The following is a 72,089-nucleotide window of genomic DNA, read 5'->3' as shown; positions in this document are numbered from 1 at the left end:
TTGCAGGGCCATGTTCACCTAAAGAGGGTTTGTGTGACATTTCTAAGGGGTTATGTTACAATGTTCAAGAGCTGCATTCAATTTATATGGCCTATGATATATATTATTGGGGTTGTTGTAGGTTCATGTTGGACTGCAAATTAAAGCCAAAGTCAATCTATATTTCTAGGTTCTTGGCATTTTAAATATTATTTTTGCTACTATTTGTTTGAAACATTAGTGCTAATGAATTAATGCTGCAAAAATTATTTATCTTTCATAATTATATAATTGCATAGTTTTGTTACCTGGTCATCAAGTGTTTCAATTTTGAACTTGTTAATCCCCTGGTTATGTGTGAAATATGTCCCATTTTGATCATGGAACTGATTATTTTATTATCAATAAGTTGGTCACCTTAGGGCTATAAAGGAAATTGTACCTGGCTTTCCTCAGCCTCTACTAAATCTCAGTGCTGAAGTACTTCAAATATAGTAGATGCTGCATTCCTTACCAAACTAAACCCACAATTCAATCCTTATGCAAACTCTCTAAATTAGCTGCTTGTGAGCTATCTATCCTCAGCTCCAATATGCAATAGCAAAACGGGTCATAGTGAGGCTTCTTGGAGTAGAATCTGCATAGGATGCAGGGAAGTGTGGGTTGTCTGAGAAAGTGAAGTCATACACATACATTGTTGCATAGTTCAGAGACAAACCTTCCACGCTAAAAAGTTGAATTATTAACACGACTCAGCAAGTGGCACACAATACAAACTTGTTATGTATATGGATAAACAATGATACATATATATCAACTCACAAACACTGTAGGAAATACTGCCATGATGATATAACAACCACTATCGTGTATTTTCCTGGACAAAATTGGCATTTCAAAGAGTTGCTGCTTGTACAGAGGAGTGTCTTTGTATCAACTTGCATTTGTGTCATGTGAACTTGAATGATAGTCATGGTGCCATGTGTTTAGTCTTGCTGAGAATCTCAATGGGTTTAACTTCATTAGCATGAAATATAACTGCTTTTACATGGTTGTCTTTCTAACAAGTTTATGTGGGCAATCTACAATCTACATGGAGATTATCGACTATAACTAGCTCGAATATTTGAAGAAGTAAGAATGCTAAAAGAAGCATTGGAAAAAGAATCTGATTGATACAAGATAATGATTGCCTTGGATCAAATAGGATTCTAATTGTTCATTTCTAGATTCATGGACAAGTTGCAGAGGATGTAAACAATACCCGAGATCACCCCTGACTTGTTTGACATAATGTCAAAATAAAAAGGTGGTGAAAATGAACAGAACATATAGAGTGTTAGCGAAGTGTTTGACAAAATGAAATACTTGTTCCTAACCTATAGCTTTGGAAGCTTCAATCATTAAGTCATCCAAATTCGGATCAGCATCCTCATTTTCTTTGGAATTTAGGATATTTAAAAAAAAGATTGGTAATCAATCATGAAGTACAAGTATCAGAGGCCAGATTATGCTCCTGTTTTAAGAAGTACGCTTCCAGATATTGGTGATACCATTCTAGGAAATGTTTGCCTTCAGAACTTCTGGTAATCTCTTGTGAATGAAGAAAGGGCCCCATTAGCTAGAAAGATATTAGAAAGTGGCTTAGCTTGAGCAGGTGGGCATCCCATTTCATTACAATGCCTAGACTTAGTATTGGAGTGTATGAAGGCTTATCATCCCAATACTAGAGAAGTTATTTCATCGAACAATAAAGTAATTGTTTGTCTAGATCCTGCCTCTATTGCTACTATTTTTCGATTGCCTACCAGAATGCAATATGCCAACATCAATCTAAGAACTACAAAGGAGTATTTTACTGCAAATCAAACTCAATGTTTAAATACTATGGCGAGGTCATGGTTCTTGCAACCAAGAAGAGGAAAATCTCAATTAGGCAAATCCATTCATAGATTGTTATTAAAAGAAGATGTGGCAAACATGGTAACTCTATTGAGTAGGATAGTTGGTCTTTGGGATTCACATGAGTTCAAAGGTTGGATGTTCTTGTTTATCAACATGGTCTATGAAGGAAAGCAACATATTGATTGGGCTGAAATTATCAGTGACTCACTGCATAGACAACTCATGGGACTTCAAGAAAATGACTACTTTTATATGACTTCATATCTTTTCTATGCTATTGCAAGTACCAAAAGTTGGCTAGGACTTAATTGACAGGGTATTTATGATGATACGACCCTCATTTATAATCATCTTCCTCAGATTTAGTATGATAACAACCTACACTATTTTAGAAGAGTGAATGATGCATTCACAATGCTAACTGTAAGGGAGATATAAGGGAATATTGGACTCAAAATTTCACCAGAAGCAGTGATGAAAGTATAAAAATATGGAAGTGTTTTCATATAGTTCCCAAAGTTTACTTATATCAGGTTAGCTGCCTATGACGGGTGTCCACTGATGCTACCTAGATTTGTTGATGATAAATTGGTCTTGATTGAAATGTGTAGGCAAATTAGTCAAATCAATAAACTTTGCAGGAACAGGAGGATAGATGAAATACCTTTTCCTATTGGCATTGGATATTATAGTTGTGATACTACATCAGATGCTAGGAATATAGAAAGATCTATTGCCACAATAAATTTGCATCCTTATATGATGCGTTTCCCTTATGATAGTAAGGGCTATGCAATGAATGAGTTAAAGTTAAATCCTAGTCTTGGTCACTTCCCGGCTCTGGAGGACTTTTGGGAGGATTGTGAAAATGATTTTGAAGTTAGGAAGAGAGATTGGATGTGACTTATAGTAAGGCAAGTAATAGACTTCAAGGTGGATATTGATGTGATAGGTGTAGATGATGATGAAGGTCCCTTGGTTGATCCATTCTACTATGAGAAAATCAAATTACTAGATCTCCCTCCTATTGATTGGTCAATTCCAAAGTTAAACAACTTGAAGGAGAGGACTGCCTTTGTTCTTAAAAGGACAAGAGACTGGGTCAGTAGAGTCAAAACAGAAAGGGCAGCTGCTGAATTCCAAAGTAGGGAAAGAAGAGGCGATCAAGGAGAATCATCTCAAATGGCATTAAAGGAAACTTCTGGTGAGAAAATGTAATAATTAGATGCAAGTGTTCTAGATCAAGATGAAGATCTAAATCATCCAGCTAAGTTTACAATCAAAAAGAGGAGGACAAAGATGAAAAGTAAATCTACTAGATCAAATTAGGAAGGAAATGATCCTAATATGAAGGATCAAGGAACTCCCCAAGCTATTGAACCACACATTCCCATTACATCTTCTCATGATGTAGCACTCCCTCATTTGAGTCTCTCTCCTCCTGAGATATCATTAATAGACACCACACAACTGGATAATCAATTATCTAATTCAAAAGATTGATGATGATTGCTGAAAATATAACAGGCAATGTACAAGTTTCAAATACTACGCATTCATGGTTCTAGAATAGTCTTCAGAAGAAGAAGAAAGTTGTTCAAATGATCTCGCCTCCATTTTATGTGATCTCCAGTTTCCTTTAGAAGCCTCCTAAGGTGAAAAAGACCAAGGTGATGTCTAGGTTAGCTGTTGATAAAACCTCAGGCAACCTATGCGTAGAAATAGCCAAGCCCATAATTGAAAAAAGTGTTGATGAAGCATCTGAATCAAACTTCATTCTAGATAAGGTGGATCTTTGTCCATCTACTACAGAAAGAGATTTTCAAAATTTTGAAGTGACTGCTGCCCAGATGTTACGAAGGGTGAAGAAAGAGAAAAGAACCAAGGAGCAACTCAAGGAACAAGTTTAGATGCTAGTATCTTATATCAATTCAATAAGTGATTCCTCTAATGCCAAAGTAGTGGTTACTTCACCAGGTTTAGGAGGTCCTAATGGTATTTTAGATCATAAAATTGTTGAAAGAATAGACAAACACAAGTCACATAGTATGATGATCGAAGCTTGGATAAACAAGATGATAGAAGATGCTTCAAAACTCATAACTGGAGTAAAGGAGATATATGGAAAAGCCATTGAACAGATACAAGAAATTTCTAAAGAGCTAGAAAATAGAAAGGAATAGAAATTCACCTGGCAAAAAGTAGCCAATGAATTAAAAGAAATGGCTAAGTTAGATACGAGCATCCTACTTCTTGAGAAGATTATTGCTGATCCAAGTGAGAATCAAACACGTATGTGAAGTAAAAGTGTTGGTTGGAAAATGATAAAAATCCACAAAGGGATCATCGAGTTTGAAAAGCTAATAACTTCTTGGGAGCAACTGAAAATGAAAGTTACAAATGAATTAATCTCTACTATCACAGGTGGGGCGGTAGTAGGTGATCTTTAGCATATTGATTGTTAGTTTCTCCTTGATTCCTTTAGTGTTCAGATTCATTTAGAAATAGAGAATCATGTATCAAATGATGAAACTATGATGAAGCTCAACCTAGTTGCAGTCACTCTGGGAGATTGTAACATTTCAGCCTATCGACAAGAGTCAGAAGAAATTCAGGATAGATACTTCACAACCAAACTTAGGATGGAAAATGTGTTCAATCTAAACTATGAATCAATGATGATCATCCTAGATTCTTATAGGGCTTTTTGGGATAGATCAATTATGTCTGGATAGATAGAGTTAGTAGCTAGAAGATCAGTGATTGGATATGTACACATCCTTAGGAATTCTAGCTAAAAGTTATGTTTTTGACAGTCTTCCTTGTATAAGTTAATTTTATTGAAGTTAATTAACCTCCCCAAAATCACGTATTTTGGAGGTGGTTATTAACCACAAAGAGGTAGTTATTAACCTCTATGTCTATATAAGGACTCCTTTTGGCTTTGTAGGGGGAATTTTTGGTTTTAAAATAAGGGAACACTATGCTGAAATTTTGATCAAGAGATAAATTTTGGAAAGTATGTACAATTTTTATCTCTGAAATCAAAAATCTCTATTATGTTCTTGGTGCAAGGAAATGAAATGAGATGTGCTTTTGATTTCTTGTTCTAAAATCAAAATTGTTACAGTTGTAGTAAGCATTCTCATGGTATTGTGCAAGTGTTTATGAATCATGAATTTGTATGGTAATACTGGTTATTTTCAAGTGTAGTTCTTGATCACATTTGTTATCATTCTTGTTTACCCAAGAAAGTTGTAGGTTCATGTGGTGCATTCATCCTGAACAACTTTCTCTCAATCTTTGAAGTTTTAGATTATTTATTCGAAAAACCCTTTAAAAATCATATCATACGAGGGAGCTACCCCTCTAAACACCAAGGAAGACCGCATACCAAGGGCATATCCAACTGTTGTGAATGGTTTGTCACATACACTCCATTGGGAAAATTCTACAGTGACAAATATGTTTATCAACAAGTTCCTAGGGAAAAATTATGAATTAATGTTAACATTCATACAAAATTTTTAATATTAAATTGATTTGAAATTATAAGTGCCCAATTGCATTCTCTAGTGTAATTTCAAAAATCAGATTATCAAATTTACAATAATAACAATAAAGACTGCCAAATGTTTGACAAAATGTTAGCCTATTGATTAGCAAAGGAAAATTGATGATTGTTTTTTATAAGATAAACAGGCTTTAAGGGATCTTGAAACCCATAAGTTTTACAAAAAATAAGGCTGATAATAAGCAAAAGAAGCCTAGCAAAAATAGAGGTCCAACAGCTGAAAAAAGCCTGAAGGCCCAACCCAAAACAAAGGCCCACAGAAAGACCAGAAAATAAACAAACTAAAACAAACTACAGAAAGCCTGTCCAAAAGCCAAAAGCCAGAAAGACAAAAATACAAAAGACAAGAAAACTAGTCTTCAGTAATCTTCTCCATTTCCTGCATAGTCTAAGCTGCCTCGACTATCTTTTGTTGCTCCTTTGCCATTTGATCCTGGACCTTCTCCATGCCTTGATCCATGCTGGTAAATGTATTGATTGTGGCCTTGTCATCATCCGGCCTAGCCTTATCCCTGTTCTATCCTCCCTCCTCCACTAGGAAGCCCCTGTCCTTAAGTTTACTAGCAAGGGATTGGATGTTGTCATTCATCGAACTCAGGAGAGAAATCATCTGACTTGCCAGGTTGTGGTTGTAGTTTTCAAGATTTCTAATTCTCCTTTCATTTAAGCTTTCTCTGTTATCCTGGTCCTCCTGGCTGTCAATACCTGTCTTTTTCTTAGTACTTTCCATCTGGGATACCTTTTCTCTAACTTCCTCCAACTCATGGAAGAGCCATTTGATTGATCTGAAGTTGTCAATCATACTACTGCAGGCATTATTCAGAAGGTTCATTCCAGTCTCCCTTGCGTTGTCTGAAATGGCCAGGATAGTTGGGTCTATGAGCTCATTGAGCCTAGGCTCCTCCAAGTTGTCCACTAGGATCTGAGGGTTCATAACTTCCCTAGAAAATTGATGATTGTTATGGATATAGCTAGTTGGGGTTATTACATTCAATCAGTTTTAGGTTTTGATAATTTTTTTCTGACTTTGTCCCATTTGATTAACTCTTACGCAGTAATAGGTTTGGTGGTACACAAATATAAACAAAGTACATAGTAATAGGTATCCATCATGACCTTGACACTTACAATAAATTGTGTCAACCACATTAAACCTCATATGCCCATTCAACTAGTCTGCATGAAACACCTACTAATTAACCTCCAACTTAAGTCACATTATAGTAAGGAAATGGGGAGAGTTTTCAAAATAGATAATTTTTTTAGAAACATCACTCCAAAAAATATAATTATAACATAACAAAGAGCACCATATTTTCATGTACGTATATTGATAACTAAAAGGAAGAGAAAAACAATTAGCGAGTTTCAATAATCATAGCTATAAATTAAAACTATTCAAAAAAATGAAATCAAATCATACAAAATGTCAAAATATAAGTGTAAACAAAAATTTTCCTTTGTACAATATTTTATATTTGAAATTCAAATTTTATCATATCTTGTCATGCTACAAAAAATTATTTTTGTGAAATCTACCTAAGCATTAAAAGAAATATTTGTGTGTTATATCCTAAAAAACTGTATTATATCCCTAAAAACTTGAGAAGAATGAAATAAAATTACATCTATATCCATAAATGATCTAAGTAGGACAATTCAAAAGATATAGGGTTAAGAGGACCTCACAATTTGAAAACTTAAAAATGTAACTAAACACTGATCACTAAAGCAACTTAAAAAATTAAGAGGAGAATTACTAAACGATGATCACTAATTGCAATTCAATAAAATCTTATTATCCAGAAGAGAATGGATCCTGCAATGAAACATCAATTTGACGAAAATCAAAGCAAAAGCTCAAGACAAGAAACTATTACTCTCAACCATAAAGGAAAGGTGACAACAAGAACAAACAACAATTTCATCTACTATGTTGAATGGGAAAACACATACTACCTAGAAAGTTATTATGCGGAATATCTACAACTAAGGGAGATAGGCTGAAAAATTCTAGGAGGAAGGGGAGATGTAAAGAAATTCACTTAGAATGTCTCATATCACCAAAAACCAATTGGCCTATGAATGCATAGAAATATGTTAAAAGTCTTGAACTACCAGGCAAGGTAGATTAGAAGGCACTCAATGTCTGGAGGACATAAATCCACAAAGCCTAGTATTATAGTGAGCAAGTTAGGATGCCCTATTAGTTGTGCATGGAGTTTTACTGACCTCTCCCCATTTGTGTCAATCGACATTGTGTCAAGGGTGCTGAATGCCTTCAAAATTCAATATTAGTTACAACCTTCAAGAAGGGAGTAATCAGCTAGGTAGTTCTAGAGGTCCAATGTAATATCACCTGAAAGTGACGACTTCTTGGACAAAACATACCAAACACCTTTGAATAGGGGTTAACAATGGAAAGTGCAAAGGGAAATGCCATACTGTTTGAACAAAACAATTCCTCCCATAAATCTCATAGAAGTCTAGGACACATTAGATAAAATATTATAATTTTATTTTGCATCAATCTCTTAGAAAGAAACAAGATGACAAATCCTCGCAATAAATAGAATATAGTGATCCATCTCAACTTGAAATAGTAGAGCACTTGACAACCCAAAGAAGATGCTCACAAGAGATGGGATCATCCATAGTGTGCATGAAATGTACAACATATGAAACTAACATGGGGACGAGAGGCTCCACAGAAGATATCTGTTTCACTAGAATGTGTGGGCAATACATGTCCTCTCATAAGCTTAAATGATACATGTTTTAAAGTGAGAAAAAAGGGGGCATCAAAGAAGCATGTGAATGGTGGAAGAAAATCAATGTGGATATTGACAATTTGAGGACCAAATCTGGCCTCCTAATACCAACACTATTGATGCCCAATGATTGAGTGAGACGCAAAGAGACAAATCCCTTCAAAAAAAGGTCCCAAATATGGACATCTTTCATGACTAAAAAATGAATCCCAGGTTTCTAAGCTTGAGAATATATATAAGTGATCCAAAAAATTTCAAGGGAGCTAGCCACATAAATCTTCTTGGAATGCATAAAGGAATTAGCTCCATGTGATGGATCGAACACTAAACAATAATAGTCTAAACCCTCTTGAAATAATAATAGTCAAGTGAACTCTTATTGGATCCTAGTCAAAGCAAGAAGGGAAAATTTCAAATGATGTATAACTTTCCATTTTCTATGTATACAATGAATATGCATTTGAATTTATTAGAAGCAAATTAATTTAAGGAAGTAGATATAAATGGATAGTATACCACAAATTTCTCTTAGCATGTTAACGTTTTGTTGTGCTAAAAGAAGCTTTACATTTTCCCATGAAGTCTTCATTTGTCCAATGTGTCATATTTGTGGAGCCTACATCCTTTCACTTTAATCGATATTATTGTCTTTTTCAAAAAAAGTGTTTTCTTCTTGTTTCTCACTTAGATGTGCATTGCCCTATCCCACAAAAAAATTCAAAGCATTTTTTGTGCAGAGAAATACTTTAGCATATGGGAAACTCCCGAAAAAGTTTAAAACATCTATGAAATCTCTTAAGATTAGAAAGTACTCTCTTGGTACCTTTGGAAGCCTCACAAAGACAATGACAATAAAACCAAACATAATCATATCATTAACACCGAATGTTGATTTTATTTTATTGTAGTGATAAGAACATCTACAAGAAATAAAAGTTAAGGTAGTAGTGAACTAACCTAAAATACCCTAGTGAAAGACCACCTTAGCAAATTAATCATAAGTTGTGGAATGACAACAACCAAAATAGGCATAGATGGCTTGTATTTCATAATCGGCCTAAAGAAAAAAAATTGAAAGTGAAAATTTTGTTTGATATACAAAGCAAAAGAGATATAATATTGAAATTATGCCCAATTTCTGAGAAAAAATTATAGCAATCATTCAAAAAGAAAAAAATTATGGGTACCTTGCAGCCCGTCCTGATGATGGGAAAACTACAATAACAAATGCCTTCACTTTGATTGTTGCACGTACCTACAAATCATATATTCCAGCATTCATATCCTTGGATTAGTGATCAAGGTCTCAAAGATAATAAGAAACAAAATATTGACAATAAATACCCTGACACACCATAATTTGCATAAAAGAAAAACTCATTGCACTCTAACGGACAACTTGATGATGGAAAATTCAATAATAATGGAATAAAATCATACTACTGATGATGCTATAGATTCCAAATGAGTCATTGGTTCACCAATATATTTGATATTTAAAAAAATAAAGAATAGCTTGGTCATAAAATTTCTCTACCTATATTCATTTGAAAAGTCAAATAAGTCTATAGTTCATTAGAAGACATTTAATGGATTTTGTTTGTAATAGAAAAGAATACAGGTTCAAATTTTCATTATGACAGACTACAAAGCTATTCCCTTTCATTTTGATTTTTGTTGTGGGTTTCTTTTCAATTTCACACTCTCTTAGATAACATCTTGGTTTTTGATTCATTCTCAACAAAATCAATAAAGTTATTTCCATCCAAAAGAATCCATAATAGCTAATAATTGATAAGTATGATAACTTACTTCTACAAAAATTCTACCCACTATTGTTATGGTCTTAGCAGGGTACAAACCCTGAAGAGTTTTTGCTCCTAACAAGATTCCATCTGTGCTTGTGACAATCAGGCTCTTCGACTAGTTAACCAAATATAAAAAGAGAAAGAATTTGATTACCTTAAAAAAAATGTCAAAAACTTCTTGCGAAAAAAGTGAAAAATGTAACTACATTTCCCAACAAATAAAGTCAAAGGATTCAATTGGAAAATTTGAAAGCCAACAATCGCCCATACATACCATCAAGGACACCATTTGACATGTCAGTTGCTTCAGCATGAGTTGGTCTTAGATTATTAGTCATACTGTCAACCACGCGAGTGATAATTGAAGGCTTTGCAACCATGTTACACTTGTAAACAAGATCTTTCTGAAACAAAAAGACCTGATATGCACACACACAAATGTTTAGAAATTATATTCAGCTCAACTATTAACTTACATAAAACAATTTAGAGATATATTTTAGTTTTTTGATGCAACTTTTAGTTTTATTCCTTTTCTCCTTGGCCTCAAGATTGTAATCATATTTAACTTAAAATAGCATCATCATAATGATAATTTACAACAACTTTTGATTACATTAAGCCTTTTTTAGTTTCTGTATTCGCACGGGTCATTTCAATTAAAAATGAAGATGGTTTGCTCACAACTTCAGATCTTGATTCCTAAGAGAGTGATTGATTCCAAAGAAAAGAATATTATTTCCCAATTGATTAAGCATGAGATTGATCTCGGTGATCTCAACAATGCTTGGATTCAACAAATCATGACAAGAGGGCTTTTCTTGCTCTGGAGAAGTCACTTGGATTTATACTGCGAGTGCACTTGCTTACAAGGACTTATCAAGATAGATGAAGAATCCATTGTATTTTATTTGTTGGGGTTAGGTGTCTTTGACCTCTAAAAGAAAAATGAAGCCCAAATTACATGTCACATAGATTATAAGGGATTAGTTGATTTATAGCTAATTATTGTAGTTTTTGTATGCGTGTGGGTGAATATCATTATTATGTGGAAACTAGTGTAATGTCCCCACTTCGTAGGAGAATTTTACCTATAGAAATTAGTAGCAACATAGACTATTAAATCCAATTCTAGGAATTAATATCTCATAATTCCATCTAGGAATACCACTATTTGTACACATCCTTAAGGATTCATTTAATCAAGCTTCCTAACCGTCTGGGAGGATCACCTATGTCCCAAGGAACGATCCTCGATTAGTTGACCTTCCTCCTTGAAACTACCTTTCAAGTCAAGCTTCATAATCCTCTGTGAGAACCCTCTATGTTCCCTAGGATGACCCTAAATTAGTTAGCCATCTTCTTAAAGGGATACCTTTAAGGTCTACGAGATTTGTCTATCCAATCTTTTACATTTGATCTTATTGTAATCAATCATTATTTCTTATGGTTCTTGATCTTAATAATCCAATATAAATATATTTATTTATCTCATAAAAAATTATATTGATATCTTATGATCGATTAATTACTCTTATAGTATCAAATATTTATTATCACTCCTTGAGTTAAAAACCATTTTCTAAATATTATTAAGATAAAATAAATATGTTTTGTAAACTTTCATTTATGAATATGTTCATATATATATATATATATATATATATATATATATATATATATATATATATATATATATCAAGAAAGATGTACATTAAAAACTTATTTAACAAATAACAAATAAAGAAAACCTTTCTAATTAATAAAATACACTTACCTTTTAATCACATACCTTCCATCTTTTACTCCTATAATTTTGACTATTATTTCTATTCTCTCCGTATTTGCTGGACCTCCTCTTATTTATGCATTTCTTTATTAATTTTTTACCATACTCCTTCAATTCTTTCCATTCCTATTTAGACAGGTTCTTATATTTTTGTTTTACTTTTTCATTCAATATTTATTTGCATGCCATAATGTTTTTTAAATACTATCCCTATGTCATTTTCAAGGGATGCGGCTTTTGAGTGGGTGTCATTAATATATGCACACTTTCCCATTAATCCAAATATTAGTTTGTTATAAATGCCATTTTCTAGTTTATTATTTATTATTATACATGTTTGTGTTTTACATGCATTTGTTTATTAACATGTTTGTTGTTATTTAATAATATCAAATTTAAGCAATTAATAAATGTAGATTTAATATTGCTTATCTAATTAATTAATAATTATTAATGTTAATTGATAATATTTAATTATTAGTTTAGTTTAATACTAATATTGTTTATTTTTCTATCATATAGATTTATCAATAAATTTACTATTTTTATTAAATGATTACTATTAGAGGGGATATTACAATTAGCTTGCGTAGTGTATGTTGTAGAGGATAAGTGTTATAGTTTGGAGGGGTTGAAGGAAAGCTTGCAACTCATCGATGGGAAGGATAGTAGTGCCTTGCTACTTACGTTCACAGGCTTGCGTTAATTAATGAAGGTATGTTAGTTTCAGCTTCACTTAGTTTTGGAAATACTTTAATATTCTCTACTTAACAAGGCCAACCACGTGAAGGTGAAAGCTCATTTGGCCTCACCCCCCCTCCCCCTAACATCAATCTAAATTCCCCATTAACATCTAATTAAATAGACATCATTCATTTATTCATCCATTTATGAACTATAACATTCAATCAATACAATCACATAATATTCATTAATATGATATTAAATTCATTAATACACAATACTAATCAAGACTTCATTAACACATAACAATATTCATTAATATGACATAAAAATCAATATTAATATGCAACATTCATAGATAATTCATTAAAACAACGTTCTTTCATTATCCAACAAAATTTATCAAACAAGGTTTATCAAAGAGGATTTTTTAAAAATCATTTATTCTTTTTATTTTTCTTAGCTTTCTTAATGAAAAGGTTGATAGGACCATCAATATCTTCCTCATTCTCCTCCACTTGTGGCACATGTAATGTCAAATTATGATGTGTCCTCCTATTTTGAGGAGCACGAGGTTGCTGCACTAAAGGGTGCTATGTTGCAATAACAAATAAATGGGTTAAATTGGCATACTCTTTTTGTTACAAGTATTTCATTAACCAGTAGAACATAACATGCATTTTTCTTACTTGACAATGCCACATCATGTACAATAATATTTTGATCTGCTGCCACCTCAACATGCTAAACACTTCAAACATGCTCCACTCGTTCACCATGATATTCAACATGCTCTAAAACATTCCAAATTCAAATTGTAATTGAAAATGCTATATTCTATTCATAATTGCGTAATTAATTTCCAATACAAAATTAATACCTCCACCACTACGATGCACATAATGGCCTTCATCACGTGCAAGTTCTGTGATAGGATTTGAAGGCTGCAATGAAATGTTATGCACATTGTTATCATTGTTTAATATATAAAACATAAATAGTCAATTTATGTTGGAAACTATCACCAAAAATGAAATTTCACAACTATTCAATTTGATTTACTTTTCATTTGACAAATTTACCTGTGTCTCATTTGGTGTTCCAGATTCTTGGCTTTGGGTTTCAGATTCTTGGTGTAGGCATTCAACCACAACTTTATAGCCTTCTTTCAATGCAATTTTTTTATCTTCATCTATGGGCTCTAAATTGATTTTCGTGCCCTATATTTTTTGCTTAATATCATCAGTTTTGCATGTATGATTTGATTAAACAAAACTTTTTGGCAACATTATATATACAAAAATTATATGAAATTACATTGCTGCTACTTACAAGTTGAGAGTGAAGATACATATAGCCACCGGAGCCAAGTTTGTGTTGGCCAACCTTTTGTAGTCTCCCTTCTATAGCTTTTGATGTGCCCTGCAGTCTATGAAAAGTTTGAAACATGTTAGGTTATTTAAATAAAATTATTACTAATTAGTGCATGATTACATTCTACTTAATACTATCATGACATGTACCTTGTTTTTCCATCTTCTACTTGAATTCCTCTACCTTGTAGCCTTTTGTCTTTTGCATATTCCATTTTTTCATTCCACTCCATCGATGGAATCATAGGAGGATGTTCCTACTTTGGGTTAACAATGAGAGGCCTTCTCTATTGGTCCCTCACAGTCTTTATATGTTTGGATGCCTTTTAAGAAGTAGGGCATTGTCAAAAATGGTTTTTCCAAAGAGGTCCTCAAAAGATGTAATGAGCTGATTTTTTAATTCAGGATCCTATTCATTCCACCTTTTTTGAAAAAATATAATTGTTAGATCAATAACTTCAATACAGTACAATAAATGGAAGAAAACAAAAAATATTGTAGCAATAATATGAAACTATATACCTTTTATGTATGGTGGGTCCAAATAGCTTCAACATCATTTCAAAAAGAGTATCATACAAAACATCATTTTCGACATAAACATCATGGGATTATCAGTCTAAAATGAATTATGTATAAGTAAACTACAATTACACTGTACATAATAACAATTTTAAAACACTTAGAAGCTTTGGTAATTTTAACGAAAACATAGTTTTCTTGTTCAACGATAATACCCCTGCAAATGGACCAATACTAGTCACACGGGCTGTTCCAAGAAATGGTTGAACTTCACTAGTAGTGATCTCTTTTGTTCTATCAATTGTAGGTGTATCTATTAGTGCACAAAATAGGTCCATGAGTATAAAATTCACCCAAAAAAAAGGTATGATTAGCACATAAAAAAATATAGCAAAACAATGTTTTACCAGTTGTACTTGGTATAGTCGAAGATGTATGCAAGGTCCTTGTTGTCAACAATGTAATCGACAATATCAGAGCGGTGACCAAAGGAGGCATCTACACTTCATCATGAGCTGAAGAATACATTGTTAGGAAAGACATTTGCAATGGATAAAGATCAAATGGGATACTAGCTAAAAGCATTTAAAAGGTTAAATGAATGGTTAAAGGTTTAAGGATTATTTACATGAAGGTTGTGCACTACAACCCTCACCATATTGACCACGTGGTCTCACAAGTGTCACAAAATCCTGTAAGAAGAACACATAATATTTTAGATGATGATTCATAAGATACTATAAAATATAAACATCTATTGAACTTTTATTATTGCTTAAGATCAATTACTACTTACCTTCAAAGAATTGACTTTAAGTATCAATTCATGTTTCAGTGCCTCTATCTCCTTTGTTTTGTTTTGGTCGAGGACAAGATTAAGAATTTCATCACTATATTTTTTTATAAGCTTATAGGCCATGAAGACGGGGTCAATGCTACACATAATGTCATCTAAAAATGATGCTTGAATTTTAGATTGCATTTGATATGCTCTTATTTGCGCTTTTCCATATCAATAAGTATCAAGTTGTGACATCAATATTAGTAAAATTCCATCAAAATAACTCCAAAGCAATAAAGAAAAGAACATAATAATATGACATTTGTTTCTATATAATTTGTACAATTACACTAATTAAGGCTTACCTTTGCTGAAGAAGGTGTATGAGGTACATTCCCGCTTGTGTCTTGTGGTGTATCCATGTCACCCTATGAAAAAGACTAGTAATTCTTAGCAATCAACATTGAAATGAAAGTAATAGACTTACCAAAAAAAATTATTAATAAAATAATAGATTGTATATTGGAGTCAATATTAATTGGAGGCAATTGGTTTAAATGTTATACTTACCAGTCCCATGATAGGGATTTTTTTTTTGTATCTAAACGATTCAAATTGTAATCTATCAGAAGCTCTTTCCCTGCTTGCACATACAAAAACACGATTTCCCTCATGTGCCTCAAATATACAATTCAACCACTTATTAGTTGAAAAAGGTTGAGAACTATTTATAAATCCTACAATATTCCCTGTTGCTTTTGGCCTTCCATCAATATACATAGTGAGCCTTTTACTTTAATCATTTTCTTTGTATTGTATATAATTTGGTGACAATGCATATGTATGCATCCTTTTCCAATTTTTGTAATTGTAAAAAGGTCCTACATACTCCATCAATTCAAAAACTTTATTATAATTGACCTTTATGCCATTCATGGAAAATAGGCCCAAACCATGTAATGAAGATGGAGCTATGCAATATATCCTTTCATTAATAGAAAAATCAGTGTTAGCTGGAGGTAGTTCCTTGGGTACCCATTCTTTCTGAAGATGTGTACATACCTTAAGGGAACCTTCCTATCGCCTTCACTCTCATTATCATAAGAACATGACCCCATCTCAACAAGAAAAAATTGCATTAATTTATTAATTTTTCTTCTAATCTTTTGACCTCTAGTTGATCTCCTTATTTTAGACCTACTAGATGTCTCACTTTTGTCTTCTATTCCTGCATTTTCCTCACTTGAGGAAGATAGATCAGACAAATACCTCTTTGATGATACCTGCAATCCATAAAATAAGAGACATAATAGGACTAAAGTTGATGTTGATGGTAAAGAGAAGATATGTAAATAAAAATTTGTATCTATAGGGTCTATTGACTTATACCTGTCAATCCATGTCACTGTGCATGATCCTAGTCAAAGGCGTTAAATAGCCTACATATGTAAATCATTTATCTTAAATTAGCCAAAAATTACATGATATATGTGTTACAAATTAAAGACAAAAACTACATAATGCATTCATTGAAATCATTGTATATTTTTTAATCCCTTACCTCTACTTTATGTGTGGTAGCTATACAATATCATTATATATACTCTATGACAGTAGAATTCAACACAAAATAACTTAATTATAAAAACATACAAGTCAAACAAATTTTCATTAATAAATCACCCTATCATACTTGACATTGATCATATGTTGACATACATTTCATTGATCATCATCTTCATCCATGTCATCATCATCATCACCATCAGTGTACTTGTCACTTTAATCATCATCGTCACCACCACATCTTCATCGTTGTCATCATCAACTTCATCACCATTATCATGACCATCATCATCATCGTCAACATCACCATAATCTTCTTCTTCTTCTTCTTCATCATTGTGTAACAATTGTTGGTGATCATTATTTACTTCATCTTCTAATTCTTCAGTATCTTCTTCTTCCATCACATTATACTTTACTAGCCTTCCTCTTGGATCATGTCTAACAACAAATGACCAATCTGATTTATGTTCAATGCCAAAGTAAAACACTTGCTCACATTAGCTTGGAAGAACATAGGGCTCATCTCCAACTGGCTCAAATGACCTTGTATTAATCATTGTAAATCTACTATCATGTTCAATAACAATCCTATCAGGATCATTTTGATTTAGCTGTAGCCTATACCATTTGATGACAAATAGAATTAATTTGAATTAATTGAAGTCGCACTCAAGTATATCATTCAAAATGTCATAATATCGATTTTCAAATTGTTGAGGATGTATGCTATTTCCAGATGAAATATTGGTAACCTCAAAGACTACACTTATCCCAGAATCACAAGTTTTCTTTATTTTGTCTAATTTTTTTAATGAAAAATTTATGGCCATGGTAGTACATAGCTTTGTGGTGTTTGATCTGCAATTATTCAAACATGTAAAGATTATTTGCATCAATTCATGAGTTGATATTAAACTTATAGGTCATGATTAGTAATCTTATACGTATCTTTCTATTTGTTAAGCCATATGCTAGATCAAGTACCATTGGCATAACATTGAGATCTCCATTATGATGAGCTTCTTTAACCAATGATGCAACACCATACCATATTAACGAGTGACCATTTTTTTGAGACTATTGAATCCATATCATCATCCAATCAAGATTGTTTGCAATATACAAATATAGTGCATCCCACTCACGACCAACTATAAAGAAAACAACTTATATTGATGATGGATAAGAATTAATTAACTACAATAACATTTTATAATTGCCTACCACCTTCCTCAATCTACCTTTCTCCATCAAGTACTCCCCTTTGAATTTGTTAATGGAGTTGGGATCCCAAATGCGATCTACATGGATCTTTGATACAAACTTGGGAAGATATTCACTAATATACACCATGGTCTGGTATACCATATATCCCTTTAGATCATAGAATCCTTAAGATTTGTTCTTTATTAAACCAAACCCTTCATAAATTCAAGTGCCTCTCAACCATCCACATTGACCTAGTTTGTACAGGTACACACAATTCAATCTCCTCAACTTGATGTATGAGGTAATGTTCTTGAGCATTGGAAAAAGTTGAAAGTAGACACTTTTACATTTCACACATAAGCTGTGGAATTTTTCTCTTCCAATATTTTATATCTTTTTTATCAATTTATTTAGATGATAACCACCTAAAAGAGATTCAACACACACGAACAAATAAACTTAATTTTAGATAAAAATATACAATAAATTACATAAAAATTAAAGTCAGTCATAAATATAATATATGTACAAAAAATCTAAAAAATAACACTTTCAACCTCATGTATTTTCCAAAATCATATATAGCTTGTCTAATACTGTTGTCAAACTGGTTTGGGAGGGATAGAGGTAGAATGTACTAAAATCATTAAAAAATGATATTTTCAATATATTATGAGATAATACAATAGGTAGTACATGCAATTTAACAAATATATTGTAAACAGAGAAAATGACTTTCCTTGATGAAGGTGTGCTAATCATGTGTTTTCAACCCTGGCCCAAAATCACCTTTCTTTGATACAAGATTTATTATATTTGCAGTAAATCTTGTTGGAATTTTCTATTTTTTTACTTATTTTAATGCATCACTTTGCTGCTCCGTTGATAACCAAGGAAGGACACTCATATTTTTATGTAGTCTCCATTGCTATTTGATTCAATAAAAAATTTTAGTGCATGATTGATTTCATGAATGTCATTACAAATTTTGACAATTTTTCTCTGTCATGCTTTCCATCCAATATTCTCCATAATGTCTCTATTACATTCTTTCCAATATGCATACCATCAAACAAATGCATGATTGGTAGATTCTTGTAATACGGTAACCTACTAAATTGAATGGGATAAATTTTTATTCCTCTAGGAAGTTGGTCATTGATACCTTGATGATCTTCACGAGCATTAATTACATCATTACTTAATAAAAGACTATCAAAATATAAATTTCAAACTTTGGACCAAAAACTGGATATTACATCAATGATTTAGTCGATTGTATTCCAACTTCCATAGATGATGTGTCATTCTTCGTGGCCTTGATGTTGTCTCTTCTTTCCCATTAAAAATATATTTTTCAGTAATTCGATACTTATTATTATTGTGGAGAAAGTGCCTAAACTCATCGAACACCTACTTTCCTAAACTTTTTGAATGATGAGATTTCATCTTCAGACTATAAACTAGACATACAAATTTTCCCTTTGTTTGAAGACTTAAATGGTCATGTACAATTATCATGTGAAACTAAACATATAACAATAATGTCTAAGCACTATAACAAACCAAAAATATGTACCTTAACAATATAACATACCACAAAAATGAGTTAGCCCAGGGGCATCATGTATTGTCTATACAAGCGTTGCATGTAATTGAAATTGTCTTTGTCTTATTGCTCTAGAGATGTCATACATAGTGACCCTAATCCATAACTTCAAAAACTCATCAATAAGGGGCTTAATATACACGTTCATATCTTTAACTTGGTGCTTGTCTAGTAATTGAATGAACATAAACATTATATAATTAATATGACCATTTTGATACACTGTTTGCAAATTAATTTAAATAACTATTATATGAAAAAATACCTGGTACAATCATTGACAACATTATGTGCTCCCTCTTTATGGACATCCAAGGAGGAATGTTATTATTAATAACAAAAATAGCCCACACTGAGTAAACAGATTTCATATCTCCAAATGGATTGACACTATTCACTACCAATAAAAGTTTTAGATTATGAGGTTCTTTAAAGTGTGGCCATGTTTTTTCTGTCTTTAAATATAGAACCATGTGTAGGCATTCGTATAATTTCATCTTAAATTCTATTGTGTGCATGGTAATCCATAAATTGTGCCAAGCTAGTGCATCTGAATAATCATTCAAGACATGGAATAATGAGAATGTATCGAAGAACCTTGTGAGACACATTTTTTATTATTTGATCTAACTGATATCTACTAATATGACAATCAGGGCATTCTGTTGCAAATTCATGTTGTTTATGATATAGAATGTGATCATTGGGACATGCATGTATTTTCTGATACTTCATTCCAATTTGATTCATAATAGTAGATAATTATGGATACAAACAAGACAAAATGTTTGATGGTGGTAACAAAAACTCACCTATCAACCTACAACAACAATATGAATTGTTAATATAATGAATAGTAATGGTATGCTAACATTGAAGATGACAAAAATGACATACCTTAGCATATGTGACATTGCTACATTGAATAAAACATTCATAACCTTCAAGTTCACCAACAACACTATATTAGAGAGAAGATTTGTTTGGGAGCCTTGGTATAGGGGCTCGTATGCCTTCTCAAATATAGGTATATCAAGACCATCTTCATCATCATTATCAGCTGCGCTAGTACCATCATCGTGATCATCTTTGTCAGTTGCACTAATACCATCTTCTTCAATCATGTCCTCTGGCACATTATCATCTTCTTCCATGGAAGAGTTATCCTCAGCTTGGATATTCACACCTCCATGTTCCTCCATTTGGAAATCCACATTCACCAATCAATGAAAATCATGGTCCCCTTCAACATGACCATGTTGCTTACAATGACATTGGGCTGTTGTGATTAGAATTATTTGATTCTTTAAGCCCTTACACTTTTTGCAAGGACAATTATATTTATCAACTTTTCTTCAGAACTAAGACCACAATCTAGCAATTGTCTTGTTATTTTGTTCTAGGTTCATATTGCCAGGCATGGTCTTTCTTCACAGAAAAATATATTTACAAAATTATTGGACATGTTTTACTTAATGTTTATATCTGCACATATGGTTTTGAAAGAAAAAATTGGTGTAATTAATGTGTATATCGACAAAAATATTGAACATGTTGTACTTAATGTTTATATCTGCACATATGATTTTGAAAGAGAAATTTGGTCTAATTAATGTGTATATCTACAAAAATATTGGACATGTTGTACTTAATGTTGATATCTGCACATATGGTTTTGAAAGAAAAATTTGGTCACCTTGTTCAAATTCACCCATATTATAGTCAATGAAAAGTTGTCTTCTTACAATGCTCTATCTTAATATCCTCCTTTGTGTCACTTCATTCTTAGTTCTTCTTGAAGATATAAATTCTAAATATTTTTTGTTTCACCAATTTTTGAACTTCATCACTAAAACACCCAATTCTTGGTTTTTTAGTGTTTCGGTGTTCAATAATGGAAAACATGTTTGTTTCACCTTAGACATGCATTTCCTACCATTCCTAAAGGTTTGGGACTAGTTGGTGTCCATTAGGATTAAAAATGAAAAAAAGTTGTCATATTTGATAAGAAATTGCAAATATGCAAATATGCAATTTTGGAAAAGTTGTCGAAATTGTCTTTTTGGCCTTCCAAAAGTTGGTTTGAACCAATTGGATGAAGGTATTAAGACTCATTGTGTCCATTTCATAACTGATCATCAAGTTGTACGGAAGAATCAACATTCTATGAAGGGAAAAACCTATTTTCTAGATCAAATTTGTTCTGTAGAACTCTGTACGGATTGGTACAGATAGCTGATGCACATGTGAAGTTGGTTGCCTATGAATTTATTGCAAAGCATGTGAATCCCTACGCCCATGTTTTCCCATCCTTGTAATTGTGACAAGTGATGTCATAACTTAGAAAAAAGATAAAAAACAAACAATAGCTTTGGTAAATACTCCAAATCAAAATCAACCTTATATTGAGTGATGATTAACATATGTGAATAGTAGCATCTTATATCATTAATCATCACTATATGATTGTAATAGATGAGTAGGAATTAGCACAAACAAATCTTGGATTAATTGGCAGACATTTGAATGAGCTACTGTGAGCTTAGACCTAGCTACTATAAATGCACTTTAGGATTTATATGTTTTCAATTTTTTTACTATTGATATTTGGAAGGAAAAATAGTCAATTCTTGATAGGAATTTAGCCAACAAATTCCACATTCAGGAAAGTACTATGAAAGTGTAGATAGGTTGTTATACACCTACTTGTACAATCTTGTATGAAAGAAGGCACACAATGACATCAAGCACCATCCCCACTGAATGAGCACAAGGCACAAAATTCCATTAAATAACAACATCAATAATGGTAGCAGTATCTTGCTACTATTGCACACGGTCCACCTAGTCTTCCACTACTTTGCTTTTCCTTTCTTTCCTTCATTCATCAACTTCCATACCCACAAAGATGCTTTCTCGTTCTTCCTTATAACCCTACTTCACATCACTCTTTAAGTCCCATTCTTGCCATTGATAGGCCATTCACAAACCCATCTTGTCTATTATGCTTCACTAGGCTACAAGTGGGTAAAGAGGGAAAGAAAAGAAAAGAAAGAGAAATAGATGCTAGAATGGAAAGCATGAATATTGTTGCAAGCATGTAATTTGCTTATGAGAATGTAGGGTTAAATAAGTGTTTCAGGCCACTAGTCCCAAGATTAAGTCTTTCTCCAACTAGCACTAGCACACCAACAACTAATGCATCTCTCTGGTCTACTCAACAGTCCCATGATTAGTACAACCACCAAGTTTTCTCTTCATTAACTGCTACTAAAAACCTCTCATTATCTGTTGCATCTAGCCTTCTTGACAAAAAGAGCATTAACAAGATAGATGAAAAAGAAGATGTTAATGTTAAAGACCAAGACCCCCCACATTCATAACTTTACTTCAGGTGGGTTTATGTGCCTATATATAGTATGTTGACTAAACTCCCATTCTAGTTTATGTGTTCTATATAGCACTAAATAGTTATTTAACTTTATAAGTTGGGTCACTGATGAATTCAATTTGTTTCTTATAAGACTAGAGATTACATTCATAAGATTATCCTCTATAGGTGAGTTTATGTACCTATATATAAATTGTTGACTAAACTCTCATTTTAGTTTGTGTATATAAGTTGGGTCACTGATGAATTCAGTTGGTTTCTTATAAAACCAGAGACCACTTTCATAATATTATCATCTACAAGTGGATTCATGTACTCTATAAATATGAAGAATGCTGACTAAACTATAACTTTAGTTTCTTTGTTCTATTCAGTACTATATGGTTATTAAACTATCTCACGTTGCACCAACGATGAATTCAATTTGTTTTACTTATATAGATCAAGAGACTCCATTCATAATATTACTGTAGGTGGGTTTATGCACCAATAAATAGAATGGTGACTAAACTATCACTTTAGTTTCTTGGTTCTATATAGTGCTGAGTAGTCATTAAACTATCCCAAGTTGGACTAGTGATGAATTCAGTTTGTTTTTCTTACATAGACCAAAAGACTATGTTCATAAGATTACTGCAGGTGGATTCATGTACCTATACATATAGAATGTTGACTAAACTATCATTTTAGCTTATTTGTTCTATCTAGTGTTGAATAATTATTAAACTATCCCAAGTTGGGCCAATGATGAATTCAATATGCTTTTCTTATATATAACAGAGACCACATTCATGTGACTAAAATTTCATTTTAGTTTATTTGTTCTATCTAGTATTGAATAGTTATTAAACTACTCCATGTTGGGCTAGTGATGAGTTCAGTTGGTTTTTCTTATATAGAACAAGAGACTACATTCATATGATTATTGCAGGTGGGTTTATGCACCAATATGTAGATTGCTGACTAAACTATCATTTTAGTTTATTTGTTCTATAGAGTGCTTAATAGTTATTGAACTATCCCAAGCTAGTCCAGTGATGAATTCAATTTGTTCTTCTTCTATATACCCACATTCTCTTCCTAAACTATCATTTTAGTTTCTTTGTTCTATCTAGTATTGAATAGTTATAAAACTATTCCAAGTTGTGACGAATTCAGTTTGTTTTCTTATATAGTCTAGAGCATGTTTTTGATGTTTGAATTTTGTGTATGTCCTGCATAGGCAATCAACAACAACAAAGTCTCATCCATCTGGAACAAGGTGGAATCCAACATTGAAATAGATAAGAATACTAGAAATGTTTTATAAAGGTGGAACAAGGACACCCAATGCAGAACAGATCGAGCATATCACAACATAGTTGAGACAATATGGAAAGATTGAGGGGAAGAATGTTTTCTATTGGTTTCAAAACCACAAAGCAAGAGAAAGACATAAACAAAAAAGAAATAGTTTGGCAGCTGCAAAAACTACAACAAAAAGAATCTCCCTTGAATGAGAAAACAACACCCAATGCAGAACAGATCGAGCATATCACAACACAGTTTGGACAATATGGAAAGATTGAGGGGAAGAATGTTTTCTATTAGTTTCAAAACCACAAAGCAAGAGAAAGACATAAAGAAAAAAGAAATAGTTTGGCAGCTGCAACAACTACTACAAAAAGAATCTCCCTTGAGGGAGAAAACAACAATACTAACGACCTTGATATATCCAACTCCAATGGTATTGCATATTCTCTTGCACACTTGTTTTTGGTTGGCTGGCTTCAAATTTAATCATTAACCTAAAGTTTCTATATAGTACAACAATGGCATTTCTAGGGTGGACCTTATTCTTGTGGATCTCTTTCATGGCTTCTGTGCATATAATATGATATGGTAGAATAGGACCCAGGACAATATATGCAAAGCAAATTTATGTAACTTTAATTAGAGCCATATTGTGTGGGCATTCTCAATAGATTTGGAACACCCACCTTCTTTTAGACGCTCACCAAGATCAATGCCACTTGACCTACAAGCATTCCAAAGCCAAATCTCAGGTTGGGGCTTTGTGTGGGCAACAAGCAAATCAAATAGCCATCAAATAGCTCTCGCATGCACATAGATTGCCACCAAACAAACACCGTGAAATAAGAAATCACGAATCCCAATTTTTTTTTGATTATGAACCCGATTTGGTCAAAATTTTGACTAAATTGGAAACCCTAATTTGGTCGAAATTGCAACCAACTTGGGCATAATAACAAAAAAACAATGTATTCAACAAGCTCAATAAGGGCTTGGTCAAAAATTGACCTATAAAGTACTAGTGACTCTAGACCTTTATGATAGAGATCCAATTTGATAAGGTTGAAATAATAAGTAATAATTTGCCACATGTATTGTGGAGTTGGATTGTACTTGCCTTAAGAAGGGCCACTCCATGGATTATCATGCCCGCTCATGGTATTTTATAAGAAATATTTTATTGACATTTTCACCTAATATTGTAAGGTTATTTGGCTCTACAATCTCTACTATATTATAATTGAAGGAATTATTTTTGTTAACACTGAAAATTTTGGATATGGGTGGTGACGAAGTCTGGGTGGAGCCGAATAAAATTGAGGACTTCGTTCGCAACGACCGCAGGGTGTGGATAGGTATCAATGAATGTGGCACAATCTCGTTCATGGTGGCATGATAGGGTTTGATGAAAACCTTTCCCTTCAATTTGTGAACCACTGGGATGAAAGGAAACTAACCATGGGTGGTATTACTTTGAAGTTAATGAGGAGGCTATAATCTAGGCTACTAAATTATCTATGGAAGGACGGAAATGGAAAAAGAGTAATAAAGTCATTGACGAGGCCAACTTAAATCACTTCTTTTATGAGAGGAAAGAACCAGTTAAATTGTGTAGAGGGTTCAACAGGGAAGGGATCAAAAGGGAGGAGGTCCCAGAGCCTTGGGATCAGGTGTGTATCATCATTATGTAGTACTTTACTTTGGAAGGACATTTTGGTGTTTATTATTATTATCACTTTCCTTTGCTTAATCACTTCCCCCTCCATTATTTGATCTCCTTTCTGTTTTATCTACTCCACACTCTTGAGTGCATAGCTAAAGATGTTAGGGAGTGTAGGAACCAAGGAAAGAAATTCAACATACTATATCAAGGTGCCCCTTCCTCCCCAAACCTACCCTCGGGTGTCATTATTAACTATCATAAGAAAAAGAGGACTTGGAAAAGGCCTAAAAACCCTCATTAGTCTCCTCGTGATTCACCTTTGTCTAAGTCCCCCTCGAGAATTAGTAAAAAGAATAAAAAGATACCTTCAGGCCCCTCCAAATCTAAGACATCTAAGAAACCTAAAACTAAGCCCAAAAACCATATGGTGGATTTTGAAATTGAGGCTAGTGAACCCCCAACCCCTCGCCCCCTAATAGGATTGCGGCTAAATTGAGAATGAATCAAATGGCTGTGTGTGTGTGTGTGTGTGTGTGTGTGTGTGTGTGTGAGAGAGAGAGAGAGAGAGAGAGAGAGAGAGAGAGAGAGAGAGAGAACCATTATGGAGGAGAACAATTAGTGATAAGTCTGCGACCGACAAAGATACCACCAATAATAATACCAACTCCACACGTCTATGAAAGCATAAAAACAAAAAACCTAGACCTCACCACTAACATACATGTGGAGGATAGCAAAAATGTCTTATAACCACTACCTCCTTGCCTCATAGCTTGGTTGGAAGCAAAAAAAGATTCTATTGGTGCTAAGATTGTTTATGATGTTGGTGGTAAAAATGTTGATATTAGTAGTTGTGGAGGTTGTGCTACCAATAGGGAGGAAATTAGGAAAATTAAAAGGAGCTAGATATTATGCTTATACTTTTAAGACTTATGTCGATGGTTTTTAATGTTTTGATCAATTTTAACGTCTTCTTATGAATGACATAGGGTTGGATGAGACTATGTTATTTTTGTTTTTCTCTAGCTTCTGGGATGGGTTTTTGATATTAAGAGAGGGCATATGCCAATGATTTGATGTTGTGTTGTTAATGGGTTGTTTTTGTTTCTTGTTGTCTCTGTGTGGTAAATGTTAATCAGTGGCTTCATCACTCTTGCTTGTTTGAAGGGTCAACCCCCTCCTTTTGGCTACTTTAATGTCAAAAGCATGTTAAATTGGGATGAAGTGTATTAAATCTTATGGAACAACTTGATGGGAGCCCTAGTTTAGTAAGATGAGAGATAAATGTCAGTCATAAATAATAATACAACCTACTTGCATATAACCGCATTTACATTAATAAATGCAAAATGTCAAAATGTCAAACACTAAATTGAACATAAAAAGAAGGTATTTTCCACAACAAGTCAAATTGTGATCTTGCTATTAAAATTCAACTACAAAGCAATATTCACAATTGAATCTTGATAACAATATCACAAATTGAACATACTTTTTTTGAATTACATTAAGAGAAAACATTAATACATTACAAACAAGTGTTGTGTGCAGCTCGAGTCCCTGCCTATGGTGGGGTAAGAGGAGGAAGTGTGTGGATGTCTCCGCAACAGTTGTGTCACTTTGAACTATAAAAGGGTTGCAATCAAGTGGAAACACAACAATTTGCCTTACGGAATGACAAATAAAAACTAGCATACAAGCATTGTAAATAAAACTTATCTTAAAAAATCAATTAAACAACCTTATTATCATGCCAACATCGTAGCCAAGCCATGAAGCGATACAAAACTATCATGTCAACATCGTATCTAAGTCATGAAGCGATACAAAACTGCAACTCTGATTGCATTAATTTGCAGAAACAAAAATTTGCAAAAACAAAGAATCAAATAATAGTGAAATTAAGTCCCAACATACGCTCATAAGAAGTTAGGGCTAATAACAAATTTCCATAAACTTGCAAGTTATATGAAATAAATTATTGAGTAAATTTCGGATATAGTTTGCTTGTTAGTTTTGGAGTATTATTGGTGGATGTTGACCCTATTTGTTCATTTCCCAAGTGAACCATCAAAAGAAAAAAAACATATTTGACATCATCAATGTCACAAACATCATCATGGGAACATTTCATGTGGAAAAGATTGATAATCTAATCGGAGATGACAACCTACCTTGAAAAATAGTCAAAAGATGAAAAGCATGAAAATAGGTATTCTTGATTAAATATACAAATTAAGGCTTTCACCTATTGAGCATTGGATACTGTCTAGCAATGTGCAAAACCCAAATCTACAACCAAAAAGTTATCCTGACAGGTAGAAACATACATGACAATAGGAAAATTCCAATTTTGTAAATTGTTTACAAGAACTGAGAACATCGTTAATCTAATTCAATGTGAAAAGCCACCTTGAAGACCACCTTGAAGCTGAGAAAAATGATAATGGCTATTTCTGATTAGTAATTTGAAATATGGCTCTACCTATTGAGAATTTAATAGTCTCAAATCATGCACACTTTTTAACATAACACCCACAGAGAATATAAACATGTTTAACAAAACATACATAGCGAATATATTTTAGATAATCTAGAATCGTGTCCTAGCCACATTATTATTGGGTAAAAATCCAGTTTCATAGTAAAATAAAGAATGATAGCCTTGTGAGAACCAGAAGTGATACTATAGTTCAGAATGCTTGTACACTAGTGATGCACTAATGGCTTAAATTTGATCAATAAACAAGTCATAATGTCTAGTAATACCAAAATTTTTAATCCTTATTCCAAACTCATAAGATTATTTGAGACCATGTGCATCATTTCAGTAACAAGTTTAGCTATTCTAGGAGAAATACCTTGTTAGTCAAGACGTCTTATGTATCTATTTCTCGAATCTTCTCTTTGACTTTGACTGGCTTTGAGAGTTCAAACTAGCATTGTTGCACAGATGTGAAGTATTTGGGAAGGGTAACAAACTGGAAAAATGGAATTATCTTCTCCTGCCAAAATATTCCCTTATAATCTTTCTTCAAATTCACAAATGGGCTATAATGCCAAATATATGGCAATCATGTCTTCACTCCCAACCCCAAATGATAAGATATCACCTGAAACCAAAACAAAAGCTTTAAATTCAGATAATGAAAAGTTTAAACAAGATTTTGAACCCAAAATCATAAGAAAGCAGGTGATTCAAATATAGAGATAAGTTTTAGTGTAAAACATTAACACACTATATCGTCCACATGTCATTGTAGCGACCAATAGACTGGTTATAACCCATAAGGCCAAAATACATTGCAGGGCCAATCAACTCATGGTCAAACGCCAAATTCATCCCACATATAAGGGGGATAATGATTCCTTTGGAATAGTTAGAACTGCATCCACATATCTACAGGGCACAACAAATGCTTAAGCCCTTCGCAATGATCAGTCACACTTTCTAATAAAGTTTGAAAGATACAAATGGATTCAGGATAATTATAATTAAGATGCAAGTATAGATCATTAAGAAGAAATGCAGATCCAAGCTTCGAAACTGAAATACACATGAATGTGGAATATCTAAGACATTATGGTTGATTATTGATGTCTCTACTCATTTTCTCTTCACTATTATGTTCAATCTAATACTCCAGTCAATTACGATGCATAATATAAATCATTAACACAAAATGTAGGTCTGTTATTGGAAACTAAAATAATTATGAATGTGGACTAGCTAAAACACTAAGCTGATTATTGATGTTTTTGCTCATTGTGTTCCTAGCTATTATGTTTAATCTCACTGATGTGTTCAATCTAACACTACATTCAAGTCAAAACCATTATGAATACCATTTGATTACTGTGATCTTAAGGAGTTGAAACCGTAGAGTATGATTAAAACTAAGAGAATTAATAAAATGATCATAAAATAGATCTCTCATTACCCAAGCCATGTGCATTGGGAAACAGGGTATATTTCAACTCTTAAAAGAGAATGAAATTAATCCCTCTACGATAAGGTATTGCTTAATGGAACATTCCCAAAAGGGATAAATCAGCACTCCTCAATATAATCAGATCTGGTGTTGCACTCCATTGGCTTCAAAAGCTGAGTGGAAGTATTTTAGTTGGGAATATTGAGACAAAGGCAATGAGAAAAAGATATACTGATAATTTTTGCAAAGTAAAAATAATAGATGAAGCTCAAGTATTAGTAGGTAGAATGCTGGAAGATGGCCATTTTCTTGAAAGCTACACATATACTAGCGTAATAGATGGCTTTTGCAACTCTGGAAAAGCGAAAAAAGCCTACAACTTGCTTGTACAAATGATAAGTTTGGTCTTTTGCTGTCACCTAAAGCTGTGTGATTGATGCTCATCGTGAAATTGATGCAATAGTCTACAACACAAAGTATAATATATATATATATATATATATATATATATAGAGAGAGAGAGAGAGAGAGAGAGAGAGAGAGAGAGAGAGAGAGGATGGTCTGTGTAAGATGGGGGACCTTTCTGGAGCAGATTTACTCATGAATAAGATGTTAGATGGAGGCTTCGCTCCTAATCCCGTCACTTAAAGCTGTCAGATTTGTGCTCATTACAAAATTGTTGGAAGAGTCAAGAACACAAAGTGTGTTCAGTTTGTTGTTCAGAAATATCATGTATACAGAGCATAACATATTTATCCATTCTGAGATAAGTTCAAGAGCAAAGTCCCATTGCAGCAAATAAAGGAATTAACAGCAGTAGCCCTGACCGCATGCTCCAATGTCAGTGTCAGAGCATACATCACAATAGTCATAATTTCAAAATAGTCAGAGCAGGAGTCATTGCAGGGATCATCCTGAAGTACTGCTATGCCAGCCGTTCCCACTACCTCTGCTGCTGCTAATTCCATGCCCACTAATAATGCCAGTATCAACAACATGCAGAACAATTTCATTGCCTTTGCCATTTTCATTATAAACTACTAAGAATAAATTTTAATCCAATTCAATTTATAGAGTGGAATTACCATGGAATCCCCATTTGTCTGGTCTGGAGTTCCAGAGATTCTTCCTTCTTCGAAAATTAAATCTAGAAATTTGTAAATTTTGTTCAAAATCTAAAAACAATGAGCACATTGCATACATCCAAACCAAGGCTATTAAAATCTAGATTAAAGAACTAGGAATAACTGTCTCATGCATAAGCCAAGCATACCTGTCTCACGTGCTATTTCAGACATGTTCTAGCTTCTGTGAGAGATCACATAATTTTATGTGCAATGTCTATTTCATGGGCACACAAACTAAGAGGAACGTAGACTGTAAAATCATCAACATTAACTTGCTCCTCTAATGAACTGCCACCCATGACAGAACAATTGGGAATTATAGAAAATAGAGAGAACCCAAATAAGGCCTAACAAGTCTGCACAATTACCGTTTTTCAAGCTATAGGTTACTTTTTCCTATTTCTGTCTTAGGCTTTAGATACATATGCATGCATAATGTAAATGCATTGAGTTCCACATCATACATAGAAAGATATGAGGGTTTAGTGAAACCAACCTGCCTTCTATCAGACACATCTGACGTCAAATCTTTCATCAATTTTAGGTGAAAAGTGTATTAATACCTGAGACTGCTTGTCTGAGGCCCTGGATATTTTATTCTTTGTTTTTCTTTTGTGAATCATAAAATAGGTAAACTTATTGACATATACTCTGGTTGACCAACGCCTCTGTTCTAATGCACATGAAATGTTTGATTCTCTGTAGAGGATCTATGAAACATAGAGTGAGAAGGGATATGATTTTGAATGCACAATACAAAATATATTTGTTGAGAAGAATGTTAATGACATATATAAAGACCGAATACATGAGTTTTGCCGAAAATTCTCAGCCTGTAATTGGAGCTTTGCGGCAACACGGAATTCAGACAGAAAGATTCGAGGGTTTTTTAAAAGGAGCCTGGACTCTAAAAAATGGCAAACTTTGTTCAATTCGGTACAGCATGGGTCGAAAACATCTGATGTTGTAGAACCAAATCCTAAAGTATGATCCCACATTTTCTCCTGACAAATCCGGATCGAGCTTTTACGAGCATTTTAAATTTTGTGATCTAATTTAATGATAGATTGTTCCTAACATAAAAGCAGCTAAAATTAAATTCACAATAGAAGACTTATTATATGGACTAAACTTAAACAGATTATGTAAAGGCATTCCCTTCTGTCAAATTGAGCACCTATCTTATCATTATACTAAGATTGATTATGAATAAAAGTTTTGAGTCTATTTTCGTTAAGAATCTTGCCATTTGTTTACAACCATTGGCTTGTGCAGGATTTGAAGGGACTTTTTCCAGCAATAGGCATAAACTCTTCATAGGTAACGAGAATTGCGGTGATTCACAAGATTGAGGTTCGGTGATTCGATTCAAGCCAAACAATTTTTTGTGAATCGGTGAATCGGATCAGCGATAAAGGGTTTATGAAACAAGTTACTCACTAAATTTCAAGGGTTTTTTTAATTTGCTGATTTGTGGCTGATTCGATTCTGATTCATGGCTGATTCACAATTCGATTCGGCCTTCCCGATTCCGATTCTTGTTACTTTAAACCGTTATGTTTTATTTGCCAATTGGTAGGAAATATTCAACATCCTAATCTTTCTTGACACCCAATACTACTTCTGAGGAAGTCAGGCGTGATGCCTGATAAAACTTTATCCAGAAATTCACACAAATACATCTCTAATTCTTTAAATTATACAGAATCATGCTCTATGGTGCCTTTGAAAGTTTCATTCCTTATAGTAGGTCAATATATAATGAAACTATCATCGGAACAACAATCTAGGTAACCAAGCTGCCAAAGAGTAAACCCATTTATACACCTTTCGATCCATATTCCTCCTAGGATTAATGACAAACAATATAAAGTTGATATTCATTCTATAAGAATCTTATTATTTGCAGAGCAATTTATTTAACTTAATAAAAATTTCCTCATGGCAATTTTTTCTATGTCAAATTTCCCTTCATCACTAAATACAATCAAATATTTCTACAGCAAACGAGTACCATGAAACCTTTCTTGTGGAGATATACACTAGTGGAATCTTACTTTCGTTTTCTTTTCAATATACTAAGTTGATTAATAGAACCAGACGTATTATGTATGATGATTTTTTCCCACACAATATAGGAAGATAGGAAGATCCAGATTCTAATATACCTGATCCTGAAGCCTGTTCACTAATGCCCTGTATGAAACAACACAAAAGAAGGCCTGTGTTTTCTCAATATTTTAGATGCTACTCCACTCATCCAACAAAAAAACAGAAAGCTTCAGACTTTCCCCCCTAAGAATAGACGCTAAGCTGGAAGTTATGAGCAGCCTTCAGTTGCAACATCTCGGTGTCCATAGTATTGACCAGCTCCAACAATTCAGGCGGGCTAACAAACCGGACAAACCTAACCCACGCTTGACCCCAAATTAGTAAAATGGAAAGCATTTGCAGAACAGGATACTACTTTTCTGTCCACTTTAATCCAGCGACAATTTTCTCCAAAATGTCCCAAAATGAGGGCTATATAATAAGTATCCTAATATTTGCCTTGTCACTAAGAGGATAAACTCACCTTTCCAAAGTGCTTTCAGTGAACGAAGAGGCTCCTCCATATTGATATCCAGCAATTTCAAGCTTAATTTAATGCCCATCTCTTCCTGCATATTCTTCAGCTGCATGCAAATCAGTAGAGAATGGTTTCAAAAGTCCCGTAGCAACCTTTTCCGCTTCTTCTCCACCTGAAACAAACAGCTTGTAGCTGCTCACAACAGGTTTGAAGCTCTGCATGGTTCCAAATATATACACTGCCCCCCACCTCAGCCACAACAACAGCAAGAAAAACTGACAGACTGTAGACTAAAATCAGGGCTCCCAGAGATTTGAACATAAAATGTTTTCCTGGGTCAGTATGATATGAGTTTTATTTGTTTTTTGGGTTACTATCTCTCTAATGAAATTTTTGATTATTTGCATTGCCACCAATGGTAGAGGTTGCTAATCTTAGCTTGGTCTTAAAGAAAAATGGGCAAAACATAAGCATTGAAGAGAGTATTAATGGGCTATAAAGCCATATTTGACAAACTTTTTTAGCATCAATCTAGCCAAATCAAAACCCTTGAATACAGATTAAATTTTTTTGAAAGGGATTTTAACAAATGAAAGCAATTCTAGTGAAGAAAAGAATTGGATGCCCAATACTAGATAAAATGAGAAGAGGCCGGTGGGGGAAACAAGAATTCAAAAGTATTATGATTTAATGAGCAGTAGATGAACACAACCAGAAAAATGCAAATGATAATTAATAAAACTTCAAAAGGCTTACCTGTTTCAACACTAATAAACTTCAATTCCTCTCTTGTCCCAAAGCTTTCCTTTCCTATTTCTTGATTTGTTCTAAAATGTAAACAATGCAATGCAACAGTAAGGCATAACATTTTTAAGGAAAACAGAAATGATTAAAGAACAATACCTCTGGATTAAATGAGAAAGCAAATTGCCAGAGAACATAAACTCAAATGCCGAAGGGCCATGTTGACGATGTAAGAATTACATGCAGAAGGCCACATCCACTATTCTGCACAGGTCTTCCCACCTCTTGCCACAACGTGCACCATTCCCACAGCTTGCCATGAATATTATACCAAATTTTCCGTACAAGAAATTAAAAAGATCGCCCAGAAATTGTAGGGGAGCCAATGAAAAAATTGGAAATTTGCTTAATAGAAATTAATTGACGGACCTTCTAGCAAATTTTTGATTGTTTGCACAAAAATCAAGGCAGGAACAAATGCAAAAAAGCACCGAAATCATTAGTCCCCGCCTTAGACAGCAGGGACTAACAATTCCACGTAATACTTGTGAAAGATTGTTACAAGTCTTGAACTAAAAAAAAAATATCAAAGTTCTGACTTTTGTAATTGTTTTTGGCCAAAGTTTTGAATTGGTGGATACATCAGTGCTTTTAAGTTTCGGCCGTGAAACTAAAGCATACATGGTGTTTTTTACACTGATTAGTTTATACTATTCTTGCCAATTACAATTCAATTTCCTAACATTTGTTTTCCACTTCTTAGATCGGTGGGTTGACCAGCAGGGTTTTTCAGGTAAATATTGATCGAACAATTTTTTTCCACTCTATGATAGGGGTTCCATTTCTGTCTTCAGATTGTGAGAAGCAAGTATTTTATTATGAGGCAAGAGAGGTGAAAAGCCTAGTGTATGTTGATGCCTTCCTAATGTTTCAATGCATAAAAAGTCAGTTTTCAAACACAGTTTGAATGTAGACAGAACAATGCAGGGCAGCATGGCAAACAATGCCTATATATTTTGACAGATGTTGCTGCATTTGTTTAACCATATGCAACAAACAAGTGTCCAACCCACTTAGTTCAACTTTTCCACCATACTTCTAGTCTATGCCAAAACTAGAACTTTTGAATAAGGAACGAGCATTCATGAAAGCAAAATGGAAAAGGCTTTTTGTTGGACAAATGTATATAAAATATGGAAGCATACACAAAAGGCATGTCAAATGTTTCGCACAATGACAGAGAGATTTTGTCTCATGGAAATGCAATAATTGCAGGATATGTAGGGAATGTATTTGTTAAAAGGGGTTTGAAAACTTATAAGCAAATGCACTTGGCAATCATATAGCCAGTTTCCACCTTTGCCAGCATTCTCCCAGCCTTTGCTAGTGCCCCGCATGAGATATTTGCACGAGGGCTTTGACATAAACCAAAGTATAATAGGATGTGGTTTTTCCTTAGATGTTATAGTTGCAAGTGCCTTGACACATGTATGCAATATGTGGAAGCATACACAAGAGACATGAACTGTTTGAAAAAATGCCTCTAAAAATGAGGTCTAATGGATTCTACGATAACAGGATGTGCACAAAATGTTGTTCTTGATGAGATATCGAACCAATCTGCATCTGGTGTTGTTGTCATTTTGAATTTTATGTCTCAATCAATGGTGTTTTCCTTGCTGCTTTATTCTTTGATTACGTCAGAGTCCAGTGGAACACATATTGACCATGTTTTTTGTGTCCAAAATAACCAGAAGCAAGTGTGCTGAGGTTCTGGATCATGCTGTAAGCCATTGCAAAAATGACTTCTTTCAAGCAATGGCGACATGGCTTCTCTTCAGATATATTTTCTTTACATATTTATTTTTCTTGCTTTTACGAGTGCTCTGTTCTCTATATTTCTGCTTTGAGTTTCTTCACTACTGGCCTGTTTACAGATGGAAATTGAAGGTCACTATCTGCACTGTATTTTTATGAATATTATTTATATTTGGACTACAGAATACAGAGTGACTGCATTTTAGTGTATATGCCTGGACAAAATGCTTATCCGAATGGTCTTAGTAAAATTAGGGGCATGGCCTATCTTTTTCATCTGCCTGGAAGGTAAGAGTATGCTATATCTTTTCATTAAATTTGAAGACAGTTCAATGCTTACTTCTTTGTGATTAAAAAATATGTTTTGCTCCATGAGTGCATAAGTGTCAGTAGTAAACATTGATACAACCAGATTTCATAAGGTCAATATCATAGTCTAGCTCTAAGAAAACCTCAGAAATAACAGAATTTTCAAAAACTGAAAGCAGTTTCTTACCACTTCAGGTCTGACCCCATACATCTTGTTATAATGCAAGAGTACGTTATAGTTTGATTCACTTTAATTCACCAATAATCCTGCAAGGGTAAGTTATATTTTGATTGACTTAAATTCACCAATAATCTCCACAAGAACATTTTCCATGCTTGAAATGATGGAAGCGGCTTGCATCTCTCACAATAATTTCTCTCTCAACAATCTTGGAAATATACTTGGTTGCAATGTGGCAATCACCACATACTCGAAGGTTCTTGACAATTCTGATGGTTGTTCCATCAGAAGTGTGTAACAACCCAAATGCAATTGCCAACTTTTCACTATGGTGGCCGAGGAGAAATTCCTTCTCTTCCTCCTCCACATCATTCATCACAGATCTTGTGTTTGGGATGTAACCAGCTGCTTTCATCTCCCAAGACAATTTCTCTAACTTTGTGTAGATATCTTCTGTTTGTGGGTGTGATCGGTCTCCCACACAAAAAACATGTATCATTTTCTGGACTTCAATCCAACTACATCCAGGTATCTTTTGTATCCCTCTATCTTTCATTAATTTCCTTATCCTATGAACCTCGTTCCACCTGCCCGCTTTTGCATAAATGTTTGAGAGAAGTATGTATGGCGCACCATTTGTAGGATCCAGCTCAAAAAGGAGTGCTGCCATGAATTCTCCTAACCCTATATTCACATGTGATTTACAGGCACCAAGCAAACTCAACCACACAACTGGATCGGGCTTCATTGGCATTTTGATGATGAAGTTTAACGCTTTCTCAAAAAAGCTAGCACGACCAAGAAGGTCAACCATACATACATAATGATCAATTGCAGGCATGATGCCATAACAGTCAGACATCTGATTGAAATATTTACAGCTATCATCCACTAGACCAGCATGGCTGCATGCAAATAAAATACAAACAAAGGTTATATGGTTAGGGTTGGTTTCTGAAAGCTTCATTAGTTCAAAGAGTTTAAGGGCGGCCTTGCAATTGCCATGCATTGCATATCCCGCAATCAGGGCATTCCATGAGGCTATATCTGCAGGTCTTATTTTGTCAAACAACTTACTAGCCCTCTTTAAGCTGCCTGATTTTCCATACATGTCTATTAAAGCAGTGACAACCGAGCTGGACCAAAAGCCATTTTCAATTATTTTTTGATGGAACTCCATACCCTGTTTCAGAGCTCCCATTTTTGCACATGCTGGCAGAATACTGGCAAACGTAGATGCATCTGGATTTATATCGGTTAGTTGCATTTTGTTAAATATCTCTATAGCCTTTTCGACTAGGCCATTTTGTGCAAACCCAGCAATGATCGCATTCCATGATACCGTGGTTCGATGAGGCATCTCTTCGAAAAGCCTTAAAGCCTTATCCAGAACACCATTCTGTGCGTATCCTGTAACCATTGTATTCCATGAAACTACGTCCGCATTATGGATTTTGTCGAAAATTTGGTGCGCCTTTTGTATGTTTCCAAATTTTGCATACATGTGCATCAGGGCAGTCACAACTACAAGATCCGAAGAGAATCCACTTTCAATTATATTTCGATGGATTTTGATACCGTGTTCCAAAGTTCCCATTTCGGCACAAGCTGGAAGGATACTAACAAAAGTCGACGAATTCGGTTTTGTACCTGCCAATTGCATTTGATTGAAAATTTCCAAAGCTTTTCCAACCTGACCATTTTGAGCATATCCAGCAATGATTGCAGTCCATGAGACTACATTTGGATGAGGCATTTGGTTGAACAAATTGTGCGCTTTCTCCATCCTTCCGCATTTCGCATACGTGTCTATCAGCGCAGTCAAAACAACAACATTAGACAAGAGTCTGGCCTCAAGTAGCTTTTGATGAATTTCCAGGCCCTCATAAAGAGCTCCCGTCTTGGCACACGCGGAGAGAATGCAGACAAACGTCGCCGAGTCTGGCTCTATACCTGCCAATTGCATTTTTTTTGCAATCGCCAATGCCATTTCAACGAGTCCACCTTTTGCCAATCCAGAAATGATTGCAGTCCACGAGACAACGTTTTTGTGCGGCATTTCTTCAAAAACCCTTAAAGCCTCGTCAAGAAACCCATGTTGTGCATATCCAGTAATCATGGCATTCCATGCGACCACATCTGCATTACACATTCTGTCAAACAATTCTCTCGCCTTCTCTAGTATTCCGCACTTTGCGTACATATCTATTAGTGTATTCGTTACAATATTACAGAGCTGAAATCCACATCTAATAATCCTTCCATGGATCTGCAATCCGTGTTTTAAAGATGCCAAGTTGACACATAGAGGAATAATAGCAGAGAAAGTGAATTCATCCGGCTGGACATCTGTTCGTTGCATTTGGTAAAACATTGTGAACGCCTGTAGAGAAAGGTCATGCCTTCTGTAAGCTGCAATTATCATATTCCATGAATAGACATTTGGTTGAGAAATGCCATAAAAAACATTGCGAGCATCCACCAAACTTCCACATTTATCATACATTCGGATGAGTGAATTGGGTAGCAGTGTGTCTCTGGTAGCTGTAAATCCAAATCCGTTGCCATGAATGTGAGAGTGGATTTGATTACCCTCTAATAGGAGATTTTTGGCTCTGCAAGTGCGCAAAAGATGAATATATGTAGGAGAATATAGAAGAGGGTTGTGGGTGGTAAGAAGAATGTGTATAGCCTCCTTCAAATGACCCTGTGTGCGGAGCGTTCCGATATTCTGGATGAGATGTTTATGTGATGACATTGCATGAATCTCTTGCTCTTCATTGTCGCAGAATGAAAAAACGACCTGAAATTTGTGTGATCGGCATTCCTTGCTTTTAAAGACAATGAAACAGAAAAATTCTTTCAATTTCCTCTTCTTACTCTTTGCAATGCTGCTGCTACTGAATCTGAACTTGTCGCAAGGCTCAGACAAATCTCAAGTTTCCACCGTTCACCGTTCATGTTAATATGTACACAGGCTTCTGGATTTTAACCTTTTTTTTAAATCAACATTTTGAACCAAATTTCATGCACAGTGAGTTAGGGAAAAGAAATAGATGATTTTTAGAGAAGATAATCTGTATTTCATAGAGAGATCAAAGTTGTAATTTTTATAATGTAATTAAATTTTTGAATAGATATAGGTAGCTTTGGCCCCACTTTCATATAATTTGTTTCATGTGCTCTTTGGAGATGTCTTTCTTTGTATTATTATCAATGGTTGCTAGTCTTAAGCTTTTGACCTTTTCAGATCTATATGTCTTGGGTGTCCCTCAATTCTTACATTATAGGTTCTTGTTGTCTAAGGGTTTGGATACTTGATTGTCATCTATCTTTGCCATGTCAAAGGAATTTCCTTACCTAAATCACCTACTTAGCTTGTTAATGGACATTTTGCAAATGACTCTTTTCTTGCACTCATTGAGGATGAAGAAAATGTTAAAGCAACTCTTTCGTGTCTACACACTTTTTGCCTTGCTTCTGGGTCGGCTATTTAATGGCACAAGACCATTTGCTACCAATAGTCCTTCCTCTCAGCGTCTCCTTGGCTTATGTAGTTTGGATGGAAATGGATCCAACATGGGGAAATCTTTCAGTTCTTTCTCTTGTTGGTAAATTCCAAATTTGCTCCAAAGTTATTGTTGCTACTCATGTGTATTCTTCTTCTTATTGGGCTCCTTCTAAAACCTCTTATATGAAGCTAGAATGTCTCCCTAGATACTTTTTTTGGGCTTCTGGTGATCAACATGGGTTCCACAGAATTTCCTAGGAGTTTTCTTGCCTTCCCAAGGACTTTAGAGGTCTTGGCCTTTTGTCTACTTGAAAACAAGGGTTGGCTTTATGCATCAAACGGATTATACGAGACTTAATCGGTAATGAGGCATGGGAAATTCTTCTTTGCCATTGTGTTTATTTAGTTTTGCAGTCAATAGACCAGCCTAGAAGGGGATTAACTTTCAAACCTTTCTTGTTATGAAAGAATTGGTTCAAATCCAGTCTACTTTTGTTGTCAAAAGCATTTGGTGAGCGTGAGAGACGGTCAAGCCTTGGATTCAGTGGGCTGGTGATAGTTTCTAGGATGGGTTTTCTCTGAATCAACATAACATATGGTGGTCTCCTCTTTTTTATGTTCATGACTTTCCCCTCGCGAAGCTTTAAGGGGCTAGTGCTCTTCGTTTTCATAAACGAGGCATTCAGATTCCCAAAGATTTATTTTCTAGAAATACTATGAGCCTTCATTCATGGGATGATATGTAGGTCTAGTTTGGTTTGTCTCATCCAAATCAATAGACTTTTGACTTACTAGTCTCTACCTTCCCACCACAATTAATTCACAAACTAAGTATTGCTTTTGTTAAGCCTTGGTGGAAGGACTAGAAATGGCATTTGTGTACTCCTCTTTCTAGTTACAAGCCCAAGTTGGGATACAATTGGTTGGTTCCCCAATTGCCTATGGTTAAAATTCTCAACTAGTGTTGGCATTTGCAATCTTCTCATAAGGCATAACATCATAGGTTCCTTGCAGTGTGGTATGCTGCCACAAAACCTAAAATTGCTAATTTTACGTGGTGTGTGCTCTACCAAGGCTTTCCCTTGGGGTTGTAGCTTAAATATTTAGGAATTCCTGATCCCAGATGCCCTTTTTGTGGCCAACCAGAGACTATCGTGCATCTCTTCTAGTTTTGGTTTAGAGCTCAACACTTCTAGAGTTGGATACAAGATTTTTTAAAACCCTTTAGACCAAAGCCATTTTCTTGGCACATGGATTCGCTGGGGATCCCCCGAAGCTTCCTCACAAGTTGTCCCATATTTGGCATGCTTTTAGGGTGGATATATGTTTCACAATATGGAAAGGTAGAAATTTTGTTATTTTCAATCACAACCACTTTGATATCAATGTTTCCATGTACACTAAAGCATGCATTTCTAATAGTGTTATGATATAGATTCAAGTGCATGCAAATAAAGTAGCTCTAGAGGTGGCCCCCCTTCAGGAGCTCTTATAACATTGGGGGAATGTCCCTTGTATAATGCTCCAGTATTGTCATCTTCTTCCTCCAATGACTGCACTCTGCCCCATGGACATCATGGCAGTTGCAACTCCTTTGCCTGCCATTTGTAGACCCCAATATCACAAGCCCCTCGCCGCTTCTTTGATGGAGGCTGGGATGAGTGACAGTGTCTTAATGCCTCTCCTCCTTGGCGTGGCTCTAGTTGGTCCCCTACTACTCCTACTACTCCTGCTACTTCTACTATTGGAGAGCCCTCTACCATTAATGACTAGTGGTTTTTGCACTTGATGCTCATCATTTCACTTCCCAAGAGAGAGGAAGAAAAAAAATGACGATGGCTGGTCTCTTCCTGACCCACTACCCAACCTCACTAATGTATGGGGTTCTGATGATCACCATGATCCAACCCCTTAGTTGACATTGCTCTTTCAACTTGAGGGTTTATATACTATTTTTTTTAATGAATAGTTAGTTGTTTTTTCTGACCTTAGTGTTGCGTAGACTCTCATAGGGTGATCCAATATCCTCCAACCTTTTTTGTTAATATATAACTTTATATTTAAATTAATAGAAAGGGACTATTTATCAAAAAAATGATGATATAGTTTTTTTGATTAAGTAAAACACTTTTTTACAGGGGTTCCCAAAACCCACCAGTTAAAAACAAAAATAAACTAAGTAGTTCAGGTCAAACTAAAAAACATCAAAAAAAACAACAGGCTAGGCCTGACCAATAGTCGATATCAAAAAACAAAAAGCTAAAAGCTAGGAAAGTAGATAAAACCAGGACAACCGATTAGGGAATGAGATCTTTAGCTAGCTCCTTATTCTTTAACTCCATCTCTTCCTTGGCCTTCACCTCATCAATCTTTGAGTGACTGTCATCTTGAGAAGCTAGATCAACCCTCTTTCTCTTTTCTGCTCTGCTCTTTCTGCTTGGGCTCTCCTCCTACAAGGAATCATCCTCCTCAGTCTCCTTGGTCCCATCAATGTCCTTTTCCTCCTTATCCTTTTTATTCTCCTCCATCATCCCATGAAGCTGGATGATATTATCATTTAGGCCTTTTATAATAAAGGCTTTGATTAGTCGAGTTGTGAAGTGTAGTCTCCATCCTTTCCACCCTCTTCTTGATCTCTGAAACCCTTGCTTCTAAACTACCAAAATTAACATTCTCTTCGACCCTTTCTGGCCTATCCTAACCCTACATCCTATACTTTAAACCCTCAATTTCATGAAATATCCATTTAAAGGACCTAAAATTGTCCATGAGGTTGTTTTTGGCATTGTTTAGGAAATTCATACCCATCTCCCTTGCATTGTCGCTAAGAATAACCATACCAGGATCAATGAGCTCTTCCAGCTGAATAGTCCCATCCCTTCCCTCGATCACCTCTGGCTTAATGTGTTCTCTAACCAGCCCCATCTTGGTTGTACCTGCATGGAAATTCCTCCAAACAGTTTTTCTCCTCTTCTCGTCCAAAGAAACCATAGTTTTAACCGCACCCTCTCCCTCCTTCCTTTCTTCCTGAGCCTCCAAGAACCTCTTCTTCCCCTTTCCTTGAGTCTTCTCAATCTCCTTATCTTCCCCTCTTTTCCTTTTGACCGAACTTGCCTCCTTCCTACTGGCCTAAGCCTTGCTAGGACCAACCACTCATACATTACCTTCCCTATCCGAGTCCATCCCTTCTTCCTCCTCATTATACTTTTTCTCTGATGACTCCTCCTGTTTTATCCTTTTCTCTGAGCCTCTCCTTGGCTTCTTTTTATTCTTCTTCCCCATATCCCTTATGATTTTTGCCACCTCCTCTTCTTCTTCCGAGTGCATACCTGCACTATCTTCAGTCTCTGATGGGAGGTAAGAACTCTTAGTTTCATCGGAAGAAATCGCCTTTTGGGTGACAACCCTTCCCTGAGTTTGAGCTTTCAAATGCTCATATAAAAGGAGTAACAAACCCTCATGGAAGGTAGGGTTAGAGTAAACTTTCTTCTTTTAGTCCATTATACTCTTATTAACCAAGAAAAACAAATATTAAGGTATGGAAATCTTGATTCCGTACCTGAAATGATTAAGGATAACGAAATGGTGGGTTCGAATCCTGTCAAACCTGATATTGAGCATGATATAGGATATAATTTCCCTTAGGAAAAACCTCCATAGCTTCTCAATAGATGCGGGTTCATAATAGGCTCCTGTTTTCACAAGCTCCTTCATTTCCTTCGAATCCCTTGTGAAATCCTTAACCACATTAAGAGAGATCTTCTTGTCCCTATAGAAGTTAATGCCCTAGTTTGGGGAATTAATCACCTCAGCGATCACCTCTTCATTGATTTGAAAGTCGACCCCATTAATCTTTACCTTCCCCTCCCTCCAAGTCTTCACCATTAGGTCTATGATCTTTGGGTTCCAACCATGAAACTTTTCAATGAAGGTCAAAATGCCTCCTTCCTTCAGTTTCTCCCACACCTTCGAATGCCTCTTCCACTTCTCAACTTCCCCCTCTAGCTCCCTTCGATGCCTCTCTCTAGCCATGTTGTTGAAAATAGGATAGCAACACCTCTGAGATTTCTGGATGCCTTGAGCGGAGACTTGGTTTTCCTCCTCTAACCTGGACTTGAACCCGTCCTTAGAAAAGAAAAAGTAATAGTAATTTTCAAAAACCTCCAAGATCGCCCATAAAACATGCCAGTAAATTCTCCAATAATGAATCCTCTGGATCAGTTCGTGCTAGTTGCTCAGTACATTATATGACATATTAGTTGCATTAACTACCATAATTACCCTTAATGATACCCGTTTCCCCTTGAGTCCTTTCCAGTTCCATAATACTTTTTGTCTCGTTGGAAAAACCTCTCCACTTGTCCATCTATGTGACATGTCCCTCCTTACTACCTCATTTTCCATCCAGATAGTAGCCACATTACCTTCATGGTACATGTGAGATACAAAAACCTTACTAAAGGAAAGAAAAATATTTTTTGTTTCCTCAATAATATTCTTTATACTCCATGCCGGATGGTGATCACCCCTTAGGAATTTGATTATATTGTTAGATTCCCCCTCCAACCACAGACATTTGACCCCAACATCTTTAGCCAGCTTTGTAGTATGGAGGGCAGCATTGGCCTCAACATAATGGTTTTTTTGAAATCCTAGAGGGAAAATGACCGTCGTGATCCCATACCCTTGACTATTTCTTATCACACCACCACATCTCTCCTCTCTCGAGTTGTCTTTAACTGCACCATCAAAGTTAGCCTTGTGCCAACCTTCCAGAGGTAAGGACTAGGAGCACTCCTTTCTTTTAGTTTGAGAATTAACAATTCTCACATTTTCACTTGTAAAAGGGTTAGTTCCTTTAATAAACATATAGTTTTCCAATATAGCATTTTGAATTTTCTTAGAACCTATTCTAGCTGTGAGGAGTTCATCACTAAAAATCTTGTTATTGCATTCCTTCCAAATACCCCTGCCAAAATGAGGCAAAACCCATTTTCTTATAGTATGGAGACTACTTCCCTTCCAAGAACCATCCCACTACCTTAAAAAATCAATAATAGATCTAGGAGCACACCACCTAATCCCAAAGGCTTGACTGAATAAAGACCAGACCTCACTAGAAAATGAGCAGTGAATAAACATATGGTCCACCAATTCTTCTTGCTTTTTACAAAGGACACACCTATTAGGAATAGGATGTCCCCTCTTGCAAAGGTTGTCAATAGTTAGAATCTTGTTTTGGAGTAAAAGCCAAGAAAAAATATTGATTTTTGGGGTAAGGCCAAGGTACCGAGCTTTAGCCCAATCCGGCCTCATATCCTCCTTCATAATAGCTTGGTAACTCAAGGCAACCGAATAGGATCCATATGAAGTGTCCTCCTAGACAATCCTATCCTAATCCTCATTTACAACCACTGAGAAAAAAATACTCATAAGGGGTTCTAGGTCTATAGAAATGACTATTAGATCCCTCCAGTGCTGGTCATTCCTATACTCAGAAACAAATCTCCCCACTCTCTGGATGCAGATGTTGGCCCATCTCTTGAATTTAGGGATGGCAATAAGAGGCCCTTGAATCAATCAATTATCGTGCCAAAAAAGATTTTCCTCTCTAGTCCCAACACACCATTTCACCCTTCTAGTAGCAACATCTCTAGCACTAAGAAGACCATTCCATATATAAGAGCCTCTAGGAATAGAATCACTAAAAAGAAAATTTCTGAATGAAGGTCTATGAAGATATTTGTCTTCCAAGATTTCCCTCCACTCCCCTCTACTAGAAAATACTTTCCATACTTGTTTTTCTTGGAGGGCTCTATTGAAAGGGTGCAGTTTCCTTATCCCCAAGCCACCATTTTGTTTTGGAAGACACACATTATCCCAAGCCACCAGGTGTAAACACTTGTTGCCTTTCAACCCAAACCAAAGAAAGTCCCTCTAGATCTTCTCCATGTGATCCACAAACTTACTTGGAATCCGAGAAAGACTCAAAGCATAATTAGGAAGGTTCTGAAGAGTAGCTTTGACAAGTTGAATCTTGCTAGCTTGGCTAAGAGTTACTCCCTTCCATCCAACCAACTTTTGGTAAATCTGCCTGAAATATTATTCTAGAAGGAATCTAGGGGTCTCAAACCCAAGGGAAGACCCAAGTAGCTAGATGGAAGACTACCAATATCACATCCCAAAATAGTCACTATCTTCCTCTGACGCAATTCTAGAGTATTAATGAAGAACACCAAACTCTTGATCCAGTTGATAAGCTGCCTCGATCCCTTAGAATAAGAGCACAAGATCTTTTTCACTGCCTTGGCCTCTCCAAATGTAGCTTTTCCTCCCAAGATAGTATCATCAATAAATTGTTGATGGAAAAAACTAGGGGGCCTGCAGAAGGTTTAATACTAGATAGAGCTCCCAAAATTCTAGTAGTAGAAATCATCCTATCGAGATAATCAACCAATATAATGAAAAGAATAGGGGAAATCAAATCTCCTTGTCTGAGACCTCTGGAAGTCTTAAAGAAAGTTGAGGGAGAACCATTAACCAACATAGCCAAGGAGGTAGTGGTAACCAACTGGCCAATATGTTGGATAACCCTAGAATTAAACCCAAAGGCCCTGAGAACATTGAAGAGAAAGGTCCAATCCACACGATCATAAGCCTTAGACAAATCAAGCTTAAGAAGAAAACCTTCTCTCTTACCCTCCTCCAAAGAATGAATCACCTCATGAACTATCATAATAGAGTCTAGTATTTGTCTTCCAAGGACAAAACCAGATTATTGGGGAGCAATGATAGAGGGGAGAACTTTGATGATCCTTGAAGCCATCACTTTGGAAATGATCTTATAGAAAGAGTTATATAGGCTGATAGGTTTGAATCGATCCATAGAGTTTGCCCTAGCCACCTTTGGGATAAGCACCAGGAAAGTGGCATTTAACTCTATCAGAAGACATCTAGCACCAAAGAATTCTTGCACCGCTTTAGTAACATCCTTTTGAACCACATTCTAGAACATTTGGAAGAAGAAAGTCAGAAACCCATCCGAACTTGGGGATTTTTCCGTAGCTAGGGAGAAAACAACCTACTCCACTTCCAAAGGAGAAGGGATAGCTCCAATCATCTTGTTCTCCTTAGGTTGAATCAAAGATGGGATATTAGATAAGGTATCCATCTGATCTCTTTCCACCAGGTTATTGTCTTTCTCAAGGAGATCCAAAAAGAAGGAAATAGCCTCTCCTACTATATCATCATCTTCTTTGAAAACCACATCCCCCTTCTTGTTGATGCTAATTATGTTATGTGCTCTATGTTTCAAAGAAGAGGTGTGGAAGAACCTTGTATTCCTATCCCCCTCTTTCAACTAGACAACTCTCGACCGTTGCTTTCCAAAAGGTCTCTTCCTAGCTAATTACATTGTGAAGCTTAGAAAAGATATATTTCTCCACCTCCATCCTTACATCATTATATCCTACCTTCTAAATAGCATCCTAAATGATACCAAGGTCCTTTGATATCTGAGCTTTGGATTGAAAGATATTTCCAAAAATAGACTTGTTCCACTTTCTAACGTTCAACTTCACATTCCTCAAATTCTTAGCCACTTTGAACATAGCAGTTCCATCCACATAGATATTTCACCACTCCAATATATGCATCAATATATCCGAGTGAGAAGTCCACATCTTCTCAAATCTAAAAGGGAAGATATGCTTTAAATTAAGCGATCTAAAGTGAGAGAAATGGGAGAGTGGTCCGATCCCACCCTAACCATTAATGAGAGATTGGAATTATAAGATGACAACTAGTTTTAGGTAATAAGAGCCTTGTCCAAGTGGACCTGAGTACAATCTCTTCCCACTCTCCTATTGCACCAAGTGAAAAAAACCCATTGGAGATCAACATCAAGATATGCCAAGTCATTGATAAAATCTGAGAGGTCCATCTGACTGTCCAGGTTTGGGGGAAAACCACCCTTCTTTTCATTCTCTCTCAAAGGGGTATTGAAGTCCCCCATAATAATACACCTTCCCACAGTAAATCTAGCTAAAACATTCTTAATTTTACCCCAATAATTCTTCCTACCATTCTTAGTAGTAGGAGCATATACATTCAAAAAAAACTAGGACTCTTTATTTTTATTATTTTCAACAAGAATGAGGAGAATATTACCTTCACCATAAACAACTTGAGGCTTAAAGAGATAAGAGATACAAAGGGTTACCAGGCCTCCCAAAGTTCCTTCTGAATTCATTGCAAAGCCTTCCATACTACTACTAAAAGAGATTCTTTCCACTACCTCCTTTTTCATTTTTGTTTCCTAAATCAGGAAAAAGTTAGGCCTATGATCCCTAATCATATTTCTAATAACCTCTTATTTGTGGGCTCCATTGAGCTCCCTTATGTTCCAAGATAGGACCTTCATTTTTTCTTTGTGAAGCTGATCTCTAGGATGGCCTTTTGGCTCCCATCCGCTAGGTTCCTTCTGGTTTCCTCTCTCTTGTTCTGACTATTACTATTCCTTCCACAAGTCTTAGGTCTTGCACCTACATCGACCTTCATTTTGCTTCTTGTTGTAGCAGGGGACATTGGCCAAGGGTCCTAACTTTTCTTTTTATTAGTTACCTATGACCATTTCCCTTAGCTTTCATCAATACATATAGCAAACAAGGCCTCCATTCGAGTGAGTTTCCCTAGATATGAGGACCTAACCATCTCCACCACTCTAAAAATCTTCCCTAGAGAGGCAATCCTCTCCATGGGATTATTATCTTAATTGGGTATTGACCCAGTTGAGATAACTCCCTCCTCCTTTTCCAAACTGGCCTTGGGAGTATTAGATATTTCCTTTTCTCCTACTAGTTCTGGACTCACCTTCCCAGGTTGAACCTTTTGTACTACTTCTCCCTTAGAAGATGAATCCTTCAAATTTTCTAGGTCTTGCTCATATACTGGCCTTTGTGGTTCCTTACCACTCTTTTCGGTACATTCTGGTTTAGTCCCTAGGACTTCCACTTCCACCATAGTAGGCTTCACCACCGATTCCTCCTGCTACTGCTCCAAACCTATAACTTTGTTAGTATTACCCTTTCATTTCCACACTTTCTGTCCCTCTTTTGAAGTTTTGGTTCTGATGATATAGTTATAAAGATCCAATAAAGATCCAATTGTGTAGTTTTTTATTTGATATTGGTCAATGAGTTTGATTCAAAAATTGCATAGTTGAATGCTAATAGTTGGGGATACTCTCAAAACCTAATGGCATTGGCCTAAAAATGAATTTCATAACAATTTATACATAAGGATTTGATCAAATGATCTTTCTAATTTTTGTACTTAAAAAAAGAGTAGGAGAGATTTGTTTGTAGAGTGTTTTTAGGTACTTGTGAGTTTATAATAATATCTTTAGAAATAATCATATTAATGCAAGTCACATTCATTAAGTTTAACCTTAGATTTGGCATTTATTAAAGTTTATCTCAGAAGATTGTAATGATGTTATTTTTTCATTTATCTTATTCCAATTATAGTTTTGTTTATGTATTTAGCATGGAATAAGATAACCATATTCATGTTACATATATACATTCATTATCTTTTTAATAGCTAGTAGAAACCACTAATCTTGATCATTTGCATATAAAACCCTAGATAAAGGAGTAATGCAAGTAGATGGAAATGAGGCTTAAGCTATATGGGTTATTAAGAATCTTCCATTGACCTTAGTCTTGACCCAATATTGCAATCCCACAAGAGGTCATAGTGATTAACATCCCTCCTATCTTTGACCTATGTATATCTAGAGAGTTCACTACAAAAATAGGAGGTTACCTTTCTCTTGATTAGTCTCATCTAATCCTACAAATCAAGTATTATTCTAAGACAAATTTTTTTTATTGAGCCCTTTCATCTAAAACATATAGCAAATAGTGTTATGATAACATTTTAGGTCACTCACAACCTCATTTTCCATAGATGAGATGTATTGTGTAGAGATGTTAGAAGCGACCAGAAAAAAGGAATGCATAAGAAGAGGTTCTTCTAAACTTTTTCGGGAAAAGTGATTCATTTGGTAACTATCATGTCACTCATTATAGAACATGTCTAATATATGATCTAGTCTAATTCATCCCTCATATTGTCAAACAATAGGATGTTCAAAACATTGACTGTGACTAGGAAGTAGAGTTGTGGACCTTGCACTTTAATGGTGCGAGCTACAAAATTGACTCAGGGATAGGAAATTTTCTAATAGTGCCAACTAGAGAGAAAAATCTAAGATATTTTTGTCTCCAAGTTTACAATAAAAATACTCAAGTTGAATATGAAGGACTAATTCAAGGACCAAGTATCATAGAGTGTATATTAACCAAACAAATAAATGTGTTAAAAGATTCAAAGCTTATAGTAAAGCAAGAGTAAGGAATGCCAATTGTAGAGAAGGTTTGCATGTTCTCTTATCAACATAACATTTGGGACTTAATTAAAGGCTTTCATGATTTTAACATACAACCAATTCAAAGGAAGAAAAACATGCTAATCAAACAAATAAATGTTTTAAAAGATTCAAAGCTTATAGTAAAGCAAGAGTGAGGAATGTCAAATGCAGAGAAGGTTTGCATGTTCTCTTATTAACATAAAATTTGGAACCTAATTAAAGGATTTCAGAATTTTAACATACAACTGGTTCAAAGGAAGCAAAACATTAAAATAGATCTCTTGAAAACCATCATTTGTCACTTGGATCAAGTAGTGGATTCACTAACAAACCAACGTCCAAAAGTGATGAACAAAAATATGTTGTTGATTATGGGCAATCATGGGGATGGACAATCGAACTAGGAAGCCCATAGCTATCTTATTGATCAGATTGGAAGGAATGCTAATTGAATAGGATTGAGAAGGCCCAAGAACTAAGAGGACACAAAAACTACTTAGCTATTAAGTTGGCAGAGAATATGCAAAGTATGAATGAGAAATGCAAGAATGGAAGGAGAAATAGAGTAATTAAGCATGCAAACATATATGAACTATAAATCCAATTTTACAAACTTTGAAATATCATAATATTGACTTACTTGGTCAAGGACAAGTAGAAAGTATGGGGAATGCCTAACTTGTCTTATACAAGACTAATTCTAATGATCCTTTAGTCAACTATAGATCTTTATTTGACTTATCTATCATTGTTTCCAAACTCTCACTACTTGTCACCTTAGACACATATAAAATGGGTAAATTATTGGGAAAAAGAGTTTTCCTTGGTCAAATCTGTATTTAGGAATTAATCTTGAAATTGAATCAAAATGCTTGAAAAATTAAAAGTGTGTCATGAGTAGCAAAGACTTGATAAAATGCAATACCATCATAGACCTTCATTTTGTTGAATCATGTTATTGGAACTTTTTCCCTTGAAAGTTATGCAACATCATTGATAACAATGTGGAAGTAATTTGATGAAAACACATTACATACATAAATGCAAAACAAACATAGATTACATTTCTTAGTGGTTCATCTATGTAAAATCACATATGTGTTAATTTTATTAAGTAGATTAATCTTAAGTACAATGACCATAACCATAAATGAATATCAAATACATCATCTCTAAATAAATTAATACATAAGTACAACTGGTACCATACCACAAGGTATACTCAATAATACAACATCCACTACACAAGTTTCAAGGTATGTAGTAATAATCCAAATCCAAATACATTATAATATCCCATAGGGATCTCAAATGACACAAGGTAAGTAAAAAAAGTACAATAACTAAGAACAAGAGTAAGTCTCCTGGAAGTATGATGAACAACAATAATACAACTACAACAAGGAATCATCCATCACTGGTACAAGTGTGTTGAGATCTCAATAGTAATAGAATCACTACAATTGCATGGAACTAAAGGTTCACTTCATTGTGTTAAGGAGATAACATTGGGTCCCACTTGGATAATAACCATATAACATTTGTTAGATTGGTGAACCCGCAATAGTGGGTTACACTTTTTTGCCTTAACTGACACTAAACAGTGAATTTTCAAGAAAACTTTCACTTTCAGATGCAAGTTGCCATTTAACAATTAGGAATTTAAAGATGAAGTAAATTAGAGTCTTTTAGGATTTTCTATGTAGAATCCTAATATATATTTTAATTTTTTTAAAATTTAGTTGATTGAATTATTTTTTCTCCCACGAAAATTGGTATGTTATCAAAAAGCTGATTTTAAAAAGTGACATTGATTTTGACACATAACTTTTTTTTCTACAATAGATATTAATGTGATTCTTTAAAATTTAGTTTTTTAACATCTATACCAAAACCATGGAGGCAATCTGATGTCTTTATCCTTAGTATTTCATATTTTATTAGAGTTTAAAGTTGACCTATCATGAATTTGGACATACATGGCTTTTGACACATGTAAGTTATTATATATTTACCTAATTTCAAATTTTCTTTTTTTGATTGAAAAGAGGACTCGAATATGAAGACCGTAGTTATTTTTCAATTTTTTTTTCTCTTAGTTACTATTTTTTCATGAGCATCCAATATATAGGTTTATTTTTTATAACAAACCTCTCTTGAATTTACATGCAAAAACGTATACCTAAAAAAATTTCAAAATGTAGGAAATTCATAGTCATTATAAAGCTCATTCAGAGTACTTCTATCATGTAAAATGACATGACTTTAGTGCTCCATTTGAACCTAGTAATTGAACCTGGAAGCCATGAAAAAGTAAATCTTCTTACGCTTGGGAAAGACCTATAATTACTTAGTTTTGATAGAGTTTCCATCGAAACTAAAAACATTAGTTTCGATAGAAACAAAATTGTCTAGTTTCTATTGAAACTAAGAAAGCTTTGTTAGAGTAAAGCGTTGATTTAATTTCATTTATTAAATTCGCTTTACTCCCTTCTTAAGATTTTACTTTATGCACCTTTTGCATCTCTATTTAATAATTATTTAGTAATTATTAAATAGCTTTTCCTTTTTAGGTTACCCTTTTTCGAGTTTTGATCTCCTTTTATAAGGATGGATCTCCTTTGTATTATCTAATCTTTTTCATTTCTGAAAATACATTAGCACATTTTTCAGAGCAAAACCCTTTGCCTCCTCTTGTCTTTTTCTTTTGTGACAGGTTTTTGCATGCAGGTATTCGAAGGCTTTGTGGATTTGTGTTGATCAAATCCTTCATGGTATCAGAGCCAGATCTGCTACAACTTGTTCATTATTTGGAGAAAAAGGAGAACAAGGGTTTGACATAATAGATCTGCAATTTTTTGGGTATTTTTTGAGAAAACAGGGGGGTTACTAATTTTTGGAGCAGGTTGAGGCCAAATGGATGTCACGAATGGATTAAGAAGGCGTCAAAACCCTTGTTTTCATATAAAATTTGTTTGATTTGGACAACATTGCTTCGGGAGGCAAAATTTTTTAGCCCAGCAGGGCTGTACGGCCTCCTACACGCAGATCAAGGCATTTTTATTCAAAAATATTTTAAAACCTTTTTTTTTGGGCTGCTCAGGCTTTTGGCCACCTTACGGCCACTGAAGCACCGCCTGCTCTCAGTCGGCGCTCAGCCGCAGCAGGTGAACCACCTGTGAGCAACCCCACCCGACGCTTAGCCCCACCGCCATCGGTAGGCCGCCCACCATCTACAAGCACCGGTAGTGCCACTGGCATTCATTGCCCTAGCCTCGCCTCCATCAGTAGCATAGCCGCCTGCAACAACCAGTGAAAACGTCACATCCTGACAATGTGACGTTACTTTTACGAAGTTTGACGTCAACATTTTTTTGGCATGACCTCATTTTCAAGCATAGTGACATCATCCAATCCTTAGCCTCACTGACATCATTTCTTGGCGGTGTGAAATCATCAAACCGGTGATCAAATTTTTTTTCGACGACTGGTTGTTGACGGCTGTATGACCGTCAATTTTTTTCCCTGCTCTGTAATTTTCTAGAGAGTTTATTTTTGGACCTACAGTTGTTTTTTTGCAATAACTCTCGCATACGGAGGTCTTTTTTAGTTTTGAAAAAAGTGTCAAAAAACTGATTCTGAGACGAAGATGATGAAAAAGGAATTTTTGAATTTTTATTCTAGATTGATACCTATTTTGGCATTTGAAGTCTATTGATGACTTCTATCTTTCGGGGGCCATAACTTCTTCATTTTAGCTCCGTTTTTCGATTCGAAAAAAGCACCGAAAAGCTCTTTTTGAGCACTTTCTAGATTCTCAATCTTTTCACTAGTATTTGGTACTAGGTATTTTTGATTCATATCTGAAGCTTTTTTGCTCTTAACTCATTTATGCAATCTATTTGTAAGTTGGGGTTCAGTTTATTGCATTGTGGGGGGCATTTTTATATTATTTTCGGTTATTATATCAGTATATCAGAAAACAAAAAACAAAACCCTTTCTAAAACAATGGCTGAGACCAGTTCTTCTCTAGAACTTCTAACCCCTCATAATTATCACACTTGGAAGACCTCAATGACTTGGCTTCTCTGGTCAAGAGGGTTGTGGTCATGTTTAGATGCAGTTCAGCCTATTTTTCAGAGGCCTTTTGAGATTATGTAGTATCGAAAAAAAATGGATGAGGCAATCAGATTGATTGCATTACAGGTATCAGATAGTTTATAGTTTCATCTTAATGAGTGTAATACTCCTCTGGCTATGTGGACCAAGCTTTAGGGCTTTTTTGGTACTGTAAATGAGTTCAGGGCACTTCAGATAGAGACATAACTTACATCACTTGCACCGGATTCCTTTTCGACTATTGATGACTTCTTGATGAAGTTTACTCAACAGAGATCCTTGCTACAAAGTTGTGGAAAGAGAAAGACTGATACTGAGTGCATTTATTTAATTCTCTCAAAGCTTCGAGGGAATTTTTAGATATTTGCTTCCACATTCTATTCCACCAAAGATGCTTTGGGGAATCGATTTGTTATGCCTTCTTTTGAGGTCTTTTGTGATTGCTTGACCAAAGAGCAATCAAAACTCACACAGTTGGATACTATGACTGGCTCTAAGACAAAGGCATTGGTAGCTCAGACATCTACAGGAAAGTCGAAGCCAAAACTGAAGCATAAGACACATTTAGCAGGTAGTGAGAGTTCCTCCAAGCCTCCTTCAAAATCAGATGCTCAAAAACCCTCTCAGAAGGGTAATACTTCTAAGTCTGGTGAGTCTTCCTCCAAGACTAAGAAGTATATAGGTGAACCTTGCAATTTTTGTGGCAAGGAAGGATATCCAGTTTCTAGGTGTTGGAAACATCTTGAGGCATTAGAAGAGGCTATGCAACAGTCTAGTATTGTTTCTTCGAAGCCTCCACCTCTACCTACAGGGAAAGGACATGCTCTTTTTGCACGTGCATTGTCTTCTCCAACTCCTTGGATTCTTTATTTTGGAGCTTCCCATCACATGAAACACTCACCTAATTTGGTTACCTCACTTGCTTAGAGTGTTACTACACAAATTGCAGTTGGTGATTCTTCTCAGCTTTCAGTCACAGGTTTAGGAACTATCTCTTTAGAGGGTGGTTCACTACAAGATGTTCTCTTGGTTCTAACCATTTCTACGAACCTCTTGTCTATCTTTTAGATTTGTCATTCAGGCTCTGGAAAGATAGTTGAGTTCTCACCACATGATGTGGTTATTCGAGACCTCCATGATCCTGATTTGGTTTTTGCTACAAGAAGTGTTGATCTTCAGTCTCACTTATATCAATTCGATGGCTTTGAGAGCTCCGATTCTACAAGTGTTTCTCTCATTGCTCATGCAGACATAGTGAGCAAACTTTGGCATGAGCATTTTGGCCATGTCAATTACAAATATCTATAATAGATGAGTACATAGGAGCTAGTGATTAGGTTACCTCATATCTCTTGTACTAATAGTGTGTGTCAAGGTTGTGCACTTGGCAAACATCATAGAGATCCTTTTTCGACAGGTAAATCCACACGTGCTAAGGCACCATTGGAGTTGATACATAGTGATCTGATGTTATTTCCCACTCCATCTTTTTTTGGTGCTTGATATGTGCTCACCTTTATTGATGACTTCTCTAGACGCACATGGGTGTACTTTTTGAAGTAGAAGTTTGATGTCTTTGATTCATTTCAAATCTTTAAGACTTTTGTGGAGAAGCAGTCTGGTCTTTCAGTCAAGCGTATCCACACTGATAATGGGGGGGAATATGTGAATTAGTCTTTCAAAGATTTTTGCACTGAGCATGGTTTACAGCATCAGTTCTCTGTTCCTCATACACCTCAGCAGAATGGGGTTGCTGAGAGAAAGAATAGAACATTATGGGAGATGGCCAATTGTATGATACAGTCTCATGCTATGAGTTCTTCATTTTGGGCTGAGGTTATCAATTGTGCCAACTATTTTCAGAATTGGATGCCTCATAAGGCATTGCGACACATGACTCTTAAGGAGGCTTGGACTCATGTCAAGCCTGATGTTTTTACTTTTCACATTTTTGGTAGTGAGGCTTGGGCATTTATTCTAGATGATTAGCAGAAAGCCATGGAGAAGAAGAGCCAACCACTCATATTTGTTGGCTACTGTGAAGATGTAAAAGCGTACAAGTTGTTTGATCCTAATTCTAGAGATGTCTTGTTTTGGCAAGATGTTCAATTTGATGAGCGTTATCCTTCTATGGATCCTCCATCTTCTCCTTCTTCTTCACTACCCAGTACTTCATCTACTCCTCTACAAGATTATGCCTCCTCTAAGGAAGATCTTGAGATTGATCCCCCTCTGCCTCCTCCACTAGATGTTCTACGAGTGCCCAAGTGGGCTTGTGATATTGTTGATGTAGCTGGACCTCTGGCAGGTGATCCTACAGATGTTCTTCGTACTCATTCTCAGACTATAGGAAGTGACCTTTTGAGTCATGCCATTTCTGATGATCCTCAAAATTTTTTACAGGTGATAGGACACTTAGAGTGGGATAGGGCTATGGATGAGGAGTACTCTTCTTTGATGAAGAACCACACATGGGATCTGTGTCCTCTTTCGAAAGAAAGAAAGTTGGTTCGGTACCGTTGGATGTACTGTACCAAGTATGCTGTAGATGGTTCTATTGATAGGTACAAGGTACATCTTGTTGCAAAGGGTTTCACATAGGTTGAGGGTATTGACTACTCTAAAACCTTTGCACATGTTGCCAAGATGAACTCTATTCGCCTTATACTCTCTCTAGCAGCTTCACGAAGATGAACAATTTTTCAGATGGACGTGAAGAGTGCCTTTTTGCGTGGAGACCTACATGAGGAGATCTATATGGAGTAGCCTCATGGTTTTGTGTAGGACTCTTCATTAGTATGCTAGCTTCAGAGGTCTTTATATGGTCTCAAACAGGCCCCTAGGGCCTGGTATGAGAAAATGGATTCCTTCTTGCTTGCTTCCCACTTCACACAGTGTCATTCTGATCCTACAGTTTACATTTAGCATCATGGGGTTGACTTATTGATACTTGTGCTTTATGTTGATGACCTCATCATCATAGGAAGCTCAATCTCCATGATACAAGGTGTTCAACAAGCATTAAGAGAGTAGTTTGAGATGACAGATCTTGGCCTTCTGCACTATTTTTTTGGCCTACAGGTTGTTCAGTCTTCAGATGGGATAGCCATACTCCAGTAGAAGTATGCTCATGATATGCTTTAGAGATTTGGCATGCTGGATTGCAAGCCCACCCCTACACCTTTTCAGTCAGGTGTTGTTTTATCTACCACTTGCTCTACTCCTACAGTGGATTCCACTCTATAAAAATAGCTTGTGGGTAGTTTGTTGTACCTAACACACACACATCTTGATATTTCCTTTGCGGTTGGACTTGTCTCTCGATTCTCCCATGATCCTCATGAGAGTCATTGGCAAGCATCCAAATGTATCTTAAAGTATATTAGAGGTACAACATTTTATGACATTCACTACACATTAGGGGATCCTCACATTGTTGGTTTCACAGATTCAGATTGGGCTAGTGACATTGATGATCGCAAGTCTACTTCTAGTTTTGTATTTTGTCTTGGTTCTGGTCCTATCACATGGTCTTGCAAAAAGCAGAATGCTCACGCATTATCATCTACAGAGGTAGAATACAGGGCAGCTATATTGGCTAGTCAAGAGATTTTGTGGCTTCGATAGTTGATGACAGAGTTTGGATTTCCTCTTGATAGTCCCACCTTTCTATGGTGTGACAGTCAGAGTGCTATACACATTTCATGCAACCCTGTTGAGCATCAACGAACCAAGCACATTGAGCTTCACATGCACTTCATCAGGCATCTCATTCAGGATGGTGCCTTGAGCTTGGAGTATATTCCTACTACTAAGCAGGTTGTAGACATCTTCACTAAACCTTTTGCATCCCCGCAGTATCTTCAGCTGCGTTGTATGCTTGGGGTGAAGGAAGTTGTCCTTGGGGGGTCTCAGTGATAAGTCCTTCCTTCCTTCTTTTTTTCGCTATCTCTTTTTGGAGTAGAGTTTTTCCCAGTGGGTTTTCTCTATTTCTCCATTTCATAGAGATTTAGTTGTCATTGGGTACCTCATCAGGCCTTGTTGCTAGGACCCAAGTTTGCTTTAAGCTTTGCTTTGTAGTTTCCTTGCTCTTTTTGCATTGTTTGTAGCTGCATTGTTGCTCATCTTAAGGGGGGGTATTAGAGTAAAGTGTTGATTTAATTTTATTTATTAAATTCACTTTAGTCCTTTGTTAAGATTTTACTTTATACACCTTTTGCATCTCTATTTAATAATTATTTAGTAATTATTAAATAGCTTTTCCTTTTTAGGTTACCCTTTTTCAGGTTTTGATCTCCTTTTATAAGGATGGATCTCCTTTGTATTATCTAATCTTTTTCATTTTTGAAAATACATTAGCACATTTTTCAGAGCAAAACCCTTTGCTTCCTCTTGTCTTTTTCTTCTGTGATAGGTTTTTGCATGTAGGTATTCGAAGGCTTTGTGGATTTGTGTTGATCAAATCCTTCAAGCTTAACTAGTGTGTTAAATGGGTAGGCCTTACTTTTGATTGAAACTAGATTAGGTAGTTTTGATCGAAACTAATGTAGTTTCGATTGAAAGTAAGGTTGACCTTTAGGGTTTTAAAAAAGAAAAAAACATTGTCATATAAATATATATTTTTTCAATTGTAACATTCAAATCCAATCAGATAATTTGCACTTCAATTGGGAGGGAGGAAATATTTTGCAACTTGTCTATTTTCAAATTTTGGAAGAAAAATTTGTGACATGGGCAACAAAGGTAAAAGAGCAAGTAAATATTCACCAAGAATAACTGACGAACAAGAAGATGAAAATCGTCAAAAAACTTTAGTAGGATACTATAGGAGGCAAGGTATGTACATGTGCAAATTTTTTTCCAATGCATATTTAGTTCATATAGTGTACAATCATATTGTAGACTTTTTGTATGTATATAGTTAGGATTAGAGCTAATCCAATTATGAATATGGTAAATATAAACTTAGGATTACTAGTAACTTAATATTAAGGGTTTATTGAATTATGAATATTTAGGATTAGGTTTTATCAAGTTATGAATATTTAGGATTAGGGTTTATTATATTATGGTTTTTAAATTATGAATATTTAGAATTAGGGTTTATTACATTATGGTTTTTAAATTATGAATTTATTTAGGATGTAGTGAAACAAGACAACCTACTAAGGTTGGAGAAGGTTCATCCAAAGTTCAAACATGTATGTATGCATGCATCTCTCGCAAGTACAATCTCTCTCTAGATTTCTACCTATCTAGAGGCAAACTTTATATCTTTGATTTTTAATTTTAGAGACAAATCCCCTTACAAACTTGCTTTATTTTATTTGTTATATCGTACATGTGCAGTAGTAGATGATGAAAATGTTGGACATGAGGAAATTGAAGGTAAAGCAATGGATATTGAAGAAGGATCATTTGAAGGTTAGACAAAATTGTATTTAATACTTCATTTGTTATGTATATACATATATATGGATCGTACAAATAAGTTGTATCTTTAGTCTTTATTTTAATTTTTCTTACAGCCTGAGATCAAACAACAAATGAGAATGTTGATCTAGCTCAAAGTTTGAAGAGAAAAATTAATCATACAAACATAGATCATTTAATTGAAATGGATGTGGAAAAATTGAGAGAATATGCTAGTCAACCTACACATAATACAAAGAGGAAATTGAATAAGAAGTCTAAAGAAATAATTGCACAATTTGAGAATCTTGATACAATGGAGAAAATTTAACTATTATCAATTTCACTTCTTAAAGATGAATTGAAAGAGGCATTGAAACTATTGGGTATAGATACAAGTGTAAAAAAGAGGAAGACTTCTAAACGACAAAAAGATATTGTTAAAAGTGTTAAGGAAGGCTTACATTTGTTGACATTAAGGTCAATTTGTCTATCAGTGACTCAACACTTAGTCAATTGGTTACATTGCTACCGAGCTCTACAGTTGTTCTTGAGCTTATCATTTAGTTTGTAGTGTTGACCAAGAGATTCAATTGTTCCCAAGCCAAGCAGTTGTACTACAGTGTCTACCCAACACCTGAGTTAGTTTGTAGTGTTTGCCAAGTTATACAATGCTTACCAAGCTTCAGAGACTAAGTTTAGTGTCAACCAAGCATAACAGAGGCTATCAAGCTATTCAATGGAAGTGAAAAAGATCATAGTGTTAACCAAGCTCTATAGTGTTAACCTTTATAGTGTCTACTGAGCTCACAGTGTTAACAATGTGAATCTAGTGTTGATCAAGCATGTAGTGTTAACCAAGTGATTCAATAGCTATCAAGTTTCTCAATTTTCACTGAGTCACACAATGCTAACCAAGTTTGAGCTACTTGGAAGTGATTAGTATGGACCAAGCTTCAAGTTCAATCAAGTGCCAATGTTTTTTGAGCATTGATAGTGTTTGTCATGTATCAAAACATCACCGAGTTTGTCTTCAAAACCCAAGTTACAATAGTTGGGCTGACTTTGTGAATTATGATGAAATTAGTATTGTAGCCAACTCTAGTAAGTTGTGATTTGGATTGGTATATATATGCATTGTATCATATCCAAAATTATGAATGTGAAAAATATATGATGATCAAGAGTGTGAATTGAAGAAGGCTACAAGCAGTATAAGGGACAACAAAGATTTATCTATCACAGTTAGGTGATCATTGTAATTTGAGGAATCTCATTTAAAAAATTAGAGTTGCAAATCAAAAATCATCCATTGGTTCATCCTAACAAGCGCATTAGTCAAATCCTTTAATAGGGTGGAAATAATAGTCTTTTGCTAAATCTCTTAACCGAGTTCGCACTTCATTGTATGTTCGTAAATCCTTTAACAAGGTGGACCTCATAGTCCTTATTGCTCCTAATAGGGTAGATCACTAGAAGTGGTCAATTCTAAGCCTTAACATGTTAACTTTATACTATAGTACTAAAGCTTGTGAGTATCTTCCCCACCCTAGTTTTATTTTCTAAGTGAAAGGTTTTTGGGTCACCATATCTTGTGTCAAAGTGTTATGAATGTTTTATTGCTTTAGTTCTTTCATGCATGCAATTAGATTAGAATATTATATGAAGGATTAATTGGTGAAGTAAGATAAAGTTTTGTTGGTTCCTGATTCACCCCTTCCCTCTTAGTAACCTTTCCTACCTTATATTTCCAACAATTGGTATTAGAGCTTTTGGTTCTCATATTAGAAGTTTAACAACTTGAGAAAAGATCAGAGGCAATGGAGGTATACAAGCTAGATAAGGCTATTGACAATGAAAAGTTGGATCTGGAATTGGTCATTGGACAACTCAAGAAAGAAAAGGAGAAACTCTCTCAATCATTAAAAGGAAGGAAAGATCTTGTAGTACAAATGAATGAAAATATCTACACTGAAGAAAGAATTGAAGATATATGTTTAGAGAGAAGTTTAGATGAAGCTGATGAAGCAATCAATGATTTATTAGAAAAGAATTCCAATCTTCAAGAAGAAGTTAGAAAGTTGAAAAGAGAGCAAGAAATCCAATTAATCAGATTATGTGAAGTCATGGAAGAAAAAGACAAAGCCAAAGAAGAGATAGAAGAAAAGAACAATGAAATTCAAAAACTATCCCTTTGGCAAGCATACTTTATTGATGAGCTCACTAATGAAAATTAAGAGCTTATGAATCTAAAATCAGAGAATAAAAGACTACAAAATAATCTCAGCATTGAAAAGAAAACCTATGAAAGAATAATAAAATCTTAGGAAAGCATGAATCAATTAAATGAACAAAGTTAGTATAGACACAAAGGAAAAGTTGGAATAAGATATACAGAAGAAGGTGAATCATCTCAGAAAGTAGCTCAAAATAATAAAAGACCTACTTGCAATCATTGTGGTTAGATAGGTCATACATCAAACAAATGCTAGAGTAATAGAAAAGAAAAATTCAATGGAAAGTGTTACAGTTGCAATAAGCATGGTCATAGAGAAAGTGAATGTAAAGGAAAACCTAAGTTTGAAGGTAAATGTCACAATTGAAAGAAACAAGGACACAAATCTTCAGAGTGCAAAACCAAGAAGTAAAACCCAAAAAAAAAATTACAAAAGCAATATTTGGATGGGATTACAATACATGGTGTAGATGCCACTATTGTGGTGAATTTGGGCACATTGGAACAAACTATGTGAAACATCATATGAGAAAAAAAGATACTACAAAAAGATGTTTTATTTGTACAAAACTTGGACATCTTGCCAAGAACTGTATGAACACAGGTATAATTGAAGATGAAAAGAAAACCAAAGCTGACAATAAAAAAAAAAAATGAGGCAATAATGGGTACCAAAATCTCTATAGAATGCAAACCAAGATCATGAAATCAATGACACCCAAGTCAATGAGTTAGGTGGCTCAATCATTTCAACTTAGTTCCATATGGAGATCACTGGAACTATGATTCGGATAAATTCATCTAACATCAGTTCTAGCCAGCAAGAAGAAAGATTTATATCAACATTCAAGATGCATAGGCATCACCGAGCATGATAAAAAGCAAGAGACCTTACTAAGCAAGGTTGGGTTGTATATTGTTTTTGGTTGTAGACAGATTTGGTAGTTCCTACTGAGTGTTGGTGACTCTACTAAGCTGTAGGTGTCTCTCAAGCATTAAAGACTAAACCAAGTGGAGGACAACCTGCCATTGAGTGAGTATGAAGTATGAAGCATTAATGGCGATCAAAAAGAGGAAATTCATTAAAAGGAAGAAATCAATTGCATCATTTCACCACAAATTTCTAGAGCTTTTTGTGAAGAGTGAATTCAGAGCCCTCGAGTGATTTGAGTATTTGTTGTTAAATATTTCTTGCATTTTTAGAAACCCTACTGAGCAATGACATCATCAAGTAGAAAAATCAAGAAAGGTTCTAAAATGTTGGTTCATGGAGTCGACTACAAGGCACCTAATTTCAAGTTGATTCCAGCAATTGCAGAAGCACTTGATCCAGTTGGTGCATAGTCTAAAATTCCACCCAAGGTATTACTCATGCATGACATCCATTCATTCTACCACTCTTCTATTCAGGAACTCAGAACCCTAGAAATAAATGAAGAGTTCAATGAATTATGTGTGGATGGTGCATTGAAACCTAAACATCAACATTTGGAAACCACGAGTTTAATGCACATTTCACATATGCTGAGAGATTTTTGAGTCAAATAGATTAGATTTATTCTAAGATATGTTCACAATGGGAAATTATGGTTGGACCAACCCATTTAGATTATGAAGAAAATGATTCATTACTAAGCTTCCAATGCTAAAAAAAGCAAAGATAACCAAAACCCTAGGTTAGGTTGAATTAGCTAAGCAAACTCTTGCCAAGTGGGACGAAAGAGGCATGGAGCTTAGTGGTATAATAGACATGAATCTAAAGCTTGGCATACATGTAATTACACAAAAAATATACAGTTGTAGTTGGTTGAACAATGTATCATGCAAAGCTATTGATCTTGCATACAAGGTAGTGAAGAATAATCTATCCTTCGACCTTGCTAAGTTGTTGTTGAACCAATTCAACAAGAACATGGAGAGCATTAGAGTGTCAAAGAATAACCCATGTAAGTTCAGTTCCCTTTTGACATGTTATTTTTATTTGTTCAAAATTTTTTCCCTTCCAAAGGTTTAGTAGTATGGAGGAACGATGTTCCAGTTTTATATTAGATCAATGAGTATATAGCAGAAATGGGTGAGATTTTTGACACCATAATGGATAATTATTTTGAATAATTTAAAGAGAAGATGAAAAATAGGTTTAGGATACCCATGAATCTTGTGGAAGAATATGAGCAAGATATACGTTTCATGCTTGATTATGAAAAAGTATACATTCAGGCAATCAAGCCTAGAGTAACATGGGTTAAGCCTCTAGGCTATGAGGTTAACATTGATGACATATAAAAGCTATGTTGAATGAGCCTATGGATCCTAAAGCCACCTATTTTAGAACTTATAATGAAGAAAAGAAAAGAATTGAGCTTGAGATCAAGCTACCTCAAATAGTAAACTAAGCAAGACACAAAGACACAAAGCAAGAAAGACACAAAGCAAGAAAGCTCTACTCTTATGCTAATAGAAGGCAAAGGAGATGATGTAGAAGATGATGATGAAGAGGATGAGGTAGAGGAATCTAAATCTAAGAAGGAAAAACCTACCAAGAAGAAGGGGAAGGCCATCATAACTAGACCTGCAAACTCCTCCCCTATTGTATTTACTAGAAGGGCACCCAAATCTAAGAAAAAGTTGAAGTTAGGTAAAGATGAAGTTGAGTAGATTATCTTCAAAATATTTGCACCTACACTTAAAGAACGATTGAATAAATGGAAGAAGGAACTGGCATGGTATGTTTCAAATTTATCAAGTATAAAACAAGGTATGAAGAGGACAAAAGGTAGATTGAGGATACTATTATGACTAAATTGGGAAAATGGAAGTATTCACTAGATGAGCTTGCATAAAAAATTCCTAATGAACTTATGAAGGCAATAAAATGTAGATGGGAAAATGCAAAGAAAACTTCCAAGGACATCTTTGAATAGATTTTGAGGCAACTCATGCCAAGTCTTAGTGAGAAAGAAGTGAAGGAATCCTTGAAGCAAAATGAGAAGAAGTTCACTCTCAAGATAAACACTTACATGATATTTCTTAAGGATATTGAATCTATGGTGAAGATAGTTACAAATACATGGAAGAACATCTATCAGTTGCATGAACCCAATGACTTTTTTGTACATGTTGATGACAAGGAAGGTGAAGACAAGGACAAGAAGTAGAAATAAAAGATGATAAAATAGATGATGTCAATTTGGATGATGAGGAGGGAGAATAGGAAGCTACTGGAGGAAGCCTTCCAAAGATACAAAGCATTGAGGAAAATGATGCAAAGAAAATTGCAGTAGCAGTCATGGCCTCATTTACTCATTCTCCAAGGAAAGCCTTGGTGCAATTAGGCTTAGAGAAAGCTTCTACAGAGTTGGTTGTGGATACCACTACTATACTAAGCACCCAACCAAGCTTTGGATCTATTCTGCTAAGTGTCACAATGATTGAAGTGTCTAACACTTCATCTGTCGAGCAGTAAGTTCCTCCATCATCAGGCTTGACTGAGAAAAAGAAAGGTATTCCTACTGTTAGTGTCATTTCTACATTTTTTGTTAGTCCATCAATTTCTATAATTGTTTCTATTCAAAGCATATCCATAGCTAGTACAATGATAGTTGAGAACCAATCTTAACCAAGTACTAAAGTCTTAGAGAAGGGTAAACAAATTATCTCTACCATTCTAAAGGAAAAGGATAAAGATGAAGCATAAGCAATTGATCTAGATGAGGACATAGTTTTTCCAAATTGGGATATCTCTACCCTCACCCATGATCGAATGGATACCATGAGTGAAACACCAAAGAAGAGAGCCAAGCAACAAAAGCTTAGACAAGCTGACTCTTTCCTTTAGGTTGGCTCCTGGTTATATAATGAAATAATGGGGCTGAAGAAGAAAGTGGATACCTCGTAACAAAACTAGGAGGCTAACATGGCTATTATTCAACACATGGAGGTGCAAATGGGAGATATCCCAAAAAAAAAAAAGGATTATGAGTAGAATCTTAGAGTTCTCATCAAGGAAAGTGGAACAAAAATGGAGCAAGTAACCTCAAGCATCTCTGCAGCTGCGACAACATTGGGCAAAAGAGAAAATGAAGGAACCATATCTTTGGAGGGCCCAAGCAAGAGGACAAGACAAAGTTCGAGGAAGAAAGCTTTGATTGTTGCTACTTCTTCAGCTGCTAACTCCATCCAAGACATGGCTAAGATTGGTAAGGAGGTAGTGAAGATGATTACGAAACTGCAATAGTTTCTTGGGTCTTCTTTTTTGGTTGGGTTCCTGTTCAGGTCCTGTTTGCTGACTATTACTTCTAGTTCTTGTGTTTGGTCCTATTTTTTAGCTTTTAGTTTTTAATATGTATTGATGGTTCTAGGTCCTTGTAAAACTTGGGTAATTTATTTGGACATTATTAGTGGTTTTAGGTCCCTGTAAAACCTAAATTTGGTTCTACTTTTCAGTAGGTTTAAGGGCTCTTTCCCATTGGATGGCTTGTTTTTTCCTTTTTTTGAGGATGTGAAAGGGTTTTGGGGTCCCTTCAAAACCTATTTTTACTGTAATCTAAAAAAAAAATCTTAGACAATAAAAGAAGAAAGAAAATCAAGTTCTTGAAGACATAAAGAGCATATTTATTGATGCTCTGAGTATTGAGGTTGATGCAAAATAACCCATTCTGGACTAGTTAGTTGAAATTGTCCACAAATATAATGAAGACTTGAATGGATAGGATAAATTTATAGAAAGAGCTAAAAGAAAATTTGAAATAAGAGTGTTGGAACAAGTTGCATAGAGAATTTCCATAGAACAAGTAGAGTTATCTACTATTCTTTGTGCACTGGAAACATCTGTTAGTAATGTTGTTTCATTATTTGTCAAACTGAGTGACATGTCTATCTTTACAAAGGAGATCAAGGATAAACTATCCAAGATAGATAAATATATGAAGGTAAGTGCACACCATTTGTCACTTGAAAAAATTCATAGTTCTACACATTACTCAAAGATCAAATATCTGACAAATCAGTGGGCAAAATTATTGAAGGAAGAAGTTAGAATCTGGGCCACACTTGTCGAAATTTAGGGCATGATTCTTCCAAACATGAATGCATTGTAGAAACACATTGCACATGTAAAGAAACTCATCCATGTTACAAAATTCTTCATAGTTGATCACATGATGGAGTTACCAAGCAAAGTTCAGATTGCATTGCATGCAAGAAAGGTATTATAAGAGAACTGGGACAAGATAATGGTACTTATTCTGAAGGTACGTTCTAATTTCTTGTCACATTTTGGTATTAACATATAATTATTATACACCTTTGGAATTTATGTCAAAAAGGGGGAGAAGTTATATGAAAAAGGGAGAGAAGTAATTTATAAAGGAGGAGAAACATACTATACTCCATTTGTATGTATATAGGAGAGATTTATGTACGGGGGAGTAGTATAGTATTATTATTGTTTAGTGGAAAAATGCAAGTTCTTTAAGTATGATGTAGGCCTCCACTTTTTTGGAATAAAGCATTCAAATATGTGTGTGGGGAGAAGGCATATCTATGAGTATGATTACTTCTTGATTTTAAATTAGATTAGCAAGACCCCAAATGAAGAAAGTGATGCCAATGTTGAACTTGAATTCTGGAAAGGAATGCAATACAAGGAAATACTCTTTGTCTCATGTGTGATAATGTGTGTGAAAAATTAAACTAATTGACTAAATAATATAAATATAGATGTCAAATTCATACAATCAGCCCAATTAAGATACATAATTATACTAAAATTATGAATTGAAATGAAAGATAGAAGACTCACCTTGAAATATGTAGAGGAAAGTGTGTTTTTGTTTTGAAAAGTACAAATTTGAACTTGTAACTAAAAATATAATTGTAGATCCTTGAATATAATTGAAATCCCAAAAAAAACCTAGAAAAATCTATTTTTGCTTTGAAAAGTGTAGTTTCAAACCTGTAACTAAAAATCTAATTGTAGATCCCTAAACATAATTGATTTTTTGACCAAGGCTTAGAGAATATGTCAACTTGGTGATAATCCTTTTGGAAGATTTTCCACAAAGTCATCATCTTCCTAGGGCAGTGTAACTAGGCCGACCCAGATTCAATAGAAAGCTTTTGATGAGTTATTTAAAGATCTGCAACCACAAATTCACTATCCTACTCCTACACATAGTAAATTCAAGTTTTTGTTTTTTGGTGGATGAGGGCTTGCCTTGGTCAAGCCCTGGATTAAGGAATCAACCTTAAATTCAAAATTTAAATGCAAGTAAATGAAACAAGATAAATGTAAGTATTCACCTTACTTGTAAAAACCTTTGTCAATAAGGATTTTTCCTTGTTGTATGTTGTAGATGTTGAATTTAGAATGTAAAATGTATGATATCTCCACAAGTTCTAATGGATCTACCATAACCACATCATGGAGCCATGGATGTAAATGTGCACCAATGAAGAAGATGATGAATGCCTTAATATATTTCTTCTCCCTTGATGGACAACAATATGCTAGATCTTGAAAAGGAAATTTTCACAAAGGATCCTTTGATTCTTGAATAAACTTGCTTGTTTGAATGCTTGAATGTCTTAAACTCATGAATTCTTATGAATTGATGAATTAGTTTTATTGTATGTATCTCTTTCAAATGTGTAATTTATAAAATGAATTCTCCAAGCCTCCTTATATACTAGTTTAAAAGTAGCAAAACAATGTAAGTTGACCAGGAAATATAAAATTAATATTTGCAACCCCGAGACATTTTGGGCCCTATGCCTTGCAATTAATGAGAAATAGGTTAAATTGGTCAACCTCTTTTAGAATAGGTTAACCTGAGGTTGACCTCTTCTAGAATTAGTTGACCTAGGCTGACCCATTCCTAGAAAAGGGAAGAGTAAGGATCTCTAGTAGTCTCGAAGGGAGTGTAGACAAATACAGAAAAGACATCACAAAACATGAGAAAGAACACATTGAGCAAAAATTCTTCCATGGTCCAAGAAGTCACTATGTGATACATGCTAAAAGGTCTTAATAAATGTGTGCTTACATTTTAAGATGACACATTTAGCTCCCACTTTAGTGGGAGTATGAGTTGTCTTAAAATCCTAGTAAACTAGAATAAAAGAAAAGAGTTGATCTTATCATGATTTGGGAGACAAAGAAACCATCAAGCCCCTAAGAAACTTGAGTCTTCATCATTTACAAAATCAAAATAATAGAGATAGCACTGGAAAAGGGGTGTAGTTACTTTCCCAATGGTTTGTGTGTCGTATTGTAAACCACACAAGAAAGAGAAAAAAGAGAAAGGTGTGTGTTGATGTAGGAGATAGCGTTGAATGGTCTAACAATTGTGTGTGGCATGATAGTCAAACCATTGAAGATGAATTGAATGGTCTAGAAAGTGTGTGTAGCATGCTATTCAATCCATTGAGGGGTACATCTTCAAGGGAATGACCCAGTCATAAGGATGTGTGTGACACCTTAAGGGATAAAAAATAGGATCAATCTTCTTGGATTGTCAATACTCTAAAGAAGGATTGAAAGCAAGGATCGAGCCTCACAAATTGTTAGTAGTTTAGAGAGAGATCCAAAGGGACCAAGCCCCTAGGAATTTTCCTTAGTTCAAAGGAAACCAATAGTGTGTACTAAAGAGATAAAGCAACAATGCATAGATTTGAGGATAACCCAAAATCATACCAAGTATACAAGGCTAAAGTACTCTAAGTGATACTTAGAATCTATATTTGTTACTCCACGATTACAAGGAAAATATGAGTGGAGTGTATGCCCCCACATTAGTGTGATTTCAAATGTCTTCATGGGAGAAATAAATTTAATGGAAGCATACATGCATCCAATGAGAACATTTACACTATGAGATGCAGCTCAGAGAGAGAGAACATATCATGGGAAATGAACACAGGACAAAAAGAGAGAACACAAAGGGATCTACCAACTTGGGGTTAGTATGATCATATGATAATATTTAATATTATATCAAGTATGAACTATCCTCATTCCCAAAGGAAGTAGAAATACAACACAATGGAGGAAAATACATGTTAGAGGTACAAAGAAGGGTCTTTTTGTGCCAACAAGATGGTGACAAAAAATAATTAGTGCTACCATGTCATAAGCAACCAAGAAGACTATACAAGGGCACAAGTACAAACAATAGCACATTTACACCATATTATGTAACAAAATGTAGAAGAAGAGAGATACAATAGAAGAATGTATATGAAATATTTGATTACTTTATCCTCTTATGTCAATGGAGCAACAAGGATCATCTAAAGCAATCTAAACAAAACATATAATAAAGATCACAACATAGGGGAAAATACTAAATGAAAACACAAAGGCTGCCATGTTAAAGGAAGTTCACTTCAAGTGTTATTTGTGTCCCCCCATCTCAGTCTAAAATGTTAGGGGAAGGATGCAACTCACAAGAGAATGACATCTAATATAGTAGGATCCATAGCTAGATCCAAGAAAGGACTTTGGTGGGAGTCACTTTTTTTTATCATTAAAAGTGATTGTAAGTTGCAAAGAAAACATGTTAGGAAAATCATGATCCCTATCAATATATTCATCACTACTACTAACATGTTCATAATCTAGAGTATCTTCCATATCAAGAAAATAGAATCTAAAATATGAACATGACCATCATATTTTTCCATTTGCATATTTTTACCTTGATTAACTTCTTCCAAAGGCTTAAGAATAGGATTATCAAACTAAGGTAATAGTTGAGATGAAGACATCACACGAGAAGCAAGAGTATGAGCCTTAGGCTTGGTTTGATGATTATTGTAATGCTTATGAGAATGTTCATTATGAATGGTTTTGCAAGATAAACTTGAAGGATTAGGATCAAGTGCCATAGGTTTTGAAGGAGGAACAACTACAAGTTTAGGAATAATAAGTGGCAAAATAGGCGAGGAAGGTAACAAAAATTCAATAATAGTGGTTTGAGGGATATATGTGGTAGGTAAGATAGGTATAGGAGTATCACCCTTAGGAAGGCTAAACTCAAGAATCTTATCTACCTTGTATCATTAATAGGAGAAATAAATATGATCAAAGCGAGTAGGTGGTTTTTTGGGGAGAGATGGAGAATAAAAATCAATCTTAGCTCAATCTTGAGGATGAAAAAGTTTATAAAGGAAATGATGACATAGGCAAGAGGAGTAAATCACTAGGGCCAAAGGCTCACCCAACTATCCAAACCACCCTACAAGAGTTAACACAATAGAAGCAAACACAAGGAACAAAAACCAAAGGAGGAAGAAGAGAAAACCACTTTTATTAATTCATCAAATAAACAACATACATGCCCAAATGTAAGGCCTTTTGAGTTACGACCATATACAAAATATGACTTCCAAATCCACCTTCTAGCTTTAAATTTTCCTTTCCAGACATATATATCTTCTCTTCCTAAACTCTCTAAAATTTTCCTTAACTCTAAGCCTAAAAAACCTATTTATACTTGCCAAAATGGCTTATAGAACATTCTAGAACATAGAGAAGCCACAAGTTGGCTCTCAACAAATATAACTACCTATACCAAAATTAAATGTTGGCAAAGTCAGCCCATACAAGAACCAGACATAGATTATTCAGCAAAAGAAAGCTTTCCAAAATTGGCACTCAACATCCACATGAGCTCGGCATCCAAAGGGATTATGCGGAAAAAACTATGAACTCAGTAGTAATTGGAACTTGGTAGTAACTAGAACTAGAAATTGGTAGCAACTAGAGCTCAGT

At 35.0% G+C, this 72,089-nt stretch overlaps 2 pseudogenes across 7 annotated transcripts; one reads left to right on the top strand and one right to left on the bottom strand.

Moving 5' to 3' along the window:
• Positions 1 to 22,638: 22,638 nt before the first annotated feature.
• Positions 22,639 to 24,463, top strand: LOC149578248 (uncharacterized; annotated as a pseudogene).
• Positions 24,464 to 28,686: 4,223 nt separating this feature from the next.
• On the bottom strand, positions 28,687 to 39,686 carry LOC149578247 (pentatricopeptide repeat-containing protein At2g03880, mitochondrial pseudogene; annotated as a pseudogene). 7 transcript variants are annotated; one of them, XR_016364250.1, is made up of 5 exons: positions 36,607 to 39,686; positions 34,305 to 34,375; positions 33,555 to 33,654; positions 33,148 to 33,386; positions 28,687 to 29,033 (listed from the first exon to the last, which is right to left on the bottom strand). The product of XR_016364250.1 is annotated as a pentatricopeptide repeat-containing protein At2g03880, mitochondrial pseudogene, transcript variant X2 (transcript). The 7 variants fall into 7 exon arrangements; XR_016364252.1 differs by having other exon boundaries at positions 33,555 to 33,720; positions 34,305 to 39,686; XR_016364249.1 differs by having other exon boundaries at positions 34,305 to 39,686.
• Between the last annotated feature and the right edge of the window lie 32,403 nt (positions 39,687 to 72,089).

Source organism: Cupressus sempervirens, chromosome 1, assembly GCF_028749045.1.
Source record: "Cupressus sempervirens isolate cs-2001-9-10 chromosome 1, ASM2874904v1, whole genome shotgun sequence".
Taxonomy (NCBI): domain Eukaryota; kingdom Viridiplantae; phylum Streptophyta; class Pinopsida; order Cupressales; family Cupressaceae; genus Cupressus; species Cupressus sempervirens.
The sequence above is the reverse complement of the archived record's forward strand: the minus strand, read 5'-3'. Positions and strand labels throughout refer to the sequence as shown.